General features: G+C 34.6%; 3 protein-coding genes across 3 annotated transcripts in view; all 3 read right to left on the bottom strand.

Moving 5' to 3' along the window:
* Positions 1-7,038: 7,038 nt before the first annotated feature.
* On the bottom strand, positions 7,039-8,119 carry LOC141484199 (uncharacterized). The gene is made up of 2 exons (XM_074179285.1): positions 7,888-8,119; positions 7,039-7,824 (listed from the first exon to the last, which is right to left on the bottom strand). Exon 2 carries the CDS (start codon positions 7,821-7,823, stop codon positions 7,113-7,115), a length of 711 nt encoding a protein of 236 aa, XP_074035386.1. The 5' UTR covers position 7,824; positions 7,888-8,119; the 3' UTR covers positions 7,039-7,112.
* A 15,453-nt stretch (positions 8,120-23,572) lies between these two features.
* Positions 23,573-31,365, bottom strand: LOC141484172 (uncharacterized). Its single transcript, XM_074179267.1, has 4 exons — positions 31,108-31,365; positions 30,465-30,599; positions 29,284-30,339; positions 23,573-23,607 (listed from the first exon to the last, which is right to left on the bottom strand). The coding sequence occupies exons 1-4, from the start codon at positions 31,262-31,264 to the stop codon at positions 23,573-23,575; spliced, it is 1,383 nt and encodes a 460-aa protein (XP_074035368.1). The 5' UTR covers positions 31,265-31,365.
* Positions 31,366-71,341: 39,976 nt separating this feature from the next.
* LOC141484198 (uncharacterized) overlaps positions 71,342-72,089 on the bottom strand; it is a 1,683-nt gene continuing 935 nt past the window's right edge. The window contains exon 3 of the mRNA XM_074179283.1: positions 71,342-72,089. This exon is cut by the window's right edge and continues 78 nt beyond it. Coding sequence (XP_074035384.1) covers positions 71,520-72,089 — 570 coding nt within the window. The 3' untranslated portion in view covers positions 71,342-71,519.

The raw sequence follows: 72,089 nt of genomic DNA, 5'->3' as shown, positions 1-72,089 counted from the left end.
TATGAATACAAAAAAAGATCCTGAAAATAAAAACAATGAAATAAATTTGAAACGTCAACTAGTAGAGACAACAGAAGCTGTCAGGCAGAAATTCAACTCTATCAAGAATGATAATATTGAAAATCGTACGACACTTGAAAGATTGTATGAGCCCATAATGAAACCATTGAATGTTTTATCATCAAACGCTATTTCTAAATCATCATGGAACTGTTCAATCTACTTCAAATTATCCCATGAGTACTCCAATAGGAAGAAAACAATCTTTTGGAAGTGTATCATCTGTGAATAGTGACTCTATTCTTCGAACAACTCTATTCGAAACACCATCATCGTCCCACATCGATTCCTCGGATCCTGACATCTCACCTGTTATGAATGAAAGTGTTGAAGATGTTTTGATGAAACATTTGAATAATATAAAATCTAGAAATCCAGCATATGATGGAACATTTGGCGTACGTATGGATCCAATTACACAAAAGCTGAAAATGGGAAGTCTAGTGGTACATTTCAAAGATGGAAACATTTCATTTTGGGATGCTAATAAAGTGAAAAAATATGAATGCGCAGGTAGTCCAGAATTGTATGATATGATTTTTTTGAAGAATCCACAAGATGTTGATAATGAAGAAACTCGTCAAGTATATTCCAAAATATTGAAAATAACGAATGCTCCATATAAACAATATCATCTGAAGAATGGTTTTAAAAATACAAATTCTAAAAAATTTCGTGAAGTTATCAAACCTCTATTAGACTCACGACAATATCCAATAAGAAGTAGAAGTAAAATTGGTGGAGCACTCAAACGAGTGAAAATGGAGAAAATATATAATTCTAAACCTGTGAATTATGTGTACTGGTAGCTTCAAAGTCAGCTGGACATACCGGACATGATAATGAAATAATTTCAATAATTGAAGAATTACGTGAAGAAGGTATAATATATTAACATATTCACATGTAATGATCACTGTCACATCATCATTCAATGCAGTAACATTATCACCTTTTCTCTTTAATCATATTGAAATAGAATGACTAATGAAATAAGTGATGTCAAACGACAAGTTGTTAATGAATTACATAAACCTGCAAGACGTAATTTTCGTAGAAGAATAACCACCATCAAAGGTTTTGCAGATCTATGGCAAATAGATTTAGCTGAACTGCAACCTTATGCAAAAAGTAATGAAGGATACCGATATATACTTGTAGTGATAGATTGTTACTCCAAATATCTGTGGACTGTAGCAGTTAAAGATAAAACAGGTAGTACTGTAACTAATGCAATGAAACATGTACTGAAAGAAGCCAAATACTCCCCCAAACACATACAAAGCGATCAAGGGAAAGAATTTTTCAATAAAAGCTTCTCATCTCTCATGCGAGAATATAATATCAATCATTATTCAACATTTAGCACAAAGAAGGCAGCTATAGCAGAAAGAGTGATTCGTACAATAAAGGCATGGCTCTACAAGGAATTTTCGATGAGAGGTCACCACAAATGGCTTGATATTCTTCCAATTATAACTAGTAGATATAATAATAAAGTTCATCGTACAATAGGTATGGCACCCATCAATGTTGATTCAACAACAAAATTAAAATTCAAGGGTATCAATGGAATTGGAGGAAGACAAAGTAAACCCAAATTCCAATTAAATGATATTGTACGTATAAGTAAATACAAAAATATTTTTGAAAAGTCTTACACTGCGAATTTTACCACGGAGCTATTCAAGATTTTTAAAATTAATAAAACCATCCCAACGACTTATAATCTTGAAGATATGAATGAACAGCCGATTAGAGGATGTTTTTACGAAGAAGAATTATTACGAACCGAGAATCCTGACGTATATCTGATTGAGAAGGTGTTGAAGAGAAGAAAAAATAAAGTATATGTAGAGTGGTTAGGCCTTCCTAGCGAACAAAATTCTTGGATTGATGAATCAAATATGGTTTAAATGTATATAATAGTGACTTTTATGAATAAAGTAATATTAAAGTTCATTATTGTTTTCATTTCAATTATAAGTATGTGAACTGAAAAATATTGCAGCGGTAAACATTGCCCCAGCCATTCGCAATGTTCTGTGTATACCAAACCAAATTAATTGTATACTCCATTCCCGCTTATATTTTTCAACTCACGATATTGAAAACACATTATCATTCCCAAAACTAATCGCCGTCACTTTGAAATGCAGTATCCAACTCTTTTTGCCAATTATCTCTCACTGATAATGCTGTCTCATAAAGCTTAGTCGACTCCTCAAGCTCAGCCTGAGCTTGCATTCTCGAACGTTGATGGAATTGCTTATCTTTACCAATTTTTGAACGGAGTTCATCAGCATCTTTAGACATTCTAGCCAATTCAACCTTCGCTAATGCAATCTTGGCATCTAATGCTTCAAGAGTTTCATTATTAGCATTAATAGCTCGCTCACTCTTTTCAAGTTCAGCAATAGTCATCTGTGCCTTTACAAGACGGCATTTTGCTTTCCTTTTCATTTCCCCAAACCGATGGAGGGGACTGAAAGAAGATAGCGGTTCAGCTTTCAAATCACTCTTCATTTCTTTAGGAGTACCTTTTGGCTTCCTCTTCGATCTGTCACTTTTCGTTGCGGGTTTTTTCTGTCGCACAACACTTTTGGATTCTTTCTTTTCTTTAAAGTCAGTGACAATCGATGAAGATGCCTTAGTAACCTTCCTCTTGATTGTTCTAGATTTCTTATCAACACCAAGAGGAAGGGTAGATGAAGAGTGTTTGAGTGATGATAATTGCGAAACGATCGGATTTTCAATAATAATTTGCTCATTTGGTTCTGGCACATCTGCAAAGTTAACGAAGTCGTTAATATCAAAATCATTTATCGAATCTTGACTCGATAAATGTAATACTGGAATATTTTCAAAATCGGTCTGATCGATATCAACAAGTGGTGAACCATCTTCAGCAATCAATAGCGGCATAGAGCTCATGATTATTAAGGTCTGAGGAATGATATGTGATAGCAATAGAATGTGGATAGGAAAGGTGATAATGTTACTGAGACCTCACCATTTATAGAAGAAAATAAACTAGCGCATGCGCTCTTTCATCAACTGGCACATGCGCTCTCTCACAAAACTATTCACGCATGTAACAATCTTTGTCATTTAAGAGGAAAACTTTGTGTTGCATGCATGTATTTTTAAATGTTAGAAAATAATACAAATAAATTCAAAATATATATATATATATTTATTAATAATAGAGGACAATAACGATAATAAAAAATGAAAAATGTTAATATGTCTCTGTGGATGTGGAACGTTCTTTGACTCTATTCCTCAATAGTTGTTGCTCGTGCGTCAAACACCAACATTGAAAAAAATGGATTCTCCTATTGGGGTAGAGTTGACCAACCTTCTCACACAGATCCCAAGTACTTCTACATGCATTGCATACATGATTCCAACAATTCATGGAATATGTATCACAACGCAAACAACGTTGCAGTGGAGTTGGAACGGCAGCACAGGTACCACAAATATTTCTACAGATACCTATATTGTTAAATATTATAGGTTCGGAACACTTCAGACACTGTAACTGTTGTTGACGATAATCCGATTTTGTTCGCTTCGGTGGATGAGAAGGAGGCGATAGTTGAATCCGCAACACGCAATCACTACACATACCAGTACATGGATTGATTGAATCCTTAGGTCTACTTATTTGACAAAAGTAGCACACAATAGCCCCTGCAATCATCATTGGGTAGACACACACTTTTGGTTTTTCATTCCACTCTTTTGGAAACTGCATTTTACTAATTCGATTAGAAATATTAAGAGATGACTTACAGAAACTCTGAATGCTCTCTCCTATACCTACGATCTCTATTTATACAAATCAACATCATGTGGAAGTATAGTGGGATAACTTCTCCTACTATTCCACTCTAAACGAGTCAAGTGGGAGTCGCATCACCTCCTATATAAGTTGACTTGCAAACCTAGAGTTCATTCTTTAGTCAGGGAAGCATTTTAGTCAGGGAAGCTATAGATTACGCTGTAGACGACCCCTCCCGATATAGAAGGCCCCGACACTCTGTCGTATGAGGCCCCTATGTCCTCCGTTAACAGATGAATAATATCTTCATCTATCTCACCCCAGCCAGGTAGGGGTATAACGCGAAGGGCGGTATGGATGTCTCAGGACTTTCATGCCACCAATTAACACCAGTCATAACCCGTTTGTCTCTCTGACAAACATCAGTTGAAAGGGAAGGGAGCCAGGCTTCAACCTGCAGGAACTCAAGATGGATTACGTCGTAGAGTTCATTCATTCACTCTCTATAACTGTGAGCAAACAACAACAAGATGAATTCTGCAAAAATAAATGCTGCATTAAATAGAATATCTGCTGTTGATGAAAACAATTGGATAGACGAATCAGATGATGAGGATGTCAATGTTCCGCTAGAGGAAGTAATAGTTGAAGCAGAAGATGTTGGAGTCGATGAAGATGAGATAGACGAAGTTGAAAACGAGGCCAACCAAAGCGACGAAGATGATGACGTGATGGAGTTTGAGAGGGTCATGGATGAAGAAGGAGATGATGAAGGGATAGAAGCTGACACAACTGAAGGTGATGGTGCTATGAGGATCGGTATGCGAACACTCAATGTCAGTGAGACACTGGAAGATCCCTTGGATTTGTATTGTGCAATGGATGCATACGTATTGATCAGCACAATAGATGGAGAGAACAAAAAACTATGTTGGTGCTGCTTTCGGTTTTATTCGCATAGAAACAATAATGGAGGGTGGTATGCCCATGTCAACACCCACAACACTGTCTTAATTATGGAAATGGGACAGAATTGGTGTGAAGCTTGCGAGAGGCCACTAACAAACTTCACCCGAGTATCTACATGTATTATATGTAATAATGTCCAACCTGTGGCACAATAACCGTGGACCTACTGGTCAAAAAAAAAAACAACAGCCCTTTTCAGGGCTACATTATTTACACAAACAGTAGTTAGTTGTATTAGTATTCATAGATTATGTGACAAATGAATACTTTGACTAATAAAAGTCTAAGTTGGAAATTTGTTAGTCTTTGAATATCTATACATTATATGACAAATAAATTACTATTTGTTAGTCTTTGAATATCTATACATTATATGACAAATAAATTACTACTTTGACTGAAAAGTCGAAATTTGGAATTTGATAGTCATTGAATATCTATGCATATGATGAGTACTACTTTAAATGAAAGTTGAAGTTGGCATTTTGTCAATCATTGTATGCATATAATGATGAATACTTTCACATACATATATTTCGTTTGAGATTATAATGTTAACATAATGTTAACAATGGTATGAATCTGTGTCTGTTTGAAAGTATAATGGTAGCTCTGAAAAGAGCTTTTTTTTTTATTGTTTCAGTCTTTAATTGTAGCCCTGAAAAGGGCTGTTATTTTTTTATTAATCCATGCAATGATATGGACTAACGCTCCTCATCATCAGAAACAATAATTATGGTATCGTCATCTGAATCAGATGATATACTAATGATATCATCCTCATAGTAGTCATCTGAATCAGATGATATACTCATGATGTCGTCGTCGTCATAATCATCTGAATCAGATGATATACTAATCACATCATCCGCATTATTATCGTCAACAGCATCTATGTCGTCCTGAATACCTTGTTCCACTCGTTCTGCGAAATCATCAGGAAGATCATAGATTCGCTGCAGAAATTGAGCGAAGGTTGCACTCAAATGATCAGACGTTGAATCTATTTCATGTACTTGGATGGGTCCTGTACTCGACATTGTGGAAGAATGATATAGAACTGGGATTGTTGCTATATTTATATTGGAAGAAATGAAATGGAGGGGTGAAATGTAGAACAGTGTTTGAGATTCGAAAACATCAAGAATGAAACTCTGAGCGATTATTAGGAGAAATTCTTAGTGATGATTATGGAAAAAAAACTAATAAGAGGGGGAGGAAGGGAGAGGAAGGGAGGAAGACACTGCCCCAGCCTCGCAGTGCCTCGTGTACACCAACCAAAAAGTGTGTACTCCGTGGAAGGAAAGGAAAGGAAATGATGGACGAGTAGATGATTATATGTCATCATCGGAATTGAGGACATCATCATCGATCAGGATTGGGGATGGCGGAGGACTATCCTCGATGAGGATAGGGGATGGTGGAGGACGTCTAACGTCAAGCTCGTCATCAGCATCATCGCCAGAGTCGTCGTCGTCATCATCGTCGTCGTCGCTGCTCATTGGGACAATGTCATCATAAGCAGGGTCCCACCATCCGTCAGGATCTGGATATTTCGAATCGTCCAAGTGTCCTTCGTCACTGCCAGTGACATGTTGAACTTGCATCCTGATGTCGTGATCCCGGTATTCATATGGTGGACTGTGGGGTGCCGTGGTAGAAGAGACTAGTGGTACCTGGCTGTTATCCCAGTAATTGAAGTTGTACCCCTGATCCGGGCAGCTATAGGGTTCGGAGGTTGAATCGGGTTCCATCTCGATGCTAGCTGATCAACTGAATGTTTCATCAGATGATTTCTACTTTTATACTTTCGAAAGGGAGTGGGAGAGGAGTGGGACATTGAGTAGGGGTAAATTGCAGTGTGACATAAGACATATTCAATGAGTAGGGGTAAATTGCAAAGTGACATAAGACATATTCAATGAAAGAGATACTTGAATGGATAAAATACAAATGAAATATACTTGTCGATTTCTCTATGAAACATGTCTATTTTTTTATTTTTTAAATTTTCTTCACATGAAATTATTTACAAGTGATTAGAGAACACAAAAATTGATGTGAGGTATTTGTCTAGAAGAACTTAGAATTGAAATAAAAAAATAATAATAATAATAAGAGGAAGTGAAGAAAAATGCTCCAACCATCGCATTGTTCAATGTGTACCAAACCAAAAAACAGTGTACACCCTTTATTTCACTTCCTTTTCCTTTATTCAATATAAACTTAACAAATATAAACTTAAAACTACCATAATTAAATATTCCTAACTAACCTAAAACTAATCTTATATTTACACTTTATCTACAAAAAGAGTGTCCATAACTGTCACTACTTTTTTGTACAGCTCTATCGAAGAGGTCTCTGCTTTACACCTTTCCTGCAGAGATGCATAATTCCGATCTATTTCGGCCATTTCCTTTTGGATTTCCCTCCGTCGGTTATCCATTTCAGCCATTTGTCGCTTCATGGTAACCAACGCGGCCTCGCTAGATCGGGAAGCTCGTTCTGCTTCCTTACATCTCTGCAGAAAAACACTCATCTTTTCACTAACCTCTTCGATAGGCTGTGGCACCAACACCTCAGGATCCGCCGGTGTCGCTGGCAGCGGTGGTAGTCGCACCACCAACGGGGACAATATCACCAACTCCGGGGAAGGAATCCTCGGAGTTTCCACTGCTGCTGGTGCTGCTGCTGGTGTGGAGGCCCTCTTGCGAGAGGTAGAAAAACTACCTGCATAAGGATTATTCCTATTGCAAGTAGCTCGGTACTTTGAAATAGGACCAACCCTTGCTGCAGGTCGTTGGCAAACCTTCTTCACAGCCCTGACTTCCTCCTCCTCCTCGAATAAGTCAGGGCTAGAAGATCTGCACCTAACTCGCGAACGCGAAGTGGTTGCCTGGTCACCCGTCACCGCTCTCGAAGATGCTGCCTCCTCCTGGTCAGCGGACACCGGCAGAATAGACGCCACAGCATTATTCACCTCCTGTGTATTGGTTGCCATTCTGAAAAAGAAGAAATAATACAAAGTTAGTTGATATAAAAAATAACATTCTTAATTTACTTACTCAAATATCAAGTTGGTCGTTGGAAGCTACTGCCTTGAAGTGGAGTGGACTGCTCTCGATGAGATGACTTCTCGAACTGAATGTTGTAGAGTGCTCTCCGGAGGGTATCGACTTCGATGCGTGAGTGGTGGGAAAATGGTGGGAGCGCACATGCGCGTTGAGGGTAGGGGTGTACATGCGCAAATGGTGGGAGTCGGGGGCGGGGCTTCGGGGAGGGGAGGGGCGGGGCTTCGGAAAGGGGGCGGGGCTTCGGGAAGGGGCGGGGTATCCGAAAAGTTGGTGGCGACGGGGGGCGTGGCCCTAACGGGCCACGTCCACTGCCTGGGCTCCGCCCAGGTGGGTGGGGCCTTCGGCCCCAGGTAGGCGGGACATCTGGAGAGACATCTACGCCCGCAATAATATGCAACCGAACACCTAACCTAACGTATGTATTAACGTAACCTAACCTAGTACGCTAACCTACCGTAAGTCATAATCTTACCTAACCTACAGTAACTATTAACCTAACCTAACCTAACCTAACGAGGGAATACTAACCTAACACCTAACCTAACGTAAGTATGCAGCTAACCTAACGTAACTATTAACCTAACCTAACGAGGGAATACATTCACCATGTTGGTTTCAATAATACATCATCAGTTGGTTTTGGTTTTGGTTGTATTATTCTATGATTTGGATTAATGTTCAGTCCTGGATATCCCAGTCCACCTGATGATGATGGCCTGACTTTATAGTTTCTCTCCAAAACTTCTTTATGGTTTTTCTCCAATACTTCAACTCTCTGTTCCAGTACATCATACTTTTTCATTGTAGTCCCTGTTATGTTTGACATAGCATCAAATTTTTTATTTGTAGACGCTGTTATGTCAGACATTTTTATGTCTACATCACTTGTAAGTTTGTCAAATTTACGAGTGAAAGTTATCCGAGCCTCGTCAAATGCTTGCCGGGCGTCCCGAGCAATATTGCCTATTGTGGATTGTATTGCAGCTTGTAGGGCTAGAAGTATAACTTCCTTTGCTCCATTAATTTCCCACTCAAGATATGATACGGTTACACAATCACTCTTGTCAATTGGTTCACTTGTATTTTTCAATATTTTCCTTTGCATGTCATAATGACCATCTTTTGTTAATTTAAAACCATTCCCAGGAGGACCTCGAATGACATTACCACCCCATTTTCTTTTTCTACCAAACTTATCGATTGTTTTAGACATTGTGCACTCTACGATGATTCTCTTCAAACTGATATTTCTGTCATTTACATTATACTATATATTGCAGTAATTGATTAGGGAAATAGAAATAATACAAATAAAATTTTAATCATTTTATATTCATTACAGTAATACATATACATACATACATAATACATTAATATCACATTACTTCTATCATATATTATTAATTATAAATGGCTACATAAATATCAATATTGAATTTTCCGGTTTTGAAGATATTGAATGATATTTCAATCATTGATCTCGGCAGATAATAAATTAATCAATTGATCCAATGGAGTCTCCTGAGATTGTGATTGTTGAATAATATTACTTATCCAACGAATGTTCTCATTTGGATCGTTTTCATAAAATTCAATATCATTATGACCCCAAGGAAGAGTGTGGGTAGTATTCGGAATGATAAATCGTTTATCGTCGTGATATGATAATGCAACTTTATTTTTTAATTCAGTATACATATCATGTAACACGCTTCTAAATGAATTCATCTTTCTGAATATCATACCACCTTGTTCGACGATTTTTTGATAATCTTCGCATGTCAATTCATTCTTTATTACAGATCGTTTAACCCCTTTGGCTTTCTTAAATTCACCATCAACAGATTTCACATAATATGCTTTAGCACCTGTACCATAAAAACTCATGATTGGATCATTTGGAAATTCATCTTTGAAGTTACCCAAGACTGAACTTGTTACTGGAATATTGAATTGGTTAACTATACTGTAATTGGATGTATCAAATCTACTTATGTTAGTTTTTATGAATTCATAAAAATTTTCTGTGTTTACTTTAAGAATGAGCGAGTCGGTATCTGTGTAAAGAGACATTTTCATCAAAGTGTTGTTTGATGCATCCATAGAAAAAGTCATACATGACTGTTTTAGATAATTCTAATATGGAAAATCCCAAATATAATGGTTTATCGTAATGAACCTTCACTCTACCCAATTGAATGGCAACGAAATTATCAGTGAAAATTGAACAATTTTTGAAATTTGGTTTGGCTATGAGAGTGCTGGCACCTATATTTTTCTTTATATTTTCCCAATGTGTAACGAGTCTAACATCAATTCGATTATCTACATTCTCCATTGTCTTTCCATACACCGCATTATTCATTAGTTTATAGAAATCTTTAACAGATTTGTTGTTAGACCTATTACGCATTTCAGTATTAAGATCTATATAGGGTTTCATCCAGCATGATTGTTTGAATTTCAATACTCTATGTGTATTCATTACAATCAATCCATTTTTGACAGCTTGCTGTAGATTCCTATAATGAACAATATATTTTCTTTTATCATTCAAATTTGGAATTAATTTGGGAATTTTCGATTGTGTACGAGGTGGTATTATTTTTTCGACTAAAAATGGAAGGTCAGAATGTTTATCATGCAACTCTTGTGGATAATGAATGTCCACTTCAAATACATACCCATACGGACTATCAGTACTCACATCCATCACATCAAGATTAAGAATTTCATTTGGTGTCAACCATGTAAATTCACTTGTTGGTAGAGGTTGTGACATACTGTGACCGTATAGATTTGTTGCATCTAAATATGTAATGAATGTGGAAGGTTCATTGGGATTATAATTGGGTAAAAATCTATTATTTGCTATATGTTTCCTCTCGCTACATTGACTAATTCCACCTCGTATACCTTTTTGAAAAAAGTGAATCATATCAATGTCAGTTAGTAATTCCAATTCAACATCAGTGAACTTCAACATGGCATCCCATGATAATCCAGGTGCAGTATAATATTGTGCCGGATCTAAGTTATATATCTCTAAACTTGTGGTGCGGAAGTTTTCAAAAATATCACATAGTAGCAATACATCCGACTTCAAATACAAATCAGAGTATTCCCCCAAATTCTGACACTCGAATAAATTCCAAACATTTCTAGCCCTATCATAATCAGTTTCCGATATATGTTCACAATTGAGTGTGTCATAAAACTGATTTTTTGTCGGAAGTAATGGATAATTCAATTTGTCAATGTCATCAACAAAACTATATGGAAATACACCTTTCTGTCTCATCAAATTGAATTTCTCAATTTGTGGGAAATGTTTGTGCATCTCCAAACATTGATCGGAGGTCAAGTTTGCACCCAACTTCTCCAACGAATTAGTCATAAATTTATAACTATCGATAAATCTCATTTTGAGATAATTCTTCCTAACCACACCATCTTTATCGGTATAGCTGTGTGTGAAGAGATGCTTCGTGAAAGATATATATTTCTCTTTAGTTTGCGGGATAACATCAACTTTCTCTTTATTCCTATACAATTCTTTTATGAATAAATGACAATCATAACCACTTAAATTATGAAAAATGATAGGTATGAAGTTTGGTATTTTGAAATTTAAATTACTTTTCGAGTGAGCGGCATGTGATCTTTTCTTTCCTGTGACATGACAATGATCTCTTACTTTGACTTCATCATCAGTAAATGCTTTATTACATATACCACAAGTTCTGGCTGCAGCAAACTGTTCTTCTTCTTCGTCAGTTTGTGTATCCATCGGTTTAGGGTTTCTGAGATGATTTTCATGTATCTCTTTCAAATCATCTTCAATGCTACTCACAAATTTCTGAGCTGCATCTACACCCCTATATGTAACAAATTTTGACAAATCATCATTATATGAACACTTTATCAAATAAGCAAATGAATATGGGGCATGTTTGAATGTTTTAATCGTGTATGAACTTTCAGGATTTGGCTCATTCACATGAATCGGTTTAAGCACTGATTCAAAATCAGCATACACTACAAATGGCACCCTCATTTGCCTCTCAAAGTTTTCAAACATTAGTTTATTTTCCGCAACCATTCTACCATATTTATTGATCTTTAAATTAGTAGTTGGTGTTGTGGTACTAATGTGATTACAATCATACATATTATGACGTAAAAGCAATCTCTCATCAGAAAAATATATCAAACATCCGTCACAAAAATATTTTTTCTGTCTATGAGCTGATAGTTGATTAGAAACTAATCTTGAAAGATCTTTGATCCAACAATAGTGACCATTACCGGAGTCATCAGTTATAAACAACAAATTGGCATGTCTCCGGAGTCTTCTCTGTGAGTATCGCAATGGACCAATCACTTCATACTTCATTTTACCCTTGTCAAATGTACTCTCTAAACCGTAAACATTAATTGAAATATCATTCCTATCTTCGAATATTTCAATACTCTTATTATTAACTTTAACCGGAAAATCCATACCTGTGACATCTAAAACAGTGGAAAAATGTGGATATGACGTAAGTTCGGACACTCGACTATCTGCAGGATATAATGCTGATGTTATAGCCCAAGCAAAACAATATTGATCTTCATTACGAACATTCACAACAGCTTTCTTCCATTGAATACATTGAGGCAGCTTCACATATGAACGTCCTTCCAGTGGACTGTATTTATTAATGTTGACCTCGAGAAACAATATTTTTTCACAAGTCCAACCTGAATTATAAAAAAAAATTACTATTCAATCTCATTGAAATTTTTAAAAAATAAATACCTGAGTCACGATCCTGGAACTCAGTCGTTTGAGCCACAATTACATCACGGAATCCATCAAAAACAGCATTCAAATCTGAAGATTGGTCCACTATTTTATTTTGGGAATTAAATGACTTCGTGTCCCTCGAATCATCAGTCTGAAGAATATAATTCCCAAAAACTTCCATATTCACCTTGATGCTTTTATGGATCCTGATGGCTGATTCCAGTAATTCAATGACCTTCTGCCTAATCTCATTGAAAAATGACATGTAGTCACTGGTTACAATCGAACTCTCCACCCTGTATGTAGCAATGCGGCAATTGAATGCATTCGTTATAATTTGAACACCGTCAGACAATTGAACACATGCATTATTTTTATGACTCATGGTTCTTCGGTGAGAATTCACTTGGGTCATAGGAATTGTCACATTACAACAATTGCACGTATACATAGGTGTTGCATTATCCACTCTCACCCGTTTCACTGCAGGCCCTCCTTGGCAACTCTGGAGCTGATGCCGACGAAGATTATCACTACGAGTGAAAGATCTACCACAGTCACAGGAATACATTTTATATAATAGTTCTCACTAACTCACTTGATGTAAACTGACATAGCCAACACTCGTACGCTTCTTAAATACACTCTGATAGGACCCGTCAAGACGTCATAGCCAACCCCACTTCTCAACTACATGCGCCAAGATTACCTCCCAACTGAATGCGATAACAGATGTCGATATACGAGCAAGCAGTGGTCGTTGCGGTCTCAGAGAGGGTAGACGTTAGGCAGACGGTCCTCGGCTGCCGTGGTGTCACCATCGATAGCGGGGCTAGAGCAATGCGTTACATCACAACCTTCATCGCTTCGGGAGAGGTGAGGGCAGACCGATGAATACGCATTACTCTGCCACACGTCGTGGAGTGAACATGTCGCTCTCTAGCCGTTGAACGGTTATTGCTGTGACGTCACTCCACTACTAACTTGGTGCCCTAACACCGATGGAGCATTTATTACTTGGAGGATCTTCGAAGTATGCAGACGTATGTTTGTACATAGACAAACAAGCACATGATGAAACCCTGTACCGTGCATTCTCCTACACACACACACACACACATAAACACACAAAATCTCATATGAAAAAAAAATCTGAACGATCCATGCACCAGACACTTCAAGGTCACAACGCCTTGACTTCACTGCACAACAAAAAAGCAAATAACACATCATATTGGTGGGGGGAGGATTAGAACCGGGAAAAAAATTCTGAACGATCCATACACCACACCCTTCAAGGTCACATCACCTTGACTTCACCAAACAACAACCAATAAAAAAAGCAATTGATACGTCATAGTGGTGGGGGGAGGCCGAGAATCAGCTGTAAACAACTACTGCTCTTTACTAAAGATATAAACGAAAAAGGGAACCCCTACAGAATAAATATAATTTTTATTTGATCGCTGCATTAAAATCAAATCCAAAACGTCATCCTCATGTCTGTCATTTTTTGACATTTGTTAGGAGCGAATTTTTCGATAAACGCTATCTGATTTAAGATCTCCTAAGTTTCCAGAAGAAACAAGTACTTTCTTCAGTGTTTTGATATCATAATGGCGTTTTAGTAATGGTTTTTGGGAGAGGAGTGAATTACCCAGTAACTTTCTTTCCACACCCCGCACATGGCTGGTATATTTTTTTAAATGATTGAAATTAATTGAGGAACTGAACACCTCTACTGCATGACAACCAGGCTGACTGATACTATTTATTTTCAACATAAATACCTCACAGTCATGCATACAGTAGCCATACACAAGGCTCTGGTCTTTTTTCTTAGCAAATCTAGAATGTTTTATATTGAGAACACAAACATTATTTACAACTCGAATTTTCCTTCTCAGTACAAAATTAAAGTATCTCCTAACTAACTTATTGTTTACACAAATATTTTGAAATTCAGCCTCAGAAAGAATGAACGTCCCCTCTAAAAACCTGCAAGTTTTATATGAAGGTCTTTTCCAAGTAGGGTCTCTCAAATTCTCACTTCCTTTTGTAAAATTCCTAAATACTCAGACGCCTGCTTATATATATATATTTTTCAATTCACAATTGATTTTTTCACCCTCTCCCGAAATACTATAAGATGAGGTGTTTTCATCTTTTCCAACAATACATGAATTTAATTTGTCCTCTTTCCCGTCTGATTTATTTTCTGATATCGCAAAACTTAAATAATTGGCATGGCTTTTCTCAAATTCCTTGTCATATTTAAGATTTGAAGTTTTCTCGCACACCTCATTCAAAATAACGCTTTTACTGAATGAAGTTGAAATATTTGAATTATCAATATTTTCATTTAACTGTGACACTTCTATTCGTGAAAAAATGTTATCAGTGTGAAGTTAGCCACAGTTTCCTGGCCACACTTTCTGACGTAGGGAAAATTATATGCGGGATAGAGGAGCAATCGCGGGCGGTGTTGCCAGATTTTCTATTTTTTCGGTTTCTGATGATTGAAATTCTTCCAGTGAATAAACTTAACCTACAAGAAGACCATGTTTCTGATACAATACTCAACATAAAGTCTTACAAATCTGTAAGGAGACTATTGATAATCTACCCAAATGATTTCGAATGTCAAAAATTCTCATATTTCTCAAAAAGGAAGACATACAAATAATTATATAATATAATTACGGTCAAAACAATGTGTTTGGCCGTAATAGGCGAAGAAAAAAATAATTTCTCAAAAAGACCATCAGTAAAATAACAGAAATATTTCGAGTGCCAAGAATTTTTGTATTTAGCAAAACTGAAGACATACAGATAAAATTATATACAGGGTCGAAACGATTTGTTTGGCCGTAATAGGCTAAGAAAAAGCTAATGTCTGACAAGACTTCAACTAAAGTACAGGAAATATTCCGTGTGCCAAAAATGTTTGAGCTACATTGGAAAGGAAACATAAGTAATGTTATATATACAGAGTCAAATCAATTTGTTTGGCCGTAATAGGCGAGGAAAAAAATAATGTCTGACAAGACTTCAACTAAAGTACCCAAAATATTCCGTGTGCCAAAAATTTTTGAGCTACATTGTGAAGGAAACATGTGGAATGTTATATTTACAGAGTCAAAACAATTTGTTTGGCCATAATAGGCGAGGAAAAAAATGATTTCCAAACAAGACCATCAGCTAAGTAACAGAAATATTTCCAGTGCCAAGAATTTTTGTATTTCACAAAATTGAAGACATATAGTTGAAATTATTTACAGGGTCAAAACAAATTGTTTGGCCGTAATAGGCGAGGAAAAAAATAATGTCTGACAAGGCTTCAACTAAATTCCCGAAATATTCCGTGTGCCAAAAATTTTTGAACTACATTGGAAAGAAAACATATGGAATGTTATATATACAGAGTTAAATCAATTTGTTTGGCCGTAATAGGCGAGGAAAAAAATAATTTCTGAACAAGACCTTCAGCAAAGTAACAGAAATATTTCGAGTGCCAAGAATTTTTGTATTTCGCAGAACTGAAGACATATAGTTGAAATTATATACAGGGTCAAAACAATTTGTTTGGCTGTAGTAGGCGAGGAAAAAAATAATTTCTAAACAAAACCTTCAGCAAAGTAACAGAAATATTTCGAGTGCCAAGAATTTTTGTATTTCGCAGAACTGAAGACATATAGTTGAAATTATATACAGGGTCAGAACAGTTTGTTTGGCTGTAATAGGCGAGGAAAAAAATAATTTCTAAACAAGACCTTCAGCAAAGTAACAGAAATATTTCGAGTGCCAAAAATTTTTGTATTCCGCAGAACTGAAGACATATAGTTGAAATTATATACAGGGTCAGAACAATTTGTTTGGCCGTAATAGGCGAGGAAAAAAGTAATGTCTGACAAGACTTCAACTAAATTCCCGAAATATTCCGTGTACCAAAAATTTTTGAACTACATTGGAAAGAAAACATATGGAATGTTATATATACAGCGTCAAATCAATTTGTTTGGCCGTAATAGGCGAGGAAAAAAATAATTTCTCAACAAGACCATCAGTAAAGTAACAGAAATATTTCAAGTGCCAAGAATTTTTGTATTTCGCAAAATTGAAGACATATAGTTGAAATTATTTACAGGGTCAAAACAATTTGTTTGGCCGTAATAGGCGAGGAAAAAAATAATGTCTGACAAGAATTCAACTAAAGTACCCGAAATATTCCGTGTGCCAAAAATTTTTGAACTACATTGAAAAGAAAACATATGAAATGTTATATGTACAGAGTCAAATCTATTTGTTTGGCCGTAATAGGCGAGGAAAAAAATAATTTCCCAACAAGACCATCAGTAAAGTAACAGAAATATTTCAAGTGCCAAAAATTTTTGAACTACATTGGAAAGAAAACATATGGAATGTTATATATACAGAGTTAAATCAATTTGTTTGGCCGTAATAGGCGAGGAAAAAAATAATTTCTGAACAAGACCTTCAGCAAAGTAACAGAAATATTTCGAGTGCCAAGAATTTTTGTATTTCGCAGAACTGAAGACATATAGTTGAAATTATATACAGGGTCAAAACAATTTGTTTGGCTGTAATAGGCAAGGAAAAAAATAATTTCTAAACAAGACCTTCAGCAAAGTAACAGAAATATTTCGAGTGCCAAGAATTTTTGTATTTCGCAGAACTGAAGACATATAGTTGAAATTATATACAGGGTCAAAACAATTTGTTTGGCTGTAATAGGCAAGGAAAAAAATAATTTCTAAACAAGACCTTCAGCAAAGTAACAGAAATATTTCGAGTGCCAAGAATTTTTGTATTTCGCAGAACTGAAGACATATAGTTGAAATTATATACAGGGTCAAAACAATTTGTTTGGCCGTAATAGGCGAGGAAAAAAATAATTTCCCAACAAGACCATCAGTAAAGTAACAGAAATATTTCAAGTGCCAAAAATTTTTGAACTACATTGGAAAGAAAACATATGGAATGTTATATATACAGAGTTGAATCAATTTGTTTGGCCGTAATAGGCGAGGAAAAAAATAATTTCTGAACAAGACCTTCAGCAAAGTAACAGAAATATTTCGAGTGCCAAGAATTTTTGTATTTCGCAGAACTGAAGACATATAGTTGAAATTATATACAGGGTCAAAACAATTTGTTTGGCTGTAATAGGCGAGGAAAAAAATAATTTCTAAACAAGACCTTCAGCAAAGTAACAGAAATATTTCGAGTGCCAAGAATTTTTGTATTTCGCAAAATTGAAGACATATAGTTGAAATTATTTACAGGGTCAAAACAATTTGTTTGGCCGTAATAGGCGAGGAAAAAAATAATGTCTGACAAGAATTCAACTAAAGTACCCGAAATATTCCGTGTGCCGAAAATTTTTGAACTACATTGAAAAGAAAACATATGAAATGTTATATGTACAGAGTCAAATCAATTTGTTTGGCCGTAATAGGCGAGGAAAAAAATAATTTCCCAACAAGACCATCAGTAAAGTAACAGAAATATTTCAAGTGCCAAAAATTTTTGAACTACATTGGAAAGAAAACATATGGAATGTTATATATACAGAGTTAAATCAATTTGTTTGGCCGTAATAGGCGAGGAAAAAAATAATTTCTGAACAAGACCTTCAGCAAAGTAACAGAAATATTTCGAGTGCCAAGAATGTTTGTATTTCGCAGAACTGAAGACATATAGTTGAAATTATATACAGGGTCAAAACAATTTGTTTGGCTGTAGTAGGCGAGGAAAAAAATAATTTCTAAACAAGACCTTCAGCAAAGTAACAGAAATATTTCGAGTGCCAAGAATTTTTGTATTTCGCAGAACTGAAGACATATAGTTGAAATTATATACAGGGTCAAAACAATTTGTTTGGCCGTAATAGGCGAGGAAAAAAATAATGTCTGACAGGACTTCAACTAAAGTTCCCGAAATATTCCGTGTGCCAAAAATGTTTGAACCACATTGGAAAGAAAACATATGGAATGTTATATATACAGAGTTAAATCAATTTGTTTGGCCGTAATAGGCTAGGAAAAAAATAATGTCTGACAAGACTTCAACTAAAGTACCCAAAATATTCCGTGTGCCAAAAATTTTTGAGCTACATTGTAAAGGAAACATGTGGAATGTTATATATACAGAGTCAAAACAATTTGTTTGGCCGTAATAGGCGAGGAAAAAAATAATTTCTAAACAAGACCATCAGTGAAGTAACAGAAATATTTCAAGTGCCAAGAATTTATATATTTCGCAAAATTGAAGACATATAGTTGAAATTATTTACAGGATCAAAACAAATTGTTTGGCCGTAATAGGCGAGGAAAAAATTAATGTCTGACAAGACTTCAACTAAAGTACCCGAAATATTACGTGTGCCAAAAATTATTGACCTACCTGGGAAAGGAAACATATGGAATGTTATATATACAGTGTCAAATCAATTTGTTTGGCCGTAATAGGCGAGGAAAAAAATGATGTCTAACAAGACTTCAACTAAAGTAGCCGAAATATTTCGTGTGCCAAAAATTATTGAGTTACAACCAAAGACCCGTTCAGAAAAAAGGTCAGATAAAAACCGCAGAGATCACCTCACTTCTGCGGAGACACAAGAATAAGCCAATGCATGGGGTCTTTCTTCTTCAATAACATTGGAGACCTTGGCTTATCAAAGCGCCTGACGTTCGTTTTTCTCAAGTCGAGTGGGCTGAAGTCGGAAACTGAGGGGTTCATCATGGCTTGCCAGGCAGTAGTCATTGGTTGATAATGCTGACGCGCCCTCCCGAATGTATTGGGGCTTTGAGGAATAAGGCCTGACCAGCGCACACTACGGTGAGAATAATAATAATAAGCCAATAAGCTGAGAAGCCTGATGTGGTCCTTCTCGACCACCAGAGCAAAACGATATTTGTCGTGGAGTTTTCAGCTCCTGGCGAGACGAATGTCGTCAGAAAAGGGGAGGAAAAAGGGATAAAATATCGAGATTTTTTCTTCGAACTCTGCAGACTCTATCCAGACAACTCTGTCAAGATGGTTGTTCTGATTATTGGAGTCCTTGGTGGAATGATGTCCTCTCTACTATGAAATCTTAAAATCATACCGGCTTGCCGCACTAAAGCAAAAATCTTAACCGCATAGATGTAGAAGGCTGTCATTCTTGGCTCACTGCGCTTGCTCAGGGCACATGATTCTCGGACCCAATGATCACTTACCTCACGGTGTGGGGAGTGGTCACTGATTGATAATGCTGACGCGCCCTCCCAAATGTATCGGGGCTTCGGGAGATAGGGCCTGACCAGCGCACACTACGGTAGAAATATATATATATATATATATATATATATATATATATATATATATATATATATATATATATATATATATATATACAAAGAGAGATTTTATCGAGTGGTTATGATAGCCTGGACCCGGATGTCACGCAGGTAGCTATAGCTGCCTACGTGGTCATGTTAGTTGTAGCCTGGGAATTCTAGGTCTTCTAACTGGAACCACAAAGGAGCGGTTGGCTCCTGTTGTTGACTTCGTGCATATGTGTTGTTTCCTGCTTTCGGCAAACAAGTGTTGCCCATCTTTACACTTGGCTGCACCGCGCTGATGAGGCCAATAGCCAGAAACCCGTGTCCGCGGTTTGCCCCACTTTTGGAGTGTTGTGTCCACTAATTGTTTCATTTATAATTTATATATATATATATATATATATATATATATATATATATATATATATATATATATATGTATATATATATATATATATATATATAATGATATCGTAAAACATAAAAAGTTTACTTCACCTATTCCTTACAAAATATCAATTATTTGATTTAGGTTCAGTCTAACAAAAATATACCGCTTGGTAAATTTTAATTTCCCTTTTGATTAACATGGAAAAGTTTGGTTTTTGAGTTTTTCATAACTGTACAATAGTTCAAAAAATTGAACACTCTACAAAAAATATATCATATAATTTCTTGATAAACAGACGCTTTTCGAAGTTATTCATCTTCAAAATATAATTTTTCAATTTTTTGACGAAACAATCAAATTTGTCAAAATATTTCGTGAAATTTCTCAAATTTATTGTATTCGAATTTTTTCGACCACGGCCTATCAGCCTGAGTAATAATAAACATTCGCCATCCATTGGTAATCTGGATAGGATAGCAGTCGATAGATACCATTCTGTGATTGTAGGTTCTCCGTTTGTCTTTCATGAAAGGGCAACCCATTGGCATCTACACACGAGAGTCTCTATGGCAGTCAGTTGTGAAACCAAAACTAATCATTGTCCTACAACAAACTCGTAATTTCTACGACGTTAATCAATATTGAAGACTTTTCGTGATATCAATTCGAAGTAACGTCGATATACCTGAACAATCCTTTCATCAAACTTCTCATTTACTCCTTCCTAGCGGATAATCTAATAAAGTAAAATCTCTTTCTTATTGGATTATCCTCTTGAGAATATTTAACTATCAGATGATTACGATACATTTGCAGATCCATCGCAAGATTCTCACTATTCCGAACATATTATTACTTCAAAAGCGAATTGTAACAGCGTGTAGTATTTACTAATCGCTACGGGGCTTTAGTCGCTGAAACATGCCACTATAATCACTTCACACAAAAATTCAATTAACATTTTTTTTCTTTTGAAAAACCTAACACTTGTTATTGTTTCCAATTGGCATTCAAATTTTTTTTTAAGTATTTTGTCGACTACTTCTCCATACAACTTTTTGTGACTCTTTCACAGTATTCTTACAATTCAGCATTAGTTTACTGTACATTTTTTTCATCCTTTTTTAAATGAATCATTCCGATACATTTTTTTTGGTCATTGCATTAATCGATACTAATAATCGATAATTTTTAAACAGAGAAACATATTTTACTCAACTACCTCTCTACATCTTTTTTTATATATTCGATATTTTCCTATATTTCAATCTGCATCAGAATTTATACATAATCCAAACAGTAAAATTCTTCAGATTAATATTGTTCCGAATATCTTAACATTTGATTATTTCAACGGTCGGTGTTTTTTAACAGACGGTTTCAGTTGAAAAAGTTGTTGATTTAGATCAATTTTTAACCAACGTGTCTACCTTAGGAGCGCGTTGTAGAGATAGACAACTCGTCGACTATTATGTAGGTAGAGCGGTAGATCTTAGCAATGTTTCGTATGTAGGTACTTAATATTCCATTTTAGATTCATTTTAGCTCGCTGTGATTTATGCGACGGCTTCGATGATTTGCTTCATTTGATTTATTTCTTGAATTATTCGAACTTTTCTTGAGATACTATTACTACAACGTACATCACATAATTTTCTAGGCGCTTGTTACGTTTTTTGAAAGGGAAAAATGTTTTTCTCGCTTCAATAGAGGTTTCGATTCATTTGCAAAGAGTTGGCAAAATCTGTTGATTCAGTTGTTGATTTCATTTCCAAAAGTATCTATTGGAATTTATTTTAATACAATGGCTGGTCGCAAAACGAAGTTTCCAGTTAGAAAACTCGCCGATTATCTGAATGCGAATACAAGTATTACCCAAACTACATTAGAATACTTGAATATATCAAGTCCAATAATTGAAGATGATGCCAATCATTTATTTTCAACCAGTAGCAATACGTTTCGATTCATGGTATTGCAAGCACTGAAAAAAAATACTGGAAATATCAAATCAATGATATTATTCAAAGAAAAGCGTTGTGATGAAAAACCTGTACCCAAAGTTTCAAATAATAAAAAATTGGTTGAACGAAATATTGATTTAGTATTAGGTCATTTGAAAACTAAAGGGCTCAGTATTGAATATTTACTCACCCAAAGTTACTACAGCAACCCTCATTACTCAGAATTGTGTAAAATAATAGGAGAGAAGAGTAACGTGAGAACTCGTAAGAAATTACATGGTTTCATCAAAAGACATGCCAATGATTTGAAAGCGAGAATGAGTTTGAAAATGTCTGACGTTTTTGAATGCAGTGTTTCTCCTATTCCTCATGAATGTTTTCCTAATATTGATATTCCTGAAAACGGATTTCTACATTCAACAATTGTAGAGAACGTAGATGTTGAACGATCATTTATTGCAGATGAAGACAAAAATAGCAAACCGATGATACCCTCGTCTTGCGAAAACATAACTTTTTCCCAAGGACATGATCAGCTAGAATCCACGAAAATAAACTATCAAAATGAAAATATAATATCGGAGACCCCAGATTCTCTTTCATTCCAATCAACTGAGAACAAAATAACACATGTTCAGGAACAAATTATAAATGTTACTCCCGATAATGAAGATATTGATGAAGAATTTGCTTACTTAACAAAACAAATTGAAGACGGAACAACAAAAATTTTACCTTACGGATGCAAAAATTTGAACGAAAGTAACTGGTCGAGGAACACTTACACCATGTGTACATTCAAAGAAGGAGTATTTATACTTAACAAAAAAGAATTTCAGTTTATATGTAAAGATCGTCAATTGATAGAAAGCTCTTACCAATTCATGATGAATATAAAAATTAAATCTGTTAATAATACTTGTTTAGTATGTTACAAAACACAACGATATCTAAAAAGTGGTGACCTTATGAAAATCTATGCTTATTGTCAACATAAGAGCTGTAAAAAATTCATCTTTCTCATAAACAATGTTTCCAATATTTCTAGACCAACCCATATAGTGGAAGTATTCAGTACATCAAATGATTTTAATCATTTAGGGAAAGAATATGAGCAAATGAGAGGTATCCAACGAAAAATCGTTAAAAATAATTTGTTGCATATAAATCCACTAGACCAACGTCAAAACGATGTTTTGTCGCTATCCATTTCGACAGCTGAAACACATAATTTAGGTTTTGTTAGATCAGATGCAGTATATCGAAAAGCCAGAGCAGAGATATTTGCGAGAAATGATAGGCACTCCGATGACATCATAGATATGTTATTAATGTATCGAAGTCATCCAGAATATATTAAGACTGTCGGTGACCCACTGCATGTGTATGTATATAGCAGAGAACAAATGTTTCTGATGAGGCAAAAACCTGTTTTATATTTAGATTCAACAGGTTCACTAATAAGAAAACCTAAAAAAACATCGAAAAATATATTCTATTACTGCGGAGTCATTCAACTACCCAGAAATAAAAGAGTATGTCCAGTGGTAGAAATGATATCATCTGATCACGACGCTGGTTCGATCGGTGCATGGCAGTTGAAATTCAGATCATTCTACTTGCAAGAACAAAAGAAGTGGCCCCCATTCAGTTCTGTTGTCGTTGATTTCAGTTGGGCATTGATGAATTCAACCTCTGTAGCATGGAATAGTATGGAGCTGATAGATTACCTAGAGCTGACGTATAATATTGTCACAAAGTTGAAAACATTTCCAAGCAACAAAATTAAGTTACATATTTGTTGCAATCATATATTCAAGAATATGGTAATTGAAGTTAAAAACCATTTCCAAGAAGATGTTATAAGGACACATCTGAAAGAAATTTTAGCGGCCTCTTTCAATATACGGAAGTGGAATACTTTTCAGTTATGGTTCAAAAATATAGCGGTTGTACTAAATTCTCCATCAAAAACTCCAACCTTGAACAAAAGTTTACATAATCTGCTAAAAATATGCTGTGCAAAAGATATTGAATATGATACTTCGTGTATAACATATACAACTCCTTCAGAATATTCCACTACAATATACGAAAAGAGCCCTTTTTATATTCATTTTCAAGAATTAGCCTGTCAACTGTAAAGAATTTTTTGACACCATTATGAAACGGTACTTACCATACGTACCTTTGTGGAGCGGATTGATGTTGGAGGATTCAAACAGAAAGAGCAACGCCCCCGTCGAGAGGTGGTATGGTATATGCAAAAATAACATTCTAGCCAGTCATATGGGACAAAAATGTAGCAGGGTGGTGCGAAAAATACGAACGTATGTACTATCGGTGTATAAAGAAGAATTACTTGAAATTCCAAATAAAGGAAAGCATAGAAAAGTATTAGTTTCTCACAAGGCGACTGTTGATGATCAAGGATTGGCATCTCAAGAAAATTGGTTAAAAAAATATAACAACAAATCGACAAATTTTCAGGGTGAACATTTGAGACGGATGCTTGAAGACAAAAGTATAATTGATGATACTATAAATCTTTGTGTTCACTGCGGCGTTGGTTTCTTAGTACGAGCTAACTAACTGGAAAATAACAGTACTCTCACACGACATACAAAAAGATTCATTTAGTTGCGGTCCATTCATATTATATTTTTTTGAAAATATTGCAGCTTCAAAATCTCTAATGAACATCGTCAACATAAGAGGATATAGAAATAAAATAAAACTTGATATATTGCATAATTCTGATAACATGCAGGATAAATGTATAATTTGCGGGGTCATAATAACAGTAGATACCAAAATAAAACAATGTGAAAAGTGTCGAAGACTTTCCCACGAAGCTTGTCATATGCGGTATGAAAAATGTCCTGATGGAGGATTCATTTGTGAACTATGCGAATGAAACATTGTATAATGAAATTTACCCCTGAAAATTATCCCTTCTATTTTTCCAAAGCATTTCGAATTACTGTAACACAATGTTTTTTGATGACTTGCAGGTTAAAAATGAGTTGTTATATATATATATATATATATATATATATATATATATAGATTCAAACATCTATATGCAAAATTCGGAATGTTGTGATTCATTCATTTATGTCCCTCTCCAAGGAAAGCTAAATAATATTTGGCACGCGTAAAATTTCAGGTACTAATTTGAATTATATTTTTTCGTTTATTACGGCCAGACAAATTGTTTCCACCCTGTATATAATTCCATCTGTATGTCTTCAGTTCTGCGAAATACTAAAATTCTTGGAACTTTAAATATTTCTATTAGTTTACTGATGGTCTTGTTTAGAAATTATTTGTTTCCTGGCTTATTACGGCAAAACAAATTGTTTTGACCCTGTATATAATTTCAACTATATGTCTTCAGTTTTGCGAAATACAAAAACTCTTGGCACTCGAAATATTTCTGTTACTTAGCTGATGGTCTTGTTTAGAAATTATTTTTTTCCTCGCCTATTACGGCCAAACAAATTGATTTGACTCTGTATATATAACATTCCATATGTTTTCTTTCCAATGCAGTTCAAAAATTTTTGGCACACGGAATATTTCGGGTACTTTAGTTGAATTCTTGTCAGACATTATTTTTTTCCTCGCCTATTACGGCCAAACAAATTGTTTTGACCCTGTAAATAATTTCAACTATATGTCTTCAATTTTGCGAAATACAAAAATTCTTGGCACTCGAAATATTTCTGTTACTTTCCTGATGGTCTAGTTGAGAAATTATTTTTTTCCTCACCTATTACGGCCAAACAAATTGATTTGACTCTGTACATATAACATTTCATATGTTTTCTCTCCAATGTAGTTCAAAAATTTTTGACACACGGAATATTTCGGGAACTTTAGTTGAACTCTTGTCGGACATTATTTTTTTCCTCGCATATTACGGCCAAACAAATTGATTTGACTCTGTATATATAACATTCCATATGTTTTCTTTCCCATGTAGCTCAGAAATTTTTGGCACACGTAATATTTCGGGAACTTTAATTGAACTCTTGTCGGACATTATTTTTTTCCTCGCATATTACGGCCAAACAAATTGATTTGACTCTGTATATATAACATTCCATATGTTTTCTTTCCAATGTAGTTCAAAAATTTTTGGCACACGTAATATTTCGGGTTTAGTTGAAGTCTTGTCAGACATTATTTTTTTCCTCGCCTATTACGGCCAAACAAATTGATTTGACTCTGTATATATAACATTATTTATGTTTCCTTTCCAATGTAGCTCAAAAATTTTTGGCACACGGAATATTTCGGGTAGTTTAGTTGAAGTCTTGTCAGACATTATTTTTTTCCTCGCCTATTACGGCCAAACAAATTGATTTGACTCTGTACATATAACATTTCATATGTTTTCTTCCCAATGTAGTTCAAAAATTGTTGGCACTCGAAATATTTCTGTTATTTTACTGATGGTCTTGTTTAGAAATTATTTTTTTCCTCGCCTATTACGGCCAAACAAATTGATTTGACTCTGTATATATAACATTCGATATGTTTCCTTTCCCATGTAGCTCAATAATTTTTGGCACACGGAATATTTCAGGTACTTTAGTTGAAGTCTTGTCAGACATTATTTTTTTCCTCGCCCATTACGGCCAAACAAATTGATTTGACTCTGTATATATAACATTCCATATGTTTCCTTTCCCATGTAGCTGAAAAATGTTTCGCACACGAAATATTTCGGGTACTTTAGTTGAAGTTTTGTCAGACATTATTTTTTTCCTCGCCTATTACGGCCAAACAAATCGTTTTAACCCTGTATATAATTTCAACTATATGTCATCAGTTTTGCGAAATACAAAAATTTTTGGCACTTGAAATATTTCTGTTAGTTTACTGATGGTCTTATTGAGAAATAATTTTTTCCTCGTCTATTACGGTCACACATTGTTTTGACTGCAATTATATTATATAATTATTTGTATGTCTTCCTTTTTGAGAAATATGAGAATTTCTGACATTCGAAATCATTTGGGTAGATTATCAATGGTCTCCTCACGGATTTGTAAGACTTTATGTTGAATATTGTATCAGAAACATGGTCTTCTTGTAGGTTAAGTTTATTCACTGGAAGAAGTTCAATCATCAGAAACAGAAAAAGTAAAAAATCTGACAACACCGCCCGCGTTGGCTCCTCTATCCCGCATATAATTTTCCCTACGTCAGAAAGTGTGGCCAGGAAACTGTGGCTAACTTCACACTAATAAAAATGTTTGATATATCAAGAGAGAAGTTAGCCATATCATCTGGGTTTTGAGGTGAAGGAGTTGAACATCTTATTTTACAAAATTTATCTTTATGTCTTATATAAAATAATTTTGAATTCAATCTATTCTTAAGACTATTCTTTTGACCCAAAGAAATGCATAAAGTGCCAAAACTTCCTTTTTTGGATGGTGACAATGACTTTCATTTATGTCATTTGAACTGACTGCCCTTTTGAAACGAGTAAAAAAAGAATCAGTTGACGATAAGACCAAATTATTAATTAAGTCTTTAATTTGCCCGTAATTTAGTTTAATAGCTTTATAAAGGCTATATCTGTTGTTTTTGGTATTTTTTTCTTCAGTGTTTTCATTAACGTATGATATATTTCGTCATTATACTCTTTTTCTACTAACGTATTAAAGTTATATCCGGCATTGACAATAGTACACGCAATTTGACGGTATTTATTGTTATTTTTAGACATCGTGAAAATAAGATGATAGTAATAAATGTTTGATGATAATAAACTCACCCCGGTTAATTAATTAACTTTCCTCACTAAAACTTTCGCAGTTCACAAAACCATAAATTTACATCATAAATCTAAAATAATGTTTCTACTTATCAATTACTTCATAAGTTTACGAATCATTTAAATCTACCCATGAAGCTAATATCATTCTAGTTTTAACCTAACCTATCAGCTACATGCTTATGCTAAGAAGTTATGAAATCTGTGCAAGTGCCTCGCAACAACCACAACCAGTGTTGCCAACCCTAATTTTAGAAAATTAGTAGAATATGTGCCGAAAATCGGTAGAAGTTGGTAGAATCCAAGATTAAAAATAGGTAGATCTACCACCTTAATTTAATAGGTTTTTTAATTAAAAATACATAAATAATAATAAATTTATTTATTGTTTGTGTTTATACATATTCTTATTAAAAAGTTTTAAATGATTACTACTAGGCTGCCCGTTATTCTTTGTGATAAACCTTTTAGTATGTAACAAACCCTCTAGAGTGTCTGTGCAAAGTTTATTTCTTTGGCAGGTTTTCATATTATTAATAGAGGAAAACAGTCTCTCAACATTGGCACTACTATGAGGAAGTGCCAGTAATTTTCTTATGAATTGACATAGCAGAGGGAACATTGGAGACTGGTCTCCTTTTTTGATTAATAAAACATGCTTCCAGAACTCTTCAGGTGTAGGATCCGCATTCTTTCCTGTAAAGGGGAGTGCCATGTTTCTCAATAATCTCCACTCTCTGTCTAATTCGGTCACGTTATCTGTCTCTGGGAATAGTCCTGAAAAAAGAAGTTATATTTACATAAATAATTAAATTAAAATGAAAAAAAATCTTAAGTAGATAAAATTAATAACTAAAACTTGCCTGGAAACAGAACTCCTATATGAGCAATAGATGGGACTGCATGTTTTTCAATTAAATGCTGAGGGTTTATAAATGCAAGAGATTTTAATCTTTGCTTCTCTTCAAAACAAAAACGTTGCTTTATTTGTCTTAAACTTTCCATATAAAAGAGAATGCATTTTTCTTTAAACTGTATTATTTCCATTTCATGGATTCTGGCCATAAAACCTGGTTTCAGTAATAGGAATTGAACTTTACCACCAAGGTACACTTCTTCAATCGTTAGATGATTCATTTTATTTTCATAATCTAAACTCAAAATTTTGTTCTCTGAGTCCAGGCTTTTATCCCTGCTACTGGTTTTTTCACCTTCAGTCAACTGCAGTATATCAGGTTTAATAAAACATTCCATGATAGTTTTGTATATTGTGAAAATCCTCTCATACAATAAATAAAGTTTGGGACTTTCTGATTGCATTTCTTTGTTAATATCATGGAAATAGGGCAAAACAAAATCCAAAAAATTTAAGTATAGCTCTGTTGAAGGATCCATAGATTTTATATGTATTGTTTGAGCTGCAAGTAGCCTGTCATTCAAAACAGCATTCTGAAAGTATAACTGTAAGGCTGGAAGCTGTTCTAAAAGTCTTTTTACTACAGGAAGTAGAGAAAGCCATCTTGTTTGAGCTTGGTGTAGTAGTTTATGGGGTTTCACAGCCACAAAACACTGAAATTCTTCATAGTCACCCATACGTTTTGGGCTATTCTGGATGTAATTATAAACATCTCTTGCAAAATCCTCTACACCTCTAGGAAGAGTTTTGCAGGCATATGAAGCACATAGGTGGAAGGAATGGCAAATGCACTTCATTAGGAATAAATTTGGAATTTCTGTTGCAAACAGGGTAGATAATGAATGGTGTGGACCAAACATGGTGTTAGCTCCGTCAGCTGCGAATCCAATCATGTTTTGTTTGTAGGGAATATTTTGATTATCAAAATATTGTTTGCATTTTTCATGTAATGCAGAAGCACTACCATCCACAATTGGTATTAAGCACAAAAAATTGTCTTCCACTTTAAAATCTACTGTTGTCCTGGCAATGAGCGCCAAGTGTTTTGTGGTTGATTTGTCAGTGTTCTCATCAACAATTAAAGAAAATCGTTCAGTTTTCAAAGTCTCAACTAACTCACTATGAGACAATTTTCCAGTTACATTTGTAATAATAGCTTGTGCCTTTGTTTTTTCGAAAGTTATCTGTTTTGCTATTTCGGAATCTGTGCACACATCTTGGATAAGTATCTTTAGGTCACCTGAAAAATAATAATTATGATTTGAATACATATAGTAAAAAAATAGTTGTGGAGAAAATATGATACAATATAACCTATAGATTATTAAATTACTAATCCTAGCTAGTCACCATATATGAACTTACCAGCAATGTTAAAAGGTAGATTATTTTTTGCCAAAAAACATGCCATTCTTATTTCACCGGTTTTGATTTTATCCTCAAATGCCTTTTTTGACTGACCTTGACCAAATTGGGTTATAGTTTGTTGGTTTGCTGAGCCTAAAAATAAGTGTTATAATGTGTATAACTTACTTCAGTAATTACTGACTTTTATTTAAAAAATAATAATACCCAAAGATCAAAGATTATATCACATAATAATTATAAAAGTAAAACAATAAGCATGAAACTTCACCTTTCACATTAGAAACATGCTTCAAACTATTCGCATGTTTATGATGGAATCGGCCGATACTTGATGAAAATCCATAACTAACGTATTCCAAAAACACTTTATTGTGAGATTTTCACTAAATTGTTTTACAAAAACGCAACACGTGTTTCGCCATACAATGGCTTCATCTGGCGTGGAAAGACACACCAGATGAAGCCATTGTATGGCGAAACACGTGTTGCGTTTTTGTAAAACAATTTAGTGAAAATCTCACAATAAAGTGTTTTTGGAATACGTTATTCGCATGTTTATTTAGAATAAATCTTCCACCAGAGCATTTAAGATCACACTTGCATGCTTTACAATAAAAATATTCATCCCCCTTCGTACTACCTTGTAGCCAACCTGCATATTCCTTTTCTTTTTCCCATGACTTGATATATTTTTGATCATAGTGCCTTTTTCTGACCTTTCGTGGCGGAGTATCTGACCTTTGACTCCGTGCACCTTCTCCGCCACTATCATGGGCATCGCTGCTATCAGAATCCATTACTCTTTAAGATATACTCTAGGTTGCTAGAGGCAGAAGTAGGTCATAACAACTCACTCACAACTCTGTAGTAACTAACAAAATTAGACAAAAACAAATAATATCACAATTATTACATCAAATTCAACTGAATATTTTGATGTAATGCTAACAAACAACTCGAATGCTTCAAACTCGGTTTACGCGGTACTGAAGTGTCAATGTCAACTGTCAATCGTAAGTGTTTTTATTCGCCGTTGAGCTAAGTCACAAAGCCATACCACCTCATCCTTCAGTAAGAAAGAAAATGTTTTCAATAATGGCGTTGAAACTTTTTTTTTTACTTGTAATTCATTTATTCATAAATACAATTATTTACATTTACGTGTCATAAAATTATGAAAATAAGAAAATAAAAAAACACATTAGAAAATTTTGAAAAATAGGTAGATTTGAGGCTTAGGTTGGTAGACAGGTAGACTGAGGGCAAAGTTGGTAGATCTACCTAAAAGTTGGTAGATGTGGCAACACTGACCACAACTGCCGCTGCCACGTGATGACTTGTAGTGGGATATTTTGCAAGGTCAGGTGTGGACCCCCAGTCAGAAATCAACGGTTTAGAGAAAAAACATTAAGTTTTGTAGAGTTCTGCACGAGTTGCCTAGGTTTGTTATGAGTACGACAGCTTCAACTTTTGAGTTATATATATTCAATATAATAATTTGATACATTTGAAGAAAAATTATTAAAAATCAGTTTAAATTAAATATTTAACACAAAATATATATTTTTGACTTATATGAAAAATTATATTTACATTATACAGGGTGATATCAGTGAATAGCCCGGACATCCATTAAACAGAATTCAGGAAGATATATATGAATCAATTGAAGAAATTCGCTTGGATACGTCAACCATAATTTCATATTGCTTATATTTCGGCGTAGAAGTGCGTCATGTGACGTCATCGGTGACGTAGATACGGCGTCATCGCCATATTTTTAACGGTGAGCCCAACTATAATGATAACAATTTTAATGGGTCTAGTTTAATAATGACTGAGAAAAAAATTATTTCAATTATTTTTATGAGTAATCCATTTCCTAACGTATTCGTCAAAGAATTTAAGCTAAATACAGGTTCAGCAAAGCCCATAATACAAAAAAGATTTATCGCTCAATGATTTTATTGTTTGGTCGATATTTGCTGAATTTTGCACAGCGGATGAGGTTAATATTTATGAATTTTGAAACTTGTCATTTGATGTTATCTGATCAGTTTGCTCTTAGCTGATGTGCTCTTCGTAACTCAAATGAGAAATTGTACGTTCAAGTGAAACACAGAGAGATTGAATTTAATGCTGATTGGTTTCGGTGACAAATTTCAGACACAACAAGAAGTTTGGGACCTGTTCGACCAATTATGCTATCAACTGAGTACCTAACAGATAACGAGAGTTGGGCTACGTAAAAGATAACGCCAGAAAAGTTCAAACGGCAATTTCTGAAGACATTCAAGTGGACGTTCTGTGAACAGTACAAGAAAATCCTCACATAACCAAGACGTGAAGATGCATTGTAGCACTAACTTGGCCAATATTTCATTTGGAAGTATCTAAAAGAAACAAATGGCATTCATACAAAATTCAACTGGTTCATGGGGTCATCGTAGATAAGAAAATACGAATTTTTTATTTTCCGAACAATAAAAATTCGTATCGCAGTCCGTACGGCATGTCACGCTGATTTGATGACCCATCCTGTTAGCATACCTCTCTTATTGGTCTGTCACGAAATTTCATGGGGGTACTCATCGTAGATTGGAAAATACGAATTTTTTATTTTTCGAACAAAAAAAATTCGTATCGCAGTCCATAGGGCATGTCACGCTGATTTGATTATTCATCCCGTTAGCACACTGCTCTAAATGGTCTGTCACAAAATTTCATGGGGGTACTCATCGTAGATTGGAAAATATGAATTTTTTTTTCGACCAACAAAAATTCGTATCGCAGTCCGTACGGCATGTCACGCTGATTTGATGATTCACCCTGTTAGCACATCCCTCATATTGGTCTGTCACGAAATTTCATGGGGGTACTCATCGTAGATTGGAAAATATGAATTTTTTTTTTTCGAACAATAAAAATTCGTATCGCGCTCCGTACGGCATGTCACGCTGATTTGATGATTCATCCTGTTAGCACACAGCTTTAAATGGTCTGTCACAAAATTTCATGGGGGTACTCATCGTAGATTGGAAAATATGAATTTTTCATTTTCCTAACAATAAAAATTCGTATCGCAGTCCATACGGCATGTCACGCTGATTTGATGATCCACCCTGTTAGCACCACCCTCTTATTGGTCTGTCACGAAATTTCATGGGGGTACTTATCGTAGATTGGAAAATATGAATTTTTTATTTTTCGAACAATAAAAATTCGTATCGCAGTCCGTACGGCATGTCACGCTGATTTGATGATTCACCCTGTTAGCAAACCGCTCTTATTGGTCTGTCACGAAATTTCATGGGGGTACTCATCGTAGATTGGAAAATACGATTTTTTTATTTTTCGAATAATAAAAATTCGTATCGCAGTCCGTACGGTATGTCACGCTGATTTGATGATTCACCCTGTTAGCACACCCCTCTATATGGTCTGTCATAAAATTTTATGAGGGTACTCATCCTAGATTGCAAAATACGAATTTTTTATTTTTCAAATAATAAAAATTCGTATGGTAGTCCGTACGGCATGTCACGCTAACTTGATGATTCACCTTGTTAGCACACCCCTCCGAATTGTCTTTCACAAAATTTCATGGAGGTACTCATCGTAGATTGGAAAATATGACTTTTTTATTCTCCCACCAATAAAAATTCGTATCAGAGTTGGTACAGTAGGTGACGCTAATTTGAGGAGTCACCCTGTTAGTACACATCAGCAAATGGTTTTCTACCAAATTTCATGGGGTTACTCATCGTAAATAGGAAAATATGATTTTTTTATTTTCCTAAGTGTAAAATATTGTAATCAAGGCGATACGGCACGTCACGCTAATTTAATGATTCACTCTATTAGTGCACTAAAAGGTATTCCACAAAATTTCACGAAGTTCTTGCCGTTATTTGTAAAATACGAAGTTTTGTCAGAATATAGGAAGTAGGTATTCATCTTCAAAAAAAATAATAATGCGTGTCAAAATCAGTACTGTCAATACGCTTCCTAGGCTTACTCAATACGGTTATGAATAATTATCAGTGACAAATTTCATTCCAAGTTCTCTTTGTATATACGTTTAGAAAATGTTTCTTGATTTGTTCGGCTCATTTGTATGATATCGCCCAATTAAATACCAGCCTTAGATTTATGAGAAACTTGGCAACACTGCTTACAATACCTCCTCTATCTCAACATCGACAGTCAGCACGTCAGAAACTGTGGATGGAAAAGCGTTGCTAACTTCACCACAAACCACCTACTAAGTAGTTTGTGAACTTCACACTAGTACTGTTTAATACCCACAACATAACTTTGACACGGAAACTGTGTTTTGAAATTTTTGTGAAGTCTTCATCGTTTAGGTTTGAATTGTCAACTCGGTATATTTCTGAAAATACTATCGACGAGAATCGATATCACTATTACGCCAATTACATCAACGTCCAACACGGTTCCCATAGAAAGAATGCTGAGTCTACGAAAGCGTACACCGGAAGATAAGCCGACTTGCGAAGATTCCAGGGAACTGGCCGGCATTCATAATCAAACTTTCTTACTGTAAAGACGTACCTTTGTCTAATTATTTTGTTGTATTAAATAAATTGATTTTTAAAAAAAGGACTTTGAGTGTTCGATAAGTTATTTGGCGCAGTCGGTAGGATAACCGGGATTGATTCGTATCGAACGGACAATTTTCGTATCAACGATTAATCGGTTATCGAACAGTTGGTGCTCGTTTGTTAAGGTGTTTGAAACGAAGTGGCTCCTTGGATATCAGGATACCCAATCTATCGAAGATTCGTGGAAGGCCCCATTAGCAGTGAACCAACGAAATTTGGAACCAATATTGTCCAAATTTGCAAGGAATACTACCTGGTGAAGACAAAAATTGTGAATCCAGAAGTTGACCTTATAGGATAATGCTCAGAGCCTCAATTTATTTAATGTAAGTACAACTTGATGTCTATTGAAAATTTAACAACAATTCTTGAAAATTTATCACTAGATATTCCTTCAGCTGACTCCTATCACCCATACCAATTTCCAAATATTTCAATCGAACCAGTTAGCATAAATTTTGAACAAAAAATGGCACAACAATTCAAACCAGAATACTTAAACTGTGTCCCTCAATTTGACGGAAACCCAAATGATCTGAACAGATACATTTCAGTTTGTGACAGTATAATTAGAACATTTTATGATGCTCAGAATCCTGACAATTTTCAGAACACTTATTTGTTGAATTCCCTAATTTCAAAATTGACAGGAAATGCCAAATTAATTATTAATATACAGAATGTTTCTACATGGGATGACCTCAAAGCCACCCTGTCTAGAAACTTTGCAGACCAAAGAGATGAAACTTGCCTTAATAGGGACCTAGTAATGATGCGGCAACAAAATAATGAAAAACCTCAACAGTTTTATGACCGTTGCCTCAATCTGCTCAATTTACTTTGTAGTTATATAGATTTGCATGAGGTAGATGATGCTTCAAAAATTTTAAAGAGAACACTTTACAACAACCTAACTCTAAAAACATTTTTATCAGGGTTGAAAGAACCATTAGGTACTACTATCCGTTGTATGTGACCGAAATCACTTAATGAAGCATTACAATTAGTCACTCAAGAAGACAATATCCATTATTTCCAAAATTATACTAGCAGAACTTTAACCAGAGCAACTCCTGTAAACATTAGACCACCGTTACAACAACAAACTCAACCTGTTCAACAACAAAGATATTTCAATCCCATGCCAAGACAACCTTTTAATAATCATACTCAAAATAACCATTTCCGGGAGCAAAACAACTTCCCATCGCAACCAATTCCCATTCACTCGAAGCCAATTAATCAGCCACAAAAGTTCTTCACCAACTCACAAGTTTTTGGTAATAATCAGCAACAAAAACAAAACGTTTTCAAACCAAATCAAAATCGAACATTTCCACGACCTACCCCAATGAGTGTTTCCACTCGACAAACTTCAAACAATTTTCAACAAAATTCGCAAGGCTGAAGAGCTATATAATACTGAATTAAATCAAGATGAAAATTTTTCAGTAGATGACCAAAGTCAGTTCTGCCCCACTTACTCAGTAGATGACCAAAGTCAGTTCTGCCCCACTTACTCATTCGATGACCAAGGTCAAGGTCACGAAGAAAAAGCTTATTACGATTATTGCGAAAGTCAGCAGATTCAGAATTTTGACGAAAACCCGCATTTTGATAAAAATTTTCAGAACCTGCCTCCAATGAACGACCAAACATAAATCCACAAATTATTCCCTTCAATACTTCCAATTCAGGAGAATTGCCATATATTTTATTGCCTGACTATAATCTTAAGCTTTTAATTGATTCTGGGTCCACAAAATCATTCATTGATCCAGGTATAGCCTTCAAAATTTTTCCAAATGCTATTAGAAATGACCCCTTTATAGTCTCTACTGTCTTTCAGAAATCAGCTCATAAACATAGCGCAATGGTACCTGCTTCAGGAATATTCAGATTACCAGAATCCCAAAACTTGAAATTCTATTTGTATTCTATTTATATTCTACTGTATTACTTCAGTAAAAATCTTCTCGTAACTCCTTATACCCAAATCAAACTGAAGTACCATAAGACTCAAAACAATCTTAATTTAATCACAGTTGCACCTCGAACAGAACAAGTTATACAAATAAAATCTTCAATTGCTAAAGGTGAAATAATAATACCCCATCAAAAATTTCACAATTGCGAAATTCCGGAATGCTTAACGTTAGCAAAAAATGGCAAAGCATTGACAACAATCTTGAACAATACAACATCTCCCGTAGTCTTGGATTTTTCAGAACCTATTTCAGAAAAATTCAATCGAAAATTCATAGAAGAAGTAAATTTCAATAATTTCGATGATTCCGAAAAAACGAATTTTGACTTCACTAATTTTCGCACAGACCACCTAAACGAAGGAGAAAAACATTACATCTTCAACTTATGTAAGGAATTTTCTGATGTCTTCTATCAGGAAAACATGCCCCTTACTTTTACAAGTAAAATTAAACATAACATAAAAACTTTCGATGAAACTCCTGTTTATTCCAAATCTTACAGATACCCATTCATACATAAACAAGAGGTTGAAAGTCAAATTAAAAAAATGTTAGACCAAAAAATTATAAGACCTAGTAACTCACCCTGATCGTCACCGATTTGGGTTGTGCCCAAAAAGGCGGACGCTTCTGGGAAGCAAAAATGGAGGGTAGTCGTAGACTACCGAAAACTCAATGAAAAGACAATCGACGACAAATACCCACTTCCAAATATTACTGACCTTTTAGACAAACTAGGGAAGTGTCAATATTTTACTACCTTAGATCTTGCAAGTGGATTTCATCAAATCGAAATGGACGAACAAGATATTGAAAAAACAGCTTTCAATACTGAAAACGGACACTATGAATATCTGAGAATGCCGTTTGGGCTGAAAAATGCTCCAGCCACCTTCCAACGTGTGATGGATAACATTCTTCGCGGTATTCAAAACGAAAAATGTTTGGTATATCTCGATGATATAATAGTCTTTTCAACTTCCGTGCAAGAACACATAGAACGGTTACGATCTGTGTTCCAGAAACTAAGAGAGTCTAACTTCAAAATACAGTTGGACAAATCTGAGTTTTTGCGTAAAGAAGTTGCCTATCTAGGCCATATTGTCACCCCTAACGGAGTTAAACCTAACCCCGATAAAATAATTGCCATAAGAAATTATCCATTGCCAAAAACCACGAAACAACTCCTTGGCTATTATCGGAGATTCATCAATAACTTTTCTAAAATCACAAAACCTTTAACGAAATGTCTGAAGAAGGGAGCGAAAATCGAACATGATGAAGAATTTCTTTCATGCTTCGGGACTTGTAAAAATCTTTTGATAAATGAGCCTATCTTGCAATATCCCGACTTTACTAAACCATTTAATTTGACCACCGATGCAAGTAATGTTGCATTAGGAGCCATCTTGTCCCAGGGACCGATAGGTAATGACTTACCCGTGGCGTATGCCTCGAGAACGCTGAATGATTCAGAACAGAATTATTCGGTTATTGAAAAAGAACTGTTGGCAATCGTTTGGGCTACGAAATATTTTCGCCCATACCTGTTTGGACGGAAATTTAACATTTTAACTGACCACAGTCTAAAAGATCCAAATTCGAAACTATTGCGATGGCGTATTAAACTCGACGAGTACGATTATAATATAATTTATAAAAAGGGCAAACTAAACACAAATGCAGACGCCCTATCAGGTATAGAAATTCACACCAAAGAAACAAGGACTTTCTGGGACGAATTAGACGAAATACTCGGAGATGCACGTTTAGCTCCTCAGTCTACAACTTTTGGTAACCAACCAAATCCTATCCATCCAGTCCTAGGAACCCTGAATATCAGCCCTCTTTTGATATCCAAACCATCGGAGATCCTTTGCCAGACCTAGACGACATATCTGTTATGGTAAATGTAGGCGATGATGCCGTTGAGAATAATACTGACAGACTCAACGAAGACAATGCCTCAATTCAGGTTTCACCTGACGTAGAACCGCCAATGAACACCCAATCAGAACCTCCTGATCAGCCAGGACCCTCTGCCCAAGCAATACTTCTCAACCAACCAATACCTCTCAACCAACCAGAACCTCCTGACCAAGCTGAAAATGACCAATCGGAACTTCCCATACAAATAGAACCACCAGTAGAAGACGATAACACGGTACATACCAATCAAGAACAAAATCCTGTAGTAGACATACCGATCTTTGAAACTGCGGTTAATTATGGTCAAAATCAAATTATTTTCAGTTCAACTTTACATAGTCCCGCTAAACCAAAAATTACTATATTATTCGGTAAAAAGAAACGAATTACTGTACAAATATCGCAGGAAAAATTCGAAGAAGACATTATTAAATTTGTTACGGAATATGTATCCCCTAATGTTCAATATCACATATTCTTCGAAAAACCCAATGACTACGAACGTTTTTCTGCCGTAATATCAAAAAATTTTAAATGGCCATCACTTAAATTCAAAAAATGTAATTCGAAGCTCATAGATGTCACTTCAAAAAAAGATGCCGAAGAAATTATTAAAAATTATCATGAAAGTAAAACTAACCACCGCGGAATTGATGAAACCGAACAAAGAATCAAAAGTAGATATTATTGACCATTCTTGAAAAATTCAGTCCAGACCTATATTAACGAATGTGCAAATATGAGAGAAATCCTATTAGGATGAAAATGAACATAACCCCTACCACGACAAAGCCTTTTGAAATAATTCATCTCGATACGTTCACTATAGAAAAATCAAAATTTCTAACTATAATAGACGCGTTTTCTAAATACGCTCAAGCGTACTACCTAACATCAGTGAATGGAACGGAAATTGTAGATAACCTAATACAATTCTTTTCCCATCACGGAGTGCCCAAACAGATCATAGTGGATAACGGTAGTGAATTTAAAAACTTTGTAGTCCTTGAACTACTAAAATTACACAAAATCAATGTTCACTTCATATCCCCTGATCACCCACAGTCTAACGGAATGATCGAAAGGCTCCATTCCACGCTAATCGAACACATCCGTTTACTCAACACCCAAGGATACCTAAAATCACCTGCTAAAATGAAAATGAAATATGCAATTTTAGCTTATAACAATTCAATTCATTCAACCACAAAATTGAAACCCATCGATATCATCAATGGTCATATCGATAACGAAAATCCCTTCAGCGTTGATATTGACCAAATCCTGCTCAATGACTATGTAAATAGTCATAAAGAGAAAACAAAAATCCTTTACTCTAAAATCAACAGAGACCTTGTTCGAAATAAAGAAAAAACTATCGAAAGAGTAAATAAAAGCCGTGACGACCCCGCGATCTTTGAACCAAATCAAACTGTTTTTGTCAAAAAACATCAACGTCAAAAGAATGCTAATAAATTCAGCAAGGCAACCACTTTAAAAACGGTAAATAAATCAGTCTAAAACAGTTTCGACAAACTCCCAAGAAAAAGTTCATATGGACAACCTAAAACGTCCTCTTAAGAAAACATACAATTTCTAAGTTCAACATTATATATTATTTCAGATTCCCTGTTGTCTTTGGACTTCATGAAAAAATTACTGTAAGAAATTTGGAAAATAATCCAGGCCTAATCCCTCTGAAACTAGGAACCGCTAAAATCGAAGAATACACCCACACTCTGATTCATTATTATGATCTGTCTCCGATTATTATCGAAATCAATAAGCTTCAATCACAATCAAATGTACTGATGAGTACTATTACAAAAAATAAAGATTATCTCCATGACACTTCAAATTACTTGAAAATTTTGACATTTACTAAAGAGAAAGTAGAAAGTAAATTGAAAGAAATTATACCTCATCCTCAACGAAGAAAACGAGGTCTCATCAATGGTATAGGTTCAATATTTAAGTCTATCACTGGAAATCTTGATTCCGCTGATGGCGAAAGATACGAAAACCTGATCAGAGAACTTCAAGATAACCAGAGTAAATTGAGTGACAGCTTTAAAAAGCAAAACAGTCTGACCATTGATTTGATAAATAAATTCAATGACACAGTTCAGTAGATAAGTCATAATGAAAAATTGTTAGATTCAAAGATTCGACAAATTTTTCATATAATAAATCAAACTACGTACAGAGAAAATTCAACTTTTATTAAGGATATTTTGATTCAAATCATAAACATCTATGAAATAATCAATTCAATATTGCAAGATGTCGAGAATTCGATCTCATTTTCCAAATTGAAAATAATGCATCTAAGTATAATACAAACGGCTTTTCTTTATAAGGAACTAATGAAGATTCAAAAAGAATTAAAACAAGAGCAACTACCATTTTCAGTGACCTTAGCTAACACGCTCATGTTCGAAAATATAATACGAATCAAAAGTTACATCTTGAATAATAAAATTACCTATATTCTAGACATTCCTATCATGCATCCTTATTCTTTCGAATACTACCATTTATATGCCATACCCACTCCCACAAGGAGTCAGTTTAAGGCTATAATTCCTCGAAAAAGATATTTATTGAGAAGTCAGTTGTACTATACATTCCATAACGACGAATGTCTACGAGTTTCACCGCAATTCTATACTTGCAAAAAATTACACCTTCAAGAAGTCGAAAAAAACAACCCAGCATGCGAGATTCAGATGCTGAGTGTATAGAATATAACATCTTGCAATCGAGTTCGAATAGAGCTCACCAAACCAATCTTCAATAGACTGGAATATTCCAATCAATGGATCGTATTACTGCCATCCATGGAGACCCTTAAGTTCATCTGTGAAGAACAAGAAGAGATTTTAAAACTCACCGGAACCTACTTAATAGAAATTCCAGTAGGTTGCCAAATAATCTGCCAGAAGGAAATAATCGCCAACGATAGAATTTCTACAGTCCCGAAACAGCCAATCCTACTACCTGATCTGAGCCTAGAAGTCGAATCCATTCCAAACCTGAATTCCAGCCTTCAGTTAGAGGATATTAAACTGGACGAACTTCATGAAATCAAAACTCAAATTATTAATAATCAACCAGACGTGTCATTTGGAAGAATTTCACACACCCCTAGTTTGTGGACAATAGCTATTTACTTAGTATTGTTCACAGTATTGCTGTACATCTGTTATATGAAGCTGATATTGCCATGGTATATCCATAGACGACCCAGTCAAGGCCCAAGAGGAGACATAGAACTTTCCGATGTTCAACTCCCTCGCTAACCCTCCGGAGTTGAATTTTGTGGGAGAGGAATTACATCAATGTCCAACACGGTTCCCATAGAAAGAATGCTGAGTCTACGAAAGCGTACACCGGAAGATAAGCCGACTTGCGAAGATTCCAGGGAACTGGCCGGCATTCATAATCAAACTTTCTTACTGTAAAGACGTACCTTTGTCTAATTATTTTGTTGTACTAAATAAATTGATTTTTTAAAAAAGGACTTTGAGTGTTCGATAAGTTATTTCGCCTCTAACAGGACGTCAGTGGTCGATCGAAAAATATCCCTCCTGGAATAATAATGAAGAGAATGAATACGAGTCATTGTTATCCAGGTTATCCGATTAATTTTATTTGTCGATATAAAAAATCAATAAAAATCTACAGTTGTTTTTTTTCATTCATTATGCACTCATCCAACCACTAGACCCTTTTTGATGATAAACAAAATATCAAGAGTAAGCTTATAAACTTCTTGTGAAATCTTCATCGTTTAGGTTTGATCTATAAACTCGGTATATTTCTGAAATAACTAATGACGAGAATCGATATCACTATCAAGCTTCTGAAAGGTCGTCAGTGGTCGATCCCTTTCAACAATCACGACTTTAAATAACCCGATATCGAGAGCCGATTACACTTACTCCGACCTAGTATTTTTCCCATCCTGTTTCACCAGAAAAATATTTCCTCAGGAATAATAATGAAGAGAATGAAAATGTGTCATTATCTTCCAGGTTATCCGATTAATTTTATTTATCGCTATAAAAAATCAATAACAATCTACAGTTGTTTTTTTTTCTATTCATAATGGACTCATCCAACCATTTTTAAATTGGAACAAGCTTTCAACTTCTTTTCGTATTTTAAGAACGCATCCAATAATTTTAAAACTCCAAAGCTTATCGATGAGATTCACATTTTCTTGTATAAATATGAAGTGACGTTTTCGAGGCGACCACAACGACCGCGGTCATTACGTGGAACGGTTATAGGAGCATTTTGATCCTTGTGAGTGTTTAGTGGAACGCACGATAAATAAAATCTAATCAAATCAAAATATGTTTTATTATCCAAGATCTGAACATCTTATTGGCAAAGTCTAGTAGAGTAAAACGTGTATATGGGACAATTAACAAATATAAACTATAAAATAATGCTTAGAGACAAGAGCAGAGTATATGGACAGAACAATTTTAAGCCCGGCTGAACAGATGGAAATATAAGTAAATGAATATATGAATATTGAGTGAATGTAAATATATATTGCTACATAATGAACATGATAGCCATTTCGTGTTGATTTCAATAACTTGTTTACACAAAGCTACGTTCCAATTACTCGATAGAGCTTTGGTAGAATTCGTTCACACTATAATAGGGCCTCCCAACAAGGAATTCTTTCACCTTCTTTCTGATTTTTTTTCATTAAATATTCGCCTTGAAATAATGGAAAGGTGATTAAATAATTTCTTACTACTGAAAATAATAGAATTTTGTGTAAGGGCTAGAGTAGGTGTCGGAAGGTAAATGAAGTAACACTGACGTGTGCCTACTATAAGTTGAGGTGGTATTAAATTGATTTTTATATTTTTTGTGGATAAGACACCTTGTTTCCAAAATAAAAAGACATACTAAGGTAAAATTTTTTGCTTCACAAATAATGGGCGGCATGAATTCCTGTAGCTAGCCTTGCATAAATATCTGATGGATCTTTTTTGTAGAGAGAATATCGAACCACCAAATATTTATACTTAACACAGATAACAAGTGGGCACTTTCATTTATATAATTGTGACGTTGACCAATTCAGATTTCGGATACATCAGACAGAGAAGTATGATTGTTTTGCATCTGATCTGACATACCAATCGGAAAAACCGAGGATTTTCATTTAAATAATCACATCAATACCGAGGCCTACTTTACTCTTACTCATATCTCAATTACTCTAGGAGTGTTTATAATTGGCAATACATCAGACTATATCGTAAGAAAAAACTTTCAACTATTTTTTTTAAATTTTTGTGGGGGTTCTCTTGAGATCCGAGAAATAAAAAAGGCGGTAGGGGCCAGATTTAGAGAATACAGTTGATGCAATTCGGGAAATTTTGCCACCGTTTTCATTAATTTGTGACTTGGTGCATTGTCTTGATGAAACAGCACTGTTTTTCTTCAACTAGGGCTAGTTTTTTGTAATTTACTCTCCAAATGTTATTTAATAGCCGCTGTTGATGATTTTATCCTTTTCAAGATAGCCAATGAATGTTATATCATGCACATCCCAAAATACTGATACCATATCTCTACCAGCCGATTGGTGCGTCTTTGCACACTTTGGAGTGGATTGTTTTGATTCTGGTGTGGAATGATCGAGCCATGTTTCACCCATTGTCATACATCGAAGCATAAATTTGGTTTTTTTATGGTGGAACAGCTTCAAACAATGCTCAGTTTCATCAATTCGTTGTTGTTTTGGGTGGATTGGTATCTTTGGAGCATCAGCTATCTCGACCGATTTCATTTTGAGGTCATCCAGAATTATATTGTGGGCTTTTTTGGTGTTTTCGTCGGTGACGGTCTCTTTGGGGTGTCCACTGGGTGCATCGTCCTCAGTGCTCATTTCACCTCGTTCAAACTTAGTACATAGTGCACATAGTGCATTGTTTTGGCTAGAATATTAGAAGACAGGTTTAAAAACCCATAGTTGTGTCTTCATCATCATCATGGTTTGAGTTTGAAAATAAGAAATGTTCGAATTTTTTCTTTTCGTCATGGTCATGGGGGGGAGGTAATTACCTCAGGTACGCGCCTGATCATAATACTTCATCGGTTTTTAAGAAAACAAGTTCAGTTATGGTGATCTATTTAAATCCAGTGGGTCATTCATTAGAATGTTTGAATTTTTAAGTTTATCAATTTCCATTGCTTCATAATGATTCAGCATTAAACCTTCATTTTCTGTGTGCAAAATTTCGAAATCTTCGTTAACTATATTATTTTCTTCTGAAAGATGATTGTAATATGTTGAACTTTTTTTTATTTATATAGTGTTGAGTTTTATTTTGAATAAGAATCACTTTGTATTTGTTTTGACATTTTGAAAAATAGTTGAATGACAGTTTTTGTAAACAAGAAAATAAAAAACGCTTTTGAAGGAAAAAAGGAAAAAGTTAGCGTTTTATTTATAGCAGTATATTCAGAAACGATAAACATTGTGCCGGTCTTCGAGCGGATATACTAATAGTGCACATTTCTAGGTAAATATAAACATATAGCTCATATGATTCTCCTGGATATGATTCCTAAATGTTTTGCAAGTTTGGACACCTTAGGACACGTTCCACACTTTAACTTACATACTCCTGATTTCTCTTAGTTGGATGTTTTGTCTTCATCATTTTTAACTTCAATGTTTCGTCAAGCAAAAAGCGAGTTTTCATTATGAGAAGTGAATGACGAGAGACTATTTCATTGGCAGTGTTTCAAAATTGATCAACAAAAATTAATGGAATTCGGGGGGTTTCGGTTGTCAATCTTCGTGCTGTATAGACATGTTTCAAATCCTTATCCATATATTGGTGAGTAGATATTATTGTAGTACTGGGTTGTCACAATTGAATCATTTTGATTTAAATTGGGATTTGATACAAGTGATTTATTCAATGAAAATCAGTGACTTAATGAAATGTGTTCCAATTTATTTTCTTTCACAGATAACTATATTTTAAAGAGTAGGGTCTTTCGCATCTGAGAAATCAATGTTATTATTATACTCTTGAGTTTTGTCAAAAGATTTGTTTTTTTATATGTCTACTTTGACTTGTAAAACTCAGTTGATAGTTATTCAATTCAATCTAAATGAGCATCATTTGAATCAGTGCACTTTTGCCAACGTAACACAAGTCGATTAATTTCGTCAGCATAAAAATTGCGTGCTCGGAATTTGATGGAGTCAAGGAAGGCCGTTTTTGCTTGGTCCTGATTGGCGAAGGTTGAAAAACTGGTAGTCGGTTGGAGAGAGGTCTGGGAACTATGGTGGGTGAGGTGGAAGATCGACGCTCAATTCGTTAAATTTTTGGGCAGACGTGCGTTGTTGTGGAGCAGCATCGGAACTCTTCTGTTGATCAGTGCCAGCTGCTGCTGACACAATTTTCGGTATATTTCGTCGATTTTCTCACAGTGAGACTGATGTTTTGGTTTGGACCGTTTGCAGAAAGTTATAGGGAATCACACCAGCCGTTGACCATCATGCAATAACCATGACTTTTTTGGTGGGTTTTTGCCTTTGGGAAGTGCTTGGATGATCATCAGTATCCAACCATTGTCCTGAACATCTCCTACTATCAGATTCAGAATAGGATCATTTTGGCTGCGCAAAATCAAAGAAGAATAGACTCGAAAGGTGACAATTTTTGTCAATTGTTCAAATCGTGGGGCACTCACTTTCGAGCTCTATAACCTTTCCAATACGTTTTAAATCAACAAAAACCGCATGGGAGCTGTTTGTGTAGGGTCAGTTTCCACCAGGATCCTCAAATCCTCGTATCGGAGTACTGTAGGTCTTTTAGATATTCTTTGTAATAATGACTACTTTATAATAGTTTATTTGAAAAGATTTTATTATGGAAAACTGCAACAGTATAGTTCAATACTTCAAACATTACCCGGTTTCGTCTTCATTCTATCAAACTTGTCATTTGTCATATTTTTTAGTACAAGTATAGTGCGCTCAGATATGAATTTTCTATCACCCCTTCTCAATTTGAATGTTACAACAAAAATAAACATTTGAATTGGGTATAATGGGTGTCTGATAGGATATAAGCAGGGGTATTTCTGGTATTCTTCAATCAAAGTACTAACATGTGCAGACGACCAAACTATTTAAACGACAGATTAACTTATAGGAGATATATCAAATATATGAGTAATTTTATCTGTATTTTACATCATATTGTCTTTTGAAAACATCGATATTTATCACAGTCATAACCCTAAAAACTGATAGACATATGCTATGCACACGCGCTCCAACATAATCGGAATGAAAAATATTGAATGTTCAATTTTTCATATAGTTTCCGAATCAATATCCGTGTTTCTGTATGAAATGATACAGTAAAATCTGTTCACAGTTTCTCATTCACAAAATAGATGAAAAACTGAATCGGGTTATACGGAGTTAAAATGTGGTCAAATTTGGTTTTAAATATGATATTTGTTAACAACTGGCCAGATAGTCTTTGCTGCTGGGGCCAAGAAGAAGATAGTTTTGAATTCTATATGACAGTCTGTCAAATTTTATTTTTTATCAAAATAACATGGTGGAATTCCACTCCTGTTGTTTCACCTGTAAATTATTCAGATGTGTTAGTGTGTAGTGTGAAAATAGAAAGCCTTACATATCATGTGCAACTTTGAATATTTTTAACTTTGTTTATAAAATGATTTCGTCATCTCTGACATGTGATGTTTGGAAAACACAAGGTTTGAACACTGCTAACCTCACTAACACTAAGTTATGCCTATTTTATTATTAATATCTTATTTTTATCTTATATAATAATTTGAAGCTATTCCCTGATGATTTCTAATTTGCTGCCTACATAAATAACATCATAGTTTTAAATTGAAGGGGTTATATTTTTAGGAGTGACTAATACACATCCATGTATAGAGTTTCAAATTGATTACTTCCTTCCTTTCTTTGGAAGATTGTCTCATCCCTTTTTTTTGTATCAAATGGAGTAGTAGAAAGCCAAAAACTTTCTTTCCCAAAAAATTATAGTTTTGTTCTTGACTGGTCAGCAAATACTACCATTCAAATAATATATACATGTATTCCAATAAAACTATATATTTGTGAAAATTCAAGTTGTTTTTAACTTATGTAAACGCAACCCATGAAGTAAGTATTTTGTATTTGTATATTTCATATTCAATGCTGCATAACTCTCCAACCTATCGGATTGCTAAGTGAAAACATTTGCAAATCCCAAGTTCAGTTAAAGTTAGCATTGTAACTAACATTACTGCAGTTTTGCCCTGTAAGGAGTGAATTTTGTTTACCTGTGACAATGTGGGTGCGCTAATTTGAAAACTGGTGAGTAAACTAGATCGATTTGATTATTTAATAGATTACACCCGCAATGCTTATGCTTATGAATTTCCAAGGATTCCAAATAAATGAGTTTTAAACCCTTTCTTGCATAGTGCAAAATTTTTTTTTTGTTCAGATTCGGGAACTTGTGGTTGCATCCCAAGGAATGGTTTGAAAACGTCGAATCATTTTTACCTATTCTGAAGGACCTTTCATAGTCAGCATACCGTTTTGAGAAATTTCGACCACATTGTCCCACACAAACACTATTACACTCTGGACACTTGAGCTTATAAATTAGATTTCTCCTACTTGTGCACTTTATCTTTGGCATTGAAAAGGAAATCAGATAACCTGGCGTGTGGTCTAAATGCCACTTCCACATTGTTTTTTCTAAATAAACCTGCAATTATCGCTGGTTTTTTTCAAAATATGTTACCCATTTCTTGATTTCTGGTTGCTTGATCTGGGGATATATTAATCTGTAAGTGAATTTTCGGCTTTGTTTTATGAATAACTTCTGGATTGTGTCTGCTTTCAAATCATCATTATGGCCTATTTGTATAATTATTTTAATTTCCCTAGCTACAGTGTTAGCTGACAAAGGTTGTGAGAATGCTCTGTGCAACATTGAATTGTAGGCAGCTAATTTATGACTGTCTGCATGGAAAGAAATACTTGGGATGGTAATGTCTGCTCTGTTGCCCAGAGCATTCTCACTACCTTTGTTTGCTCACAATCTAGCTAGGGAATGCAAAATGAATATACAGATGGGCCATAACAATGGTTTCAACGCAGACACAATCCAGAAGTTGTCAGAAAACAAAACCGTAAATTCACTTACAGATTAATATACCCCTGGATAAAGCAATCAGTTGAAGAAATCTGGAGTTTATAAGCTCAAATGTCCGGAGTGTAATAGTGTTTATTTGAGACAATGTGGTCGAAATTTCTCAAAACAATATGTTGAACATGAAAGGTCCTTCAGACTAGGTAACAATAATTTGACATTTTCAAACCATTCCTTAGAATGCAGAAATTTTGCACTATGCAAGGAAGGATTTGAAATCTTTGGAAATTCATTAACATAAGCATTGCGAGTGCAACCTGTTAAATGATCAAATCGATCTAGTTTACTCACCGGTTTTCAAATTAGCGCATCCACATTGTCACTGTAAACAAAATTCAGGTACTCAATTAAGTTGAGTACCTGTTATTACCTACAGTGGTGTTATATAAGGGCTAATGTAATCAGTCATTTTCAGTTTATTTAATGTACAAGTTTGAAAATGTCCGTAAAGGACGAAATTTCAGTAACGTTACTTACAAATAAAAGTTGTAAAAACATAGTAAGTTTCATTTCTTATTTTTCATGACTTAACCTCAACTATTTATTGTATCATAGTTAATTCATCAATTTATGAATAAGCTGTCTGAGAATCTCACTTTTTGACTAAAGGACTATCTTCATCTTTCTACTGAAAGCAACCATCTATTGTCCGTGCATGAGAGAGGAGAAACTTTTAGATTGCAAGTGTCAGGGCCGCAATGCAAAATTGAATGAGGTCTTCTGTGGAGGTTATTCTGGAATCTTTTAGTTTTGTCTTAGTTCGAGTCTTTTTTTTTTCAGTCCCAAATACCTTTTGTTTCATTTCATGTATTTGGAATTTCACTGAGATGAATTTTCCAATAACGTAAAGGTCTTTCATGCCTTATTCTCCTGAAAATTATTTTACTTATCGCCAATTGGATATCTGCATCATTGATAATTGAACCTCCAGTAATTAAATATTATACTGCTCTACTGCTCAGGATTGTCCAAAAAATTCTTGATAATTATAGAATTTTTCTTGTTCTCTTGGGAGACTGTCGAATTTAGTATGTGATTAGCCAATTATTGAAAATTTGTGAGAACCTTCAGAATTCTACGATAAAATTATCTGTAGCGAATCCTGACTCATTGAATTGATAACTTCATTTTAGTTTTGAAAATACGGACCCTATTTACTGTTTTTTTTTTTCATTTCAGACCAGAATTCAGTCTTGCATGGAAAGTTGTGTTTGCGACAATGAGAAGTGCTAGCATTCCAGATGTGTCTGCTAAGGATATGGATTATGGATAAATTTGATTGGAAATACCTGGGAACACTCGTTGAATGCAGCTTGCGGCAGTCAGTTACATACCCATAAGAATAGAGATTGTTTGGGGTACATTAACAAACAAAGGTAAGATTCCAACATTTTTCGTTCTGTAATTGTACAAAATGCTTTTTCATTACACCATTTTCTAACACAATAATTCAAAGGGAGATTACGAACCAATAATTATTTCTTAGCAACAGTTCCTTGGACTAGTAAAAAATTTTCGAGTTCAGATTAGAATTCTGCATATGAATCATCCTACTGTATATAAAATCACACATAATTAAAATTGAACCATCATCTCTTTGTTTTAACTCGAAATAAAATTGAGTAATTTCTCTGTTTTAAGATGTTTGGTTGTTTCCATGTGTTTGAACTTCATGAGTGTTACTTACTTCAGATTTTATAATGTATCAAGAAAAACAATATCTTTGCTGGTTTCATATTCATAACCTCTCCTTTCATAAGTACTACTTTCAATTGTAATTAAATTATATCTCATTGTACTATGGTGTTCCTGAAGAAGAGCCAATAAAGTTCAGAAAACATGAACAGAATAGAGTCTCGAAAGCTTGAACAGAAAAAAGAGTTTTCATATTTTTTGTCCCCGACTTCAATATCTGCTTCAATCTTACCCTGTTTCTTAACTTAAGCCACTCAAGCTAACCTCTCCACATCTCCTGTTATTATATAATATAAAAATATAGTCTTTTAATATTAAATTTCACAAAAAGGATTTGAAGCTTTATATCTTCTATTATTCACCTGCGAGCGCTTTCGACAGCTGGTCGTACTGTCATCTTCTAGGCACTCCTCAAACTGAACTTGTCATCCTGTCGTCTGCCTCTTTATACGGTCAGAACGTCTCAACTCAGGTATTTCAGGTACTTTAGGTAAATTTGCCTGTATTTGTACTGCATCAGGTACTATTCTTTGTGTTAGATCTTCTCACCAGTGTGAAGGTAGCCATGTGTTTTCATCCATGTGTTTGGTGAAAGAGAGGCGAGCGCGCTATTCCGCCATAGGTCGTTTCACCGCAATTATTCACATGGCTAGCCATGGAAATGTTTACATTGATAGACTCATTGCTGGAAACGAACTGACGTGATTGGAAATGATTCAAATGATGATGAAAATCTTTTTTTTTTATGAAATGAACCGCATTTTATTGAAATTTTACAAACAACTGATAACAATAGAAGCAGAAAAATAATTCCAAAAGGAAATTCGTTGCTAGGAATATTTTTTCTGTCAATTAATTGAATACACCCCCGACTACCCTTAATTCAATTTTCATTAGAAAAAATCATAACTCCTTGCAGAAACACATTGCTGGGAATTTTTTTTCATGAAACCATCGAATTTGGCATGCTTATTAACCTCAGAAGGGTCACTGATTTTGTCTCACGAAAATACACCCCCTTCTACCCTTAAATCAATTTTCATTAGAAAAAATCATAACTCCTTGCAGAAACACATTGCTGGGAATATTTTTTCATGAAACCATCGAATTTGGCATGCTTATTAACCCCAGATGGGTCAATGATTTTGTCTCACGAAAATACACCCCCTTCTACCCTTAATTCAATTTTAATTAAAAAAATCATAACTCCTTGCAGAAACACATTGCTGGGAATATTTTTTCATGAAACCATCGAATTTGGCATGCTTATTAACCTCAGAAGGGTCACTGATTTTGTCTCACGAAAATACACCCCCTTATACCCTTAATTCAATTTTCATTAGAAAAAATTATAACTCCTTGCAGAAACACATTGCTGGGAATATTTTTTCATGAAACTATCGAATTTGGCATGCTTATTAACCCCAGATGGGTCAATGATTTTGTCTCACGAAAATACACCCCCTTCTACCCTTAATTTAATTTTAATTAAAAAATCATAACTCCTTGCAGAAACACTTTGCTGGGAATATTTTTTCATGAAACCATCGAATTTGGCATGCTTATTAACCCCAGAGGGGTCACTGATTTTGTCTCACGAAAATACACCCCCTTCTACCCTTAATTCAATTTTCATTAGAAAAAATTATAACTCCTTGCAGAAACACATTGCTGGGAATATTTTTTCATGAAACTATCGAATTTGGCATGCTTATTAACCCCAGATGGGTCAATGATTTTGTCTCGCGAAAGAACACCCCCGACTACCCTTAATTCAATTTTCATTAGAAAAAATCATAACTCCTTGCAGAAACACATTGCTGGGAATATTTTTTCATGAAACCATCGAATTTGGCATGCTTATTAACCCCAGATGGGTCAATGATTTTGTCTCACGAAAATACACCCCCTTCTACCCTTAATTTAATTTTAATTAAAAAATCATAACTCCTTGCAGAAACACATTGCTGGGAATATTTTTTCATGAAACCATCGAATTTGGCATGCTTATTAACCCCAGAAGGGTCGCTGATTTAGTCTCGCGAAAATACATCCCCTTCTACCCTTAATTCAATTTTCATTAAAAAAATCATAACTCCTTGCAGAAACACATTGCTGGGAATATTTTTTCATGAAACCATCGAATTTGGCATGCTTATTAACTCCAGATGGGTCAATGATTTTGTCTCGCGAAAGAACACCCCCGACTACCCTTAATTCAATTTTCATTAGAAAAAATCATAACTCCTTGCAGAAACACATTGCTGGGAATATTTTTCCATGAAACCATCGAATTTGGCATGCTTATTAACCCCAGAAGGGTCGCTGATTTTGTCTCACGAAAATACACCCCCTTACACCCTCAATTCAATTTTAATTAAAAAAAATCATAACTCCTTGCAGAAACACATTGCTGGGAATATTTTTCCATGAAACCATCGAATCTGGCATGCTTATTAACCCCAGAGGGGTCACTGATTTTGTCTCACGAAAATACACCCCCTTCTATAGAAGCGTCAATACTAAATCTACTGGTTGAAATAAACACACCTCCTTAAGCTGGCTAATCAGAATCAACTGTAATCGACTGGCGGAATTCGCACCACAGAGTCGGAGTGGTCAGTTGTTTTAACGCCTGAGGTGGTGTGTATATATACAGTATTTTAATGTTAAACATTTTTAAAATGTCAAGTGATGATACGTCTGAAGAAGCTGCTAACTTTTGCTTAACTCAACCTGAAAACACATGAAAAAACTGCAGCTTCAAAAATAAAATTTTGGTCATTCCTTAGTGCGACTCTGTTTTGAAGCACTCCTTTTGTTGGATGGACAGAGTATAGGTGGTTATGAATGAACTTTCAATGTGTTTTCGCGAAGAGTTATAATTTTTTTTAATGAAAATCGAATTGAGGGTAGAAGGGGGTGTATTTTCGTGAGACAAAATCAGCAACCCTTCTGGGGTTAATAAGCATGCCAAATTCGATGGTGTCATGAAAAAATATTCCCAGCAATGTGCTTCTGCAAGGAGTCATGATTTTTTTAATTAAAATTGAATTAAGGGTAGAAGGGGGTGTATTTTCGTGAGACAAAATCATTGACCCATCTGGGGTTAATAAGCATGCCAAATTCGATGGTTTCATGAAAAAATATTCCCAGCAATGTGTTTCTGCAAGGAGTTATGATTTTTTCTAATGAAAATTGAATTAAGGGTAGTCGGGGGTGTTCTTTCGCGAGACAAAATCATTGACCCATCTGGGGTTAATAAGCATGCCAAATTCGATGGTTTCATGAAAAAATATTCCCAGCAATGTGTTTCTGCTAGGAGTTATGATTTTTTCTAATGAAAATTGAATTAAGGGTAGAAGGGGGTGTATTTTCGTGAGACAAAATCAGCGACTCTTCTGGGGTTAATAAGCATGCCAAATTCGATGGTTTCATAAAAAAATATTCCCAGCAATGTGCTTCTGCAAGGAGTCATGATTTTTTTAATTAAAATTGAATTAAGGGTAGAAGGGGGTGTATTTTCGTGAGACAAAATCATTGACCCATCTGGGGTTAATAAGCATGCCAAATTCGATGGTTTCATGAAAAAAATATTTCCAGCAATGTGCTTCTGCAAGGAGTTATGATTTTTTTAATTAAAATTGAATTAAGGGTAGAAGGGGGTGTATTTTCGTGAGACAAAATCATTGACCCATCTGGGGTTAATAAGCATGCCAAATTCGATGGTTTCATGAAAAAATATTCCCAGCAATGTGTTTCTGCAAGGAGTTATGATTTTTTCTAATGAAAATTGATTTAACGGTAGAAGGGGGTGTATTTTCGTGAGACAAAATCAGTGACCCTTCTGAGGTTAATAAGCATGCCAAATTCGATGGTTTCATGAAAAAAAATTCCCAGCAATGTGTTTCTGCTAGGAGTTATGATTTTTTCTAATGAAAATTGAATTAAGGGTAGTCGGGGGTGTATTCAATTAATTGACAGAAAAAATATTCCTAGCAACGAATTTCCTTTTGGAATTATTTTTCTGCTTCTATTATTATCAGTTGTTTGTACAATTTCAATAAAATGCGGTTCATTTCTTAAAAAAAAATATTTTCATCATCATTTGAATCATTTCCAATCACGTCAGTTCGTTTCCAGCAATGAGTCTATCAATGTAAAAATTTCCATGGCTAGCCATGTGAATAATTGCGGTGAAACGACCTATGGCGGAATAGCGCGCTCGCCTCTCTTTCACCAAACACATGGATGAAAACACATGGCTACCTTCACACTGGTGATCTTCTCTAGGAATGTGTATGGTTTTGTTTAATGTTTTGAATGTGAGGTCTTGTTGTGTTTTGATTTGTACTTGTTCCTCAATAAGTGATTTATGACTGTTGAATTTATGGATGTTCAGTCATAAATCACTTATCAAGGAACAAGTACAAATCAAAACACAACAGTTTGAGGAGTGCCTAGAAGATGACAGTACGACCAGCTGTCGAAAGCGCTCGCAGGTGATTAATAGAAGATATAAAGCTTCGAATCCATTTTGTGAAATTTAATATTAAAATACTGAAAATAAAGGAAAATTAGTTGCATCATTAAAAAAAATATACCGGGTGTCCCACATTTTATGTGACAGGAAATATCTGGTTTGTTGAAGGAGATACACAAAAATGTTTCATACAAAAGTTTTAGGAGTTCATTAGAGCTATATTTTGATATAATTTTTAAATATACAGGGTGTTTGGTGTAGATGCTACAGACCAAAATTCCATTTTTTGAAATAGAACGCCCTGTATATCATTACATATTCAGATGCTACGTTAAATTCTGATATCATTTCATGTTTGGTTTTGAAATTCGGTTACGGCGTTGTTGAGTTATTGCTTAAAATGTAAAGTCTTGAGAACGACTATTATTTTTAAAAATATCTCATACAATTATTCTCTCTGCATCAGATCACATGAAAATTAGTCAAAATTTTGTGTGTTCGAAGTAATGGTTTCAATTTTGAGTTGTGGAATTCAGTCAGGAATCATTTTGAATATGAAACAATTGCGAAATTGAAAGAGGTGTATTCGAAAACAAATCTTTAATTAATAACAATGTAAATAATATAACTTGATAAATCATTTCATAAGAATGGTAGGTACCTAGAAATAAGTCATAAAAATTGTTCAAAGTGATGCCCATTAGATATTATACAGTCTTCGAAACGTCGAATCACTTCTCTCGTACAAGTCGCTCTTATAATATCAGGCGTAATATCACTGCACACTAGTCGAATTCTCATTTTCAGATCATCCACATTCAAAGGGGGAGTAGTGAAAACAATATCTTTCAAATAACCCCATAGGAAAAAATCAAGCGGTGATAAATCTGGGGAACGAGCCGGCCACCGAATTGGACCCTTATTACCAATCCATCTATTTGGGTACGTTCTATCCAGATATTCAGTAGCAACCTGTGAATTGTGAGGAAGAGCACCATCTTGTTGCCACCAAATTCCTTGTCGTTCTGCTATGGGAATATCTTCCATCAAATGGATCAAATCATTTTCTAGAAAATGTAAATATCGCAATCCATTGAGATTTTCATTGAAGAAGTAAGGTCCTATAATGGGCCATTGAACAATCCAGACCATACATTAATACCCCAAGTAGTTTGAAAATTACTTTCGCGTACCCAGTGAGGATTTTCTTGAGACCAATAGTGACTGTTATGTCGATTCACAACTCCATTATTGTGGAATCGCGATTCATCGCTCCACAAAATTTGACTGAATATGTTAGGACTTTCATGTAATATTACCTGAATACAAGCAATGAATTCAAGTCGTCGTTCAAAGTCCGTGGGTTTCAAACCTTGTACCAACTGAATTTTGAATGGGTGGTATTTATTTTCTTTCAGAATTCTCTGTACATTAGATTTACTCACACCGACTTCTTCTGCAAGAGTACGGATAGAAACATGTGGATGAATAATAATATAAGCCAACACATTGATCTCTAAATCTTCAGTTCTAACAGATCTAGTATGATGACGATGCTTTATAGTAGAAGGAAATGACCCAGTTCGCAATTTTTCTACAACTCTCGAAAAAGTCATTCGTGACAAAATGGGTCTGTCTGGAAAACGTTCTTGGTATAGACGTTGTGCTTGACGGCAGTTTTTCTGACATTCCCCAAAAATTAATAACATATCAATGCAATCACTTGGACTAAACCCGAAAGGCATACTGGAGTTTTCACACAAAGAACACAGTTACTGTTTTGCAAAGAATCACTGAATCGAACTGACAAGTAGATACAATTCAACAACATTTGTTACTATGGCATCAACAAGCATAAGCTACTTGATGAAATTGTGCAATATAAAGCAATTCACCCTCAAGTTAGTCACATTCTCAAGAATTTCAATATTATATTCAACTGATATCGATATCGTTTCGTAGAGGTGAGAATAATGGTTTGTATTCAGTAGTAGTCTAGTTCAATTTAATAAAAGATATAGACTGGATTCGTGTACGAGTAAATAAGTTTTTTTGAAACTTTATATTTAAGGAAAAGTGCAATAACTCAACAACGCCGTAACCGAATTTCAAAAACCAAACATGAAATGATATCAGAATTCAACGTAGCATCTGAATATGTGATGATATACAGGGCGTTCTATTTAAAAAAATGGAATTTTGGTCTGTAGCACCTACACCAAACACCCTGTATATTTAAAAATTATATCAAAATATAGCTCTCATGAACTCCTAAAACTTTTGTATGAAACATCTTTGTGTATGTCCTTCAACAAACCAGATATTACCTGTCACATAAAATGTGGGACACCCGATATAGTTGTATAAAAAAAGGTACTTACTAATGTGAGAATTGAATGTCATGTTCAAGACTACAGACTAACAGAAAAAAAATGAATTTCAGTTGACAGTGACAAAAACAATAGAAGTTATTGTTTCAATCAAAGCGTAAAATTTTGTTGGGATATTCTAGTAACACATTGTGTTGTTTTCGCTGGATAGTTTAACTATATAATATGTTATTTAAGCATTTCCATTCTGATTGAATTCTACCTATTTGGTGCTCTATATAATAACTATTTGAACCATATGGTCATGTTCCGAAAACCTGAAATTTGTAATAAGTGAAGATTGGTCTACTCTGTCAAATGTTAGGAGGTGATATGAGGTCAAAAAATTATGTATTTATTCTTCAATTTCTATTTTGTTTCCTTCAAAGTCGTTCCCCCCGATATAATACAATTGTGTCATCATTGTTTCCGATCCTTGAAGCAGTTCTGATATATGCACTTTTTGGTATGTACTCGAGTTCTCTCAGAGATTCTGTTTTTACCGCCTTTTTTGGCGGACCACACATAAAATAACACTTATTGATAATTTACAAAACTTTATAATAAACATTAGAAAAAAAATATATAAAAAGTAAAGATTTTACATACAATTTTCAATGCAAAATAAAAACAAACACTGTTTCTTCGATACAAACTGATAAATATCAACCGGAATTAATGAGGTAGGTTCACGTACGCAGCTTTGTAATCGTGCATCACTCAGTCTTGATCGTCGGTCATTTTGATTAATTTCATGTTTGAAAATAGTTCAAGAGTCGAGTGGATGAAGGAGGTAAGTAAAAAATGTTGAAATGGAGAAAAAATCAATTTGAATTTTCAAAAACCGTTTTTGTTTGTACTCGTTTAATGATTTTATCTTTTTGTTGAAACTTTGCCTGTTATTGGGCTATGATGAAACATTTTCTTCAACATTGGTAAAAATTTAGTAACATTTACAAAAAAAAAAAACAAATTTGGAAAAAAAGTGCAGTTACTTACTTACCTCTTTTATTCATTAAGTATTTTTACACGAAACCGATCAGCTCTAATTGGAAAAGGGGGTATTCATTCTAAAAGTTTTTTAGATTGACTTTATTAATAGATTGGAAAAATTACATAGGTAGGTGAATGTCTTTAACTCTAACTGTACTAACTTAAAACTATTGATTAACAATATGCCATATCCTGTGGCAGATAATTAAAAAATGTAATCGCACTGTATTCCTAAATCTTGTTCCATACTTATGTGTTTTATGGTGCTTTTCAAAGTAGCTTGGTTGATTTACTAAAAATTTTAATGACTCAAAAATGTATATCGCTGGTACTGTAAATAATTTGTTCATTTTGAAGATTCCTCTACATGAGTCTTTGACCTTCATACTAAAAAGTATTCTGATTACCCTTTTTTGGTAGAGAAATACTCTGTTCAGCTCATGACTGGAGACCCAAATAATAATACCAAACTTGCAGAGTAAAAATTAGCGTAGTAGACAGTCATCAGAACATCACTCAAGGTTTTTTTTTTGAGAATTCTCATAGCATATGTAGTTGAAGAGAGTTTTCTGCAGAGATTGTCAATTTGATTTACCCAACTTAAGGTGTCATCGATATATATACCCAAAAACTTCACAGAAGTGTTGCAGGTCACTCTAAAATCATTGAAACTGATGCTCTTCGGTGTCTCCATGCTGTTATCAATTTTGAACATGACACAATCTGTTTTTTCATCAATTAAAATCAAGTTTATTTTCCAAAAAAATTTTTTTGTCCTTTCTATTACAATACTGCTATGTTTTATTATGTGTGGTAAGTTTGCATCTGTCAACAATAGGTTAGTATCATCAGCATGATTAACTATGTGAGCGGAATTTGAATTTACCACCATGTTTATGTCATTTGTAAATATAATGAAGAGTATTTGGCCCAATATACCACCCTGTGGAACTCCCATAGACGTCTCCAAAGCCTCTGATCGTGCTGCTGTATCTTTCAAGTTCGGTTCTACGATTTGCTTTCTGTGTTTTAGATACAACTTAAACCAGTCATAAGAGTTCCCTCGAATTCCATATTTGTAAAGTTTGCCTAGTAGAAGATCATGATCTATACAATCAAAGGCTTTGGATAAGTCCATGAAAAGGCCACAGGATAGATCCCCTCTTTCCGTTGCTTCCAGAATTTCATTACTAAAATTAACAAGAGCTGTCTCAATGGATTTCTTTTTCAAATAGGCGTGTTGGTGGCTATAAAACATATTAAAGTTTGAGAAGAAAGATGTTAGTCTTGTGGCCATTGCGTTTTCGAATGGTTTTGATATAGATGTTAGAAGATTAATTGGTCTGAAATTATTAATGTCTGACCAACTTCCTTTCTTATGTAGTGGTTTTACAATAGCTGTCTTCAAATCATCAGGAAAAATTCCTTGCTCGAATGACATATTTATCAGATGAGTTAAAACACTAACTATTTCATATATACAACTTTTAATGAGAAGTATTGGAACATCATCAATTCCACAGTTCTTTTTGTTTTTCATATTTTTTACAATTGCCTTTAACTCATTTTCTGTGACTGGACTCAAAAACAAGGTGTGACTACTGGAGGCTATCAACTTCTCAAAACCGCTCACTTTACTGATATTATTTTGTGTTGACAAAATTTTGAGAGCTGAATTTGCAAAATGGTTGTTAATATTATTAGCCATTTCTCCTGGTTTTTCAGTATCCATCTGATTACAATGCAGTGAACCCGTTTCTTCTTTAATTATCTTCCACATCATTTTGGTTTTGTTGTCTGATTGTGCAATTCTCTTCCTATAGTAATCTTTCTTGGCGTTTTTCCTTGTAAATTTCTTTGTACTGATGATCAATGTGAGATATTGATTGATAGAAAACTAGTTTGTTTTTCATATGACTAATCTCTGGTGACATGAAATATTCACTTTTAGTCAACTTCTTTTTCTTACATGATTTGGGAAAATAGAGATTGAAATAGAAGTTGAAAGTATTACTGAAGGATGAGAATGCTTCATTTAGGTTTTCTGCATTGTAAAGATTTGACCAATCCTCGGAAGCAAATTTTTTACAAAATTCCAGAATTGATTCCGGATCATAGTATCGTTTCTGAATTCTGGAAGTGAGGTGAGTTTGATTCATTATATAACAGAGCAAGAGTTGCCCAGAATGATCAGAAATACCGGTTTGTATGACTATTCCTTTTTCAAATCCATCAAAATTTGTAATAATATTATCTAAGCATGAACTAGAATGAGAAGTTTTCCTTGTTGGTTCCGAAATAGTTATAGTAGCATTGTAGCTGGCCAGCAGATCTCTGAAATATCTGCAAGCCTTCGTTTTTTGACATGAAAGATCCACATTGAAATCACCTGCAATAAAATATACACAGTGTTTTTCATATAAAATGTCCATTATATGTTGAAATTTAATTAAAAAAAAATTTATATCACCTAATGGTGATCTATATACACAGACTATGATAAATTTGGTGCCGCCTGCTATTTTGCAAGCTGCGCTGGAGCATTCAAAAGTAAAATCCTCTGAGAGAGCATTAACTTCACCAATGGGACTACTGGAGATCCTCTTCATCACATAAATTGCTGAACCTCCATGTTTGCGTTCCTCTCTGCCATGGCTCGATATAAGATTGAAATCATCAATAGTATAGTGTTTTAGTTTCTCCCATGTTTGCCAGTGCTCTGTTATGCATAGAATGGGGCAATTAAGATTTTCCATGACTTTTTGGAGCATATTCACACTGTTTCCTAAAGACTGTACGTTGTGGTGCATTGGGAAATTTTTCATATCATTTGAATCTTGTTTATTTGATTCTTTTCTGAGAAAGATTCTGCTTGGTTTGTGTTATTTGTTTGAGTTTCCACATTTTCAAGGAGATGTCTTCCTCTCCTAAAATCGAAGCTTTCAAATCCAATATTTTTTGGCCAGAAATTTGGATCATATAATTCCTCTTTCAAGCCTGGTGCTGCCCCTATCATGAAGGATTGGTTATTCCTTCTAAAATTAAGTGTTTGTAGTTTTTTGACTTCCACTTCATTTCCAGAATCCTGATTTTTGGAAATATGTGTTTCAATATATTCCTTGATATTTTCTTCCATTATGTTATCAGGAACTTCTGTAACAAATTTTTTTCTGTTTATCATTTACACCTTTAAAATTGATGTCCCCATCGCTTCTTCCATAATTGATCTTCCTGCGATTACTTTTCCTGATGACCTGTTGAAAACGTTCAGTGTCACATTAATTTCCTTCCTAAAGGTTAATTATATTGGACATGATACTCCTTTGGGCCTTTTCAAGATGAATAGTTTCGTGTAATCTGTTCTTGGGTCTCGTTTCATAATTAGTGCCACCCTGTATGGTGCTGGGTTGGGTTTCAATGTTAGTGCTATCCTGTATCTTGTTTGCAATTTATGAACTTTTTTCCAGGGTTTCTTCTTTACCTGCAAAAACAGATTTTGTGCTCCTGACTTGTTGAAAGACATGGCTATTTATTGATGAATGTCTTTCTTCTAAAAATGTTATTTTCTGAATTATTTTTTCTTTGTCGGCAATAATGATGTCTTTGTCTGTCAGAATTTGCCTGAGTAATTTGTTTTCTTGTCTCAAGTATTCTTCCTCGGAGAGATGTATGATGTCCTCAGTTTGCCTGTCATGTACATGCTTGCATTCTGATTTTTTTTATCGCTAGACTGCTCTAGACATTTCGGATGAAAATATTCACTGCATTTTGTACACTTCACTTTATTTACCACTTTTTTCGAACAATGTTTACATGTAAAATTTTCATTTTCTTTGGGAGCAATTGTCTGATTGTTTGCTCTACCCGCCATCTTCGATTCGTCTTAATCCTCGTTCCGTCAACTCTTACCACAGACTGACTTATTTTACCTACTTTTTGTCTGCGACGTGATTATTGCATACGAATAACGAACCCTTTCCAAGAAGAATGGGACCGTCCGTTTTCCCAGAAATTGAACATTGTCTCAGGGTTTGTGGCGCTGTTGCCAGGAGCAATTTAATGTAGTTGAACTTATGAATAAATATTAATTAAAAGAAAAAGTTATCCTACATATATATGTTGCTATGTGATGTTCTGTAGCATTAATATTTTATTATAGCTAGCAGTTGAGTTTTATTTCAAATGATAAATAATATTTGTATATTATCTTTCAACTTTGTACTCAGTACAGCGTGCATCTGCTCTCTTTTTGACCTGTCATAAATGTATTGTATGCATAACGTGATTAAATAAATTCTGTCTGTCTGTCTATCTGTCTGTCATCCGCAGCTTTTGTTATTTTGTTTGCTTTTCTGTCATGCTGTTATGGTTTAAACAGTTGAAAGTTGAAAAAATTTGTTGGTTAACTTAATTTTGCATGTTTAGTTGAACAAGTCACCTGCAAGTGAGTAACTCGTCACAGAAAATTGTTTCGATTTATTATGCACCATTTTATTATGATTAATTTTATAACAATATATTGATGGGAGGAATTCGATAAAATAAAATCAATTTTAGAAAAGCTTGGCGGGCCGCTTGTTGCTCATTACTGGGACGCAGGTTAATACATTCATATGTGTTTATAAATTGATGAGTTAAAATTCCTTATGAACAAAATACACCTACAAATATTCACAAACATACTTGACATATATAAAATAAAATACAATTATACACATATATACCTACCGATCTAAGATGTGTTAGCGGGAATCTCATGAGTAAGATCAGTTTGTTTCATTCAACAAATTGAGAGCTGCGGGAAAAAATGAAACTGCGAAACTCTGAAGTGGAGTAAAAACAGTAAGTTTGTAAAAAATGTTTCATTCTACTCTTGAACAGATTCTGGTGAAAATCTTTGAAGTAATCTGGAAGTTTGTTGCAAATGTTAAGGTCAAGCGAATTTTTCCTTCCTTATATCATTGACGTCTAAAGATTTCCAGATCTTGTTGGATAATTATGGTGGTCTGAATTTTTGGTTAATGAATTTCGTTATGAATTTCTATTAAGGAATCATAAATGTGAACCCATAGAACAGTCATAATTTCTAGTTTTGTGAAAAGAGGTCGGCACGAATTCCGCATATCCGCTCTCGTTAAAATACTTATGGCTTTATTTTTGTAGAATACAGCTTTAGCGGAATGGGACGATGCCCCTATAAAATTATCAAATAGCATATATGCGAATGAAACGGTGAAAAATAAGCAATTTCAAAAGCTGTGAAGCTTAATATTTGTTCCAGTTTTCGAAGCATGAAGATTATACTTGATCATTTTTTACATAAATAATGTATGTGAGTGACCGAAGACAAAATGATTTCACTGATAAACCCTGTGCGACTTCTGTATGTGAAGAGATGATTATAGATTGTGTCTTGGCTTGATTCAGATTTTATTCGCTCTAAACCATTTGTTAGCCTGCAAAATTTGAACTTTCTTGGATAGACCTCGTATATATTGTTTTCATATGGCTTTAGATTTGAATAAACTTCAATATCCACAATGAATACAAAGACAAGTTTTAGGGTGTCAAAATAAAGGTTTATACAAGTTTATAGCTGACTATCTTCAATTCTAGGATACTTGCCCTATTTTGACTAATATGACTGGATTATTTTATTAAATGTGAGATCTACTTAGTGTTATTGTAAAAAAATTGTGATTGTTTTTACCTATTTTACATATTGTATATTTTACTTAATTTTGATGGTGCCATGTGTATACTAGGAAATGAACTTGCAATATTCATGTTCTCTCTCGCATTTGCTATTTGATTCCAATTTGGATTTGATCGAAATGACAAAGTTTTCAAAAAAAAAATACAGGAAATCTTGCAATACTTGATTCAATCAAATTGATTAATTATCTTCCAAAAGATTTGAAAACATTGATTATTGAAAATCAAAATGAAATAATAAAATTATTCTGAAAACGCATAATTCATCAGTTATTGGCTTAACTTATGGCCAACAAATCCTAGATAGACTGGTCTTTAATATTATACCAATTGTATTGAATGATATTTTTCTTGTTGGTGTTTTTGAAATCGATAGTGGTGTTTTTGGAATATTGATTTCTTTTCATATAACAAACTAGCCTCTTCTATAAAGGGATTTAATACTCTGAAGCAATTTCAGAACAACTTGAAAAACTATCTCATCGGAAAAGCATTTTACTCGGTAGAAGAATTTATTGAATCAGTACCCAGGCATTTATGACTACAGGCTCTTATTTTTTAGCTCCTCAATTTTAATATTTAACGTTTTTTGTAATCATCGTGTTCAATTGTATTTTACTGGTATCTGATCATTGTATAGTCATAATCTGTACTCTACAGACTTACTTGCCTTCATAATGGGAAATGTTCCTCAATTTGGGTTATTACAGCAAATGCAAGTTTGAACAAAATAAAGTTGAGTTTAATTCATGAGTTTTTCAAATTCACTTGGAAAAGTATTCAAATTGATGTTTCAAATATTGGGTTTTAATTTTTAAAGGGATTTGTTTCTAATTGGCAACTATTGGCAACAGCGCCTACATCAAGTTGAAAAATTTATACGTACCTAGATATTCTACTTTAAAAAAGGAAAATTATCTTTATGAATCAACAATTAAGGCAAAATATAAATTATAGTTCAATACCACCTCCACAAGCCACATAAACAGTTGTTTTGCTATTTATTTATATAGAGGAAGATAGGTTAGGTGCAAAAAATGTCATATGTCACAGAATGTCTCGGAACTCGGAACATAAGTTAACAGAACAGCACGCCTCTGAAATATGTCATCTTTGTTTGTCTCATACAGGTAACAGATTCATTGTCCTTTATTAGCTATAACCGATGTTGCCAAATGGTGAAATAGGAACGAATCCTTTAAATGTTGAATGCATTATTTCATTCCTCTTTTTTAAGTATTTAAATAATTTTTTGAAGAAAAAGGTTGAAATGATAAGTTTAAAATGCGTTGTTTTAGAGCTCTTTTATGAAAACTATTTGATTTTCGTCAGGAGGAACATTCCCCATTGTATGACATCAAAGGCTCATCTTTCCCGAAGCATCGATACATTCAGGAGGGTGCGCCACCATTACCAACCAACGACCACTCCCCACACCGCGGGGTAAGTGATCATTGGGACCGAGAATCATGTGCCCTAAGTCAAGAATGACGGCCTTCTGCGTTTGTCTGGCTAAGATTTCTGCTTTAGTGCGGCAAGATGGTATGATCTTGAAATTCGTCAGCAGAGAGGGCATCATTGCACTATCGACTCCAATAATCAGAACAAACATCTCAATTTGTGGAGTTCGAAGAGAAAATCTCGTGCTCGAGATGAACTACATTAGGCTTATTACCTTGCATGAACCTGTGGGTAGGTAACAAATATTTTCAATGAATTTGGACTTCGCGTTCTTACAAAGGATTCAATATCGCCCGGAGCGTAGGGCAACACCGGTGTCTCGTCAATACCGTAAGAGTGCCGTAGATGGTAATATAGCACTCTTAGGGCCGCGTTATGTCGATGAATATACGCCGAGACCGCATATGCTGGACATGCTGATAGCAAGTGCATTAGGGTCTCAGACGCCTCGCAACAGGACCTGCACCTTGTGTCAGGAATCTCTATCTCTATACCCATAACGCGACCGCGGTAGACTAAGGTGTTAAATACACCATCCTGTCAGTCCATGATGAACCTTCAATTTTCCACTTCAGCCCAGGTACTTTGATAAACCACAGTTTTTAATTTTGAAGAAATAACCCATGTATTTGCTTATTCTTGAGTAGCTTCAATTGAGGCTTCGCTCTGTCAGTGGTAATGATGTACTCTTATTTGTCAATTACTTTTGAACAAACGTATACCAGTTTCAAAATAGCTAGATTGATACTGGCATTCATTTTGATCAATTTAGTGAATCTATTTCCCCATACTTATTTGAGATATGATGTGATGCGTCACAATAATAATAATTTATAATTTCCACAGAAAATTATTGAACATAGTAGTGAAAATAATAGTAGCATGTATGTTTAGTTTAACTGTATTGACTGAAATTGGCGTCTAAGGCCTTATATATTTTTTTCAGAGTCCTGCTCTATGAAAAAGACAGCTGAAACGCTACCAAAGCCATCTCAAGTGCAAGAGTCAACCTGGGAAGCTGAAAAGAAAAAAAATGAAGTTTGTGAAATATTGTGGAATAGTAGTAGTGTCTTCTCAATTTATCATCAAATAATTTTGGTTGAATGATCTTTCATCAGATATTATGAAACATGCATTTTCAATGATGTTTCATAAAAACCATAACCATAAAAACAACAAAAACCAAACAGGGCTCAAATTAGCTTTTTTCATTCACAAAATTATTTCAATACATTATGTTCACATTTTGAAGGAGGTAATATAGCTGGGAAGTGTTTTGATTTTCATTTCACCAGCTCAGCATTGGAGAAAAACACTTTCTTACAGGTGTATTGGAGGAAACAGGAATTTTTTTTTATTGTTACAGGAATATTGTTTTATTGTTGTAGTTTATTCTCTTTCAGGAAAATCATACACTTGAACAAATTTTGTCATAATGGTGCTTTCTTTCTTGAATGTTTATAAAGCATACTTGAGGAAACAGTAAGTGATGTCACTTGTCCTGCTTTCAGAGTTGATTTTCATTATCTCTTGGTGATGGCAAATTTTCGAAAATGAGATGCATGTAGTTGAATACTTCGACATTGCAAAAGTTTTTCTATGAATAACTACTCCAAGGGGGACAATATATGGAAGTCTGCGCTTCAATTTTTTGTTGAAGTGGGATTTCAATATTTTCTTACTTCAGTATCTTCTTCAAAAGTTACTATGTAGTTAGGACTGGATGTCAATGTCAAGCTTAGTCACCTCGCCGAAGATGTTGCTCTCTGCCGGGAAATTATCAAGGTATTAGAAGTTTTGAAATCGATTTATAATTGTTCCTCTTTGGTGCGATCTTCGAAATAGTTCGGTTATAGGAAAAAAATCTGATGGATGAAATTCTTTCATTATTTTTTTAATGAAGTGGACGTCTTGGTTGCATTATTTTCTTGCTGTATGCTCTGTTGTTTTGATTCACAAAAAGTTTTGCTTGCATGACTTCTTTATATTCCCAGAATTTTGGTTAAAGGGGCTTTCTTTCTTTCTTGAATGTTTATGCAGAGTTGATTTTCATCATCTCTTGAACCTCACTTTGCAGTTACTTTGCATTATATTCAGTAATCTCTAATTAATCCCTGAAGCATTTCTATTAATAGTTGAGCAATTTATGTTCCTGACATAGTTTGGAGATGAAAATCTTCATATTTTTTACAATCAAATAATTTTGGTTGAATTATCTTGTATTACTTGTTATTATGTAATTTAGATGCATTTTCAACCATGTTACAGAAAAACCATAGCTGGGAAGTGTTTTGATTTTCATTTTACCAGCTCAGCATTTGAAAAAAATACTTTCTTACAGGTGTATTGGAGGAAACAGGAATATGTCTTTTATTGTTACAGGAATATTGTTTTATTGTTTTTTTTCTGTTTCAGGAAAACTTTATAGTTGAACAATTTTGGTCAGCGGTGCTTTCTTTTTTGAATGTTTATGCAGAGTTGATTTTCATTACCTTTTGATCATAGCAAATTTTCAAAAATGAGTTACCCGTAGTTTAATTCTCCGACATTTTTTAAGTTACTTCAGTATCTCCTCTAATATTTATCATGTAGTTAGGACTAGATGTCAAAAATTATTTTTAATATTTCATGTTCACATTTTTACGAAGGTAATATAGCTGGGAAGCGTTTTGATTTTCATTACTGGTCCAACTTTGGAGGGAAAATATGTTCTTGCAGTTGTATTCGAGGAAACAGGAATATTTGTTTTATTTAGACAGGAATACTGTTTTACTGTTACTGTTTTTTATTCTTTTTCAGGAAAACATTAAACTTGAACAATGTTGGTCAGTTGTGCTTTCTATCTTGAATATTTATGCAGAGTTGATTTTCATTCTATTTTGATTATAGGAAATTTTCGAAAATGAGTTGCATTGTTATATAAGTTTTTCTATGAGAAAATATATTTGGAATTCAGCTTCAATTATTTTGTTTAACTGGGATTCATACTTCGTTACTCAATTTCTACTCCAAAATCTACCATGTATCAATTGTATCAATGCAAATCTGTATATTGGCCATCTGTTTTTCCAATTCATCAGGATTAAATGAATACACTCCCATTTTATAATTTGCCGCCTCTTCTTATCGACGGTCTCAAATCAATAACTCGTATGTCTTAACCCATTAAGGCCCAGAACTATTTTTTTCCAAAATTGGTTATTCTGATAACTTTTTCAGTTCAAGGAACGTCAGAAATGACTCAGAAAAATACTTTAAAAAATGCTATCTTTTTGGTTTTTGAGTTTTGAGGTGGGTCGCTGATGACCCCTTGCGACTTAGGAGTGCAATAAATGTACACTTGAGATATAAGGTGGTTTATTGACTTTATATTATTTGAAATTAACTATGATACGTTTGAAAGCATTTATCATGTAGCGGAACTTCACAAGCATCACAAGACTTGTTGGTCTTATTTTTGCATACCACACATCGGAGTCGTCTTTGTCCAGTTAAGATTATGTGTCGTCCGCTTGCAATTTTTGGGTACTGAATGTTTGCCCTCTTCGGTCTTGGACATGTGCTTCGTTTTTCGTATTTCAGTAAGAGTGCTTGTGTAACTGTACGACGGAAAGTAAGATTGTCTTCACTGTATCTATACTCACGCGCTAAAAGCCATGCATTTGTGACACATACATCGAACATTCAAAAATCAGCTGAATGTACCACTTTTTGCCTCTAAATGCAATTCGGTAATTTGAGACGTGATTATCCAGCTGATCCACTCCCCCCATGAAAGTATTATACCTATTTACAACGTAAGGCTGTGATATGTTGACTTTAGATCTTTCTTTTGCCGAATATCTTTTACATTTGGCCACTGGTTCTAACCCATACTCATTAGACATAAGTGTGACAATATTGTTATCCTTTCAGCGAACACCAACCACATTATTATGGTTATCAAGTGCAGAACACATGGAGCCTCTATCAAGCTTCTTCATTGTGGCAGTTTCTATCAGTTTGCATTTGCCAGTTCTGTTTTCTCTAGTGGTACCTGTTGCTCCTACACCTTTTTGACCCAACAATGTGATAAGTTTTGCAAAAGTGAAAAAATTGTCAAAATAAAGGGAGAATTTTTGATCATCGTAATGTTTTTTCAGTATTTTTGCAAAATGAAATACTACTGATACTCCCAGTCCCATACCTTTGTCGATATCCATGTTCTTATTTTTGCCTTGATACACTTGAAACTGTACACAGTATCCATACTTTAGTGCTGCAACCCATGCCTTATATCCAAAACGGATAGGTTTACCTCTTATGTATTGTTTACGTCCATGCCTTCCATAGTAAGGAATCATGGATTCATCAATAGATATGTTGCTTTCAACAGGTGCATATCGCAAAAAGTTATTATTTAGTGCATCAGTAAGATATCTTACTTTGGCAAACTTATCGTTTTGAGGCAAGTTATCGTTATCTGCTGCATGAAAATTAGAAGATATTTCAAAAAAACGATTTCTGCGCATAGACTTGGCCACCAGAGGATTACGAACATCTTCGTTTGTTTCCCAATACATTGTTCTTCTTGGTAATAGAGCATATCCACTCAAAAGGAGAATTCCTATGTAGGTGTACATATCGCCAACATCCAACTGAAATCCTGCTTTATTTCTTTTCGCAGCATACAAGCATGAGAATCTTACAAAATTTTCAATAATTTCTGGGGTCAAAAATAGTTCAAAAAAATCTAAAGGATCACTCTCCCTGGAAACAGTTAGGGGCTGACAAAATTTAATATCAGTATTGGTTTCATTTTTCTGGAAATTACCTGGTGCTTGCCATTTGAAATCTGCAATTTTTGGCAATGTTTGTGAAAATATGAAGTTTCCAATATTGTAATAAATGACCGTCGGGTCTGAATTGGCGATCCCTATATAAGTACTACTATGAATATATAATAATTATCTCAGTGTTTACTCGCACCAGAAAAATTCACCCCCCTGTATATGGGATCGTTCAGCCAAAGGTATTTATTTTCTTAATTTAGTTTGGTAGCGTGAGAGTTGCTGCCACCAGATCAGAAAAAGTTTGAAATCCGTCCTGATCACACGGATTGAGAATTAGTAGGCAACTTGGTCAACAGTTGACTTTTTCCTACCTTCTAATCTTCGTGGAGGAATGGCTTGGTTATGCCACCAATTATATCCTCAGAGACTGGATTCGGCCACGGCTTAAATGCGTGGTCTTTTAGGGGTTTGAAGGAATGAAATAATATTAGCAAAGTTTTCACAAACCAACTTTATTGATGAGTAAAGTTGGCAGAATAATCGGATTAACAATAGAAAAAAATTAAATGAACAAAAATTAATACTGAACGTTATTGACACTATATAAAAGAAAAAGAAATTTATTTCTGACCGGGATATTATAAGCTTATATCGTCATAGTTACGCTATCAATAAAGAGGGTCATAACTCCCTTGGGACATTATAGATTTTATAATTCCCTCTACCTTTCACAAGTAAAAATAAATAGAAATGAAAACTGAACCATATTTTATTTATTCACGTCATTACAAATAATAAATGTACAATTTTGAAATGTTCCCTGAAAATTACTTCCGCCACTGGAAACAATTTCTTCTTTTGTATGGCTGGAGCTTCTGTTCACTACAGTCGAGGTACCTGCCTCTTCTGATGACAAAGTAGACAACATACGCGCCGTTTTATTTCTCAATTCGATGCTATCCTCCAAATACCCCTCCGCCACCGTGGAACTTTTCCAACCTCCGTGTCTTTTTAAGTTAGTCATAGTTGCTCCTGCATTGGCTAGAGCAGTAGCAGAAGTGCGACGAAGGCAATGTCCCGTATAGGAAGATGAGTTTGGCAATCCTAAATACATTGCGATTTTGCTGGGGATTTTCCCAAACATGTTTTTTCCAATTGGCTGAGATGTACATTTATTTTGTCGGAAGCTCAAAAAAAATCGTTCAATACCTTTAGGACGCAAAGACATATAAAGTCTTAATAAAGGCAAAGCGGAGAACTCTTTTTCATCCACAACTGTAAATTTCTTCGATACACCAGTTTTACTTTCCGGTACGTTCACTACCATAACGGAATCCCG

This window comes from Leptinotarsa decemlineata, unplaced genomic scaffold, assembly GCF_025532065.1.
Source record: "Leptinotarsa decemlineata unplaced genomic scaffold, Ldec_3_MD MMD2_tig00005002_RagTag_RagTag, whole genome shotgun sequence".
Classification (NCBI taxonomy): Eukaryota; Metazoa; Arthropoda; class Insecta; order Coleoptera; family Chrysomelidae; genus Leptinotarsa; species Leptinotarsa decemlineata.
The sequence above is the reverse complement of the archived record's forward strand: the minus strand, read 5'-3'. Positions and strand labels throughout refer to the sequence as shown.

Coding starts and splice junctions, on each gene's coding strand:
- LOC141484172 (XM_074179267.1), bottom strand. CDS start 31,264: ATGGATTCTGATAGCAGCGATGCCCATGATAGTGGCGGAGAAGGTGCA. Junction 30,340..30,464: donor TCTACCTTTTAACATTGCTG/GTAAGTTCATAT, acceptor ATTATTTTTCAG/GTGACCTAAAGATACTTATC. Junction 23,608..29,283: donor TGAAGAAGTGTACCTTGGTG/GTAAAGTTCAAT, acceptor TATGTGTTTCAG/CTGTCGAAATGGATAGCGAC.
- LOC141484199 (XM_074179285.1), bottom strand. CDS start 7,823: ATGGCAACCAATACACAGGAGGTGAATAATGCTGTGGCGTCTATTCTG.